Source organism: Oryctolagus cuniculus, chromosome 7 (assembly GCF_964237555.1).
Source record: "Oryctolagus cuniculus chromosome 7, mOryCun1.1, whole genome shotgun sequence".
In the NCBI taxonomy this organism is placed as follows: Eukaryota; Metazoa; Chordata; class Mammalia; order Lagomorpha; family Leporidae; genus Oryctolagus; species Oryctolagus cuniculus.
Window position 1 is genome coordinate 88,162,225 of NC_091438.1, and position 72,089 is coordinate 88,234,313.

The 72,089-nt window shown below is 37.0% G+C and overlaps 1 long non-coding RNA gene and 1 pseudogene across 1 annotated transcript in view; both read right to left on the reverse strand.

Annotated features, from left to right (window-relative positions):
• Positions 1–17,950: 17,950 nt before the first annotated feature.
• Positions 17,951–25,069, reverse strand: LOC103350267 (U3 small nucleolar RNA-associated protein 25 homolog pseudogene; annotated as a pseudogene).
• Positions 25,070–56,980: 31,911 nt separating this feature from the next.
• Positions 56,981–72,089, reverse strand: part of LOC127493429 (uncharacterized) — a 17,787-nt gene continuing 2,678 nt past the window's right edge. Inside the window, exon 2 of the long non-coding RNA XR_007923568.2 lies at positions 56,981–57,266. This is a non-coding gene — a long non-coding RNA (uncharacterized lncRNA). The remainder of the gene's footprint in view (positions 57,267–72,089) is intronic.

Genomic DNA, 72,089 nt, shown 5'->3' on the forward strand with positions numbered 1-72,089 from the left:
GACTCAGAGAATGGCAGATGTCCTAAACAGCACTCTGGCCTCAGAATCAGCCCTAAAGGCATTCCAATCTGGCTGAAAAGCCCATGAGAGTATTTCAGGCATGGAAAGCCAAGACACTCTGGCAAAAAAAAAAAAAAACAAAAAAAACAAAAAAACACCTAAATGAAAGATCTCTGTGAGTGAGATCCCAGTGGAAAGAACAGGTCTTCAAAGAAGGAGGTACCTTTCTCTGAAGGGAGGAGAGAACCTCCACTTTGACTATGACCTTGTCTAAACAAGATAAGAGTCGGAGAACTCAGAGGGCTTCCATAGCCTTGGAAACTCATGACTGGTGCATAGGGAGATTACTGATGCCATAAACAGGAGTGTCAATTTGTAAAGTCAACAACAGGAGTCACTGTGCACTTACTCCTCATGTAGGATCTCTGTCCTTAATGTGCTGTGCATTGAGACTTAATGCTATAACGAGTACTCAAACAGTATTTTTCACTTTGTGTTTCTATGGGGGGTGCAAACTGTTGAAATCTTTACTTAATGTATACTAAACTGATCTTCTGTAAAAAAAAAAAAAAAAAAAAAAAAAAAAAAAAAAGAAGAAGAAGAAGAAGAAATTATCAATTCCCAACTTGACTCTCACTGGGATTAAACATGACAATAGGTCTGATCTGATTTCATCATCATTTAAAAAATCATCTATTATTTTTCACTTTATGTTTCTGTGTGGTTAGAAATTATAGATAACTATGTAGCACAGAATGTAAACCTGTTTGCCATTCCCAGGTTTTCTAATGACCCTGGTTTTGAAAGTACACACTACAGGTGTCATCTTCAATAGCTCCTCCTTTAGTGATTTACTAAATGGACAATCCTCTAGGATCTCTGTGGGAAAATGGGCAATACAATGAATAAATTCATGCCCATCTTTCTTAGCATTTTGAACCTTTGTACACTCTTTTGCCAAGGCAGTTCCAACATCCTCATCCTTTTACTGGAGGATAACATTTCCCCCCAAGCTTCAATCAGCCATCTGCCAGCAAATTATGATAAGCTCCAGTTGCTTTTTCCAGTATATTAATACTGTCACCAAATTGTCCCCTGTATTTACAAACTCTCCCTTAAACAGCCTTTAATTGTGTGAGGTACCCAGCGTCCTTTCTCCCATGAATCTATGCCTCAAAACCCATTCCTGGGTTAGGTCAGTGCACAGTTGCAATAATTTTTTCTCCCAAAGAAAGTACAACAGTTTACTGAACTTTATACTAGCTGCTAGTCTAGAAATTACAAGGGGAGGTGAGGATAAATCTTGAACAGACCAATCACCATTTGTGAAACATCCGTCCCAGTAGAGGTCTCTGCAAGGTCTCTTTGTAAAGGTCTGTCATCCTCTATTAAAGGATGTGGTCCACTTCTGCAATCTTAGAAGCCTTGAGAAAATCAGGGATTCAGCATTCTCAAATCTATCCATACAGTTGCTCCATCTAAGGTAGCTTGGCCCCATTCCTTTTGTACATAGCCCTTTCCCAACACCCCTGCCCCCTATTATGTTGGCCATGGGAGAGATATCATTGGTAGGAATTATGCCTTCTCTGTAATATAGGTAGTCTTACAACATTGTCTTAAACATTCTTAAATTGCTGGATAAAATAAATACGTCCAGAAATAAAGTGCATAATTCTGTTACTTTAAATATCAGTAGTAGAACATAGAAATTATTCCATATTTTAGACAATTATTCTGTCTTAGACTATTAATTTTTTTAAAAAATAGAGTAAAATGCTCAAAGAGCAGAATTATTGCAAGAATTCACTTACTTAAAATGTATTTAGTAAATGCCTTTTTGAGGATTAGTATTTAGAAGCACACATGCACAATCAATACTATAATTTAGATGATCAATTAGTGCAAACATATTGTTATTACTGATTCAAGTATTTAATATTAAACTATTTTTAGGATGTTATTTCAGATTAGTAATCTATTTTCCTTTGGTTAGTACTTAACCAATTATAATTGCAAAAATAATAGTGCTTAAATGTATTTCTTGGGAGAAATTTGCTTGGAAATTTCACTAAGAATTGACCACATTGTAAAGAATCATATATCTGACAGCAATGCTGCTAGTGATACTTAAACAGAAATGAAATACTCAGGTTCATTCTGTCAATCACTTAATTAACTACTTATCAAGCATATACTGTGTTCCAGGTAAAGTTTCAGGCACTGAAAAGGCCTGGGCAAATTCAATAGAATATATTGCCATTCTGAAATTTATAACAACCTTCTTCCATAGCTGTAGCTTCATCATGGTTTTATACAAAGGTTCAAGTATCTGATTATGTCATTACATGGCTGAAATTGTTATGTCTGAGCATTTATTTAGAAAAGAATTAGAGATTACCTGTGTACTTAAAAATTATATGTATAGGTATTATATTTTAATTTAACTTCAAGATAGTACAGGGATTATTCTGCATTGTTTATGATAAAAGAAAATATTATGTCTCATGAAGCTGCCTCTGGCTTCATGAGTGTATACGCATTCTCAGCATTAGGAAAATAATAAGGTCCTTGGGCTGGCCTCCTGAAGACTAGATCAAGTGTCCTTGTATCTTCAAAAAGATGTAGTACCCACTACAAATAAATGTGCTTCCATTTTAAAGTCACTTCATCGTCAAAGAGAAATATGCAGTATAAAAATGTACAAAGCTTCTCAACTGCAAGGTATCTGTTTATTCTTCGCTATACTTCTGAAATTAGCTCTCCATACGTCTATGGGAATAGAGAAAGTATCCAGTGCTACATGCCTATTCTCGCACTTCACCTCCTTCAGTTACAAAGGAAGTTGGACAATTCCCAAACCCCTCTCCATGGCCCACTTCCCTTATATTACTTATAGAAGCTAAGATCTGCACATCCAGTTCCCAATTGGAGTCTCCATTTTCACATTCTATAGATATCCCAAAGGGAACTCTTCCAATTCCACTTCACAAATTCAATCTTCTATCCTCCCCCTCTCTATGTTAATGACATGAGGCCATCCACCCAGATGAACAGTAAGAGACTGAAGAATGACCCTGGATGTCTCCCAACTCACATACAATCCATTCGTTTTCTCATGTACTGCGAAATTCTCATTACTTTATTCCTATAGACAATGCTCTACTTTAGAATGGCATCATTTCTTACCAAAATGATTAGATAAGCTTCATAAATTGTTTCCTTGCTGCGATAGCATTTGTTGTTGTCTATTTCTAATCTATTTTCCCCTTTGTAGACTCCAGAGTAATCATTCTAAACAGAAAATCCGATTATGTTATATCCACATTACAATTTCTCAATGAAATCACACTTGCTCTGGGTTAAAACTCAGTCGCTGAGATAGGATCATGCTTGATACTCCAGTCTCTCTTTTCTCTAGTTCCAAGTCCCTGCTCATAAATTCACACTCATCAATCATGTTTCCTTTCAGGTTCACAACCACCATGGGATCTTCTCTGGTCATACACCCAGGTCTGGGATGCTTACCCCTGCCAAGTGCTACCAAAGTGTATTATCCTCCCATCATCACAATGCACAGCAAATAATACTTCCCCTCTCTAGCTTATTGTGTTATTGAATCCTAATCCCAACTATAGCTGTGAAAATAATAAGTGTTCAAATATGTTAGTCCAGCTTAATAAATAAGAGTTATTGGTAAATGGTGATACTATAATCTATATTCTATTACAATACTTTATATTTCTGAAATATATAAAGGTAATATTTTCTGGTTAAAAGATTTTACATCTTTGAGCAAGTTTAGATTTATAGAAAATTAAGAAGAAATTACTGAAAAATTGAGCAGAAGGTCCAAAGTTCTCATATACTGTCTCACCCTACTACTTCAATTACCTCTATTATTAACATCTTGCATTACTTTGGTACACTTGTTGCAACTAATGAACTCAAAATGTTGCACAGTTATTAGGAAAGCTTGTTGTTTATATTATGGTTCATCCAGTTTCATATTTTTTCTTTAACACTGGTACTTCTGATTAAATTAGAAATTTATATTTTTTAATGTCAAGTAAAATTTCTGAAGATCTGAGGTAATATGCACATACTCTGATGATATTTGGATATTTGTCTAATACACTTAATTCATTAAACAAGTATTTATTTACTAAGTACCACAAATACATGATGTGTAGCTCTACATTCTCGAGATTCACAGTTAAGAAAAAGTACCTACTCACACTGAGTCATCAAATATGGAAACAAAGATGAATGAGTGACCAAAGAATTAGGGAAGTGATAAAATAACAGCTTGTTTTAGGTTGTAACACTTGTAAAAGGAATTCTATAATCTCTAGGATAATCACTACAAATAGTTGTAGTGATCTATATTTTAGTTGTAGGTAGTTCATATTAAGTCTTTAACATAAGGGGGACAAGTTCTAATAATTTTAATTAAATCAAATTTAGTTGGAAACAAGTAAAATGGATAATTGTAGGACAGAAGACATAACTACAATTAAGTCAATTATGATTTGTAATGTAAATAGATTAAATTTTGGGCACCAGCTTTGTGGCAAAATAGATAAAGCTGCTACCTGCAATGCTGGCATCCCATATGGGCAACAGTTCATGTCTGAGCTGCTCCACTTTTGATCAGGCTCTCTGATAGTGACCTAGGAAAGCAGCAGAAGATGGTTCAAATGCTTGGGCCCTTGTTACCCACATGAGAGACCTGGAAGAAGCTCTTGGCTTGGCTTCTGTCTTCAGCTTGGTGCAACCCTGGCCATTGCAGCCATCTGGGGAGTTAACCAATATACAGAAGCTATCTCTCTGTCTCTCCCTCTTTCTGTGTAACTCTCACTTGCAAATAAATATCCTAAAAATAGACTAAATTCTACAAGTAAATGATTATGATTATCATGGTATGGTCAATATATCCATGCCCTGCACTTTAAATACACGAATATAGAATGGTTGAAAGTGAAATGATGAGAAAAATAGAGTCTAAAACAAAATTCAAGAGAAAGCTGATGTTGTCTGTTGCTACAAGGCAGAGTAGATTCCCAGAACAGGGCATGAGTAGAGATAAGAGGAACATTTTAAAGCATGAAAGCATCAATCCATTAGGAAGATATCCCAGTACCAAATCAGTATTCATCCACTATAATAGCTTCAGTATTACAGATCAAAAAAGAGAAAAGACAAAATCTGTAATCCTTTAACATATTAATCTTTAAAAGTGATAGAGAAAACAAACAAAAAAGAGAATATGTGAATAATTAAATTTTGAACATAAACTAATGAGTTAATATCCAAGAATAATAGAATATACTTTCTGTAGCACACATGTATGAAATCAAACCACAAGCTAATTTTTTGTAGAGTTTCAACAATAGCCAAAGAATGAAATTATGCATTTATGTTATGAGGAGGGTACTAAACCAGACATCAGTAAAGAAAAGAAAAATTTGAAAAATCACAACTGAATGATTTAAATAATATATCTCTTAACATCCCAAGTTTCAAATAACAAATCAAACACGTTAGAAAATATTTTGGAGTGAATAACAATGAAGATATAACATGGCCAAATGTTTGTGAAATGCACGAGTTGGCTTCCAGACAAACTTGAATTTATCCTTCCTTCAAAAACTAGGGCATGGAGAAGGACACGAAACAAACATTTTTCAGACATTGAACAACAGAGAAAATGTGAATATGATTCTATGAGATAAGGGTAGCAAACTGATCACTACAACTACAGGAGCAGTTTCTAATTGACAGCACCAGAGAAATCCTTGTAGATTTATGGTCTTGCAGAATTGAGGAGCCAGAGAATGGAGATGGGGAGGCCATGGCAGCAAGACTTTGTATAGAAGGACTTTCTTTCTTATTACATTTTAACTGTTTGTTATGGTCTATTTTAAAAGTACAGAAATGAAGATTAACTTTTAGAAAATCATTGATCTTATTTTAGGCAAATGAGGAAGTAAGAAGTAAGTTTATCTGTCACATTAAAACTGTAAATATTGATATACAAGCTGCTGATTCCAAATGTGCAAAACAGTATTTGGGATTGTTCTTATGCACAATTTTTCATTTGGTTATAACTGAGGAAAGACAAATAGGTATAATAGTGATTCTTCAAATATGTACATATTTTAAGTGAGCAGTTTGCTGAGTTGTTACAGTTCTATTTTTTCTATGTATTATTCCTTCTGGTTATTTTTACTAAAATATAAATTTACTGTTCATTAAATGTAAACATAAATAATTTGCATTTTAATGTCTTTCTTTTTAGATTTTATTTTTGTAGTAATTTGCCTTTTAATAAAAATATCATCTCTGAAGGACTGAGGGAAAAAATATACAAAGAACCAGATTCTTCACACAGATAGTTCGAAATTACTACCTTGGAGAGAGAATGTATTTTTCTTATTGAAACAGCTTTTATATTATTTTATCTTTTTTTAACTTTTATTTAATGAATATAAATTTCCAAAGTACAGCTTATGGATTACAATGGTTCCCCCCCATAACTTCCCTCCCACCCATAACCCTCCCCTTTCCCTCTCCCTCCCCCCTTCCATTCACATCAAGATTCATTTTCAATTCTTTTTATATACAGAAGATGAACTTAATATATATTAAGTAAAGATTTCAACAGTTTGCACCCACAGAGAAACACAAAGTATAAAATACTGTTTGAGTACTAATTATAGCATTAAATCACAATGTACAGCACATTAAGGACAGAGATCCTACATGAGGAGTAAGTGTACAGTGACTCCTGTTGTTGACTTAACAAATTGACACTCTTGTTTATGGCATCAGTAATCACCCTAGGCTCTTGTCATGAGTTGCCAAGGCTATGGAAGCCTTTTGAGTTCACCCACTCTGATCATATTTAGACAAGGTTGTAGTCAAAGTGGAAGTTCTTTCCTCCCTTCAGAGAAAGGTACCTCCTTTGAAGACCTGTTCTTTTCACTGGGATCTCACTTGCGGAAATCTTTCATTTAGGGTTTTTTTTTTTTTTTTTTTTTTTTTTTTTTTTTTTTTTCCCAGAGTGTTTTGGCTTTCCATGCCTGTAATACTCTCATGGGCTTTTCAGCCAGATCCGCATGCCTTAAGGGCTGATTCTGAGGCCAGAGTGCTGTTTAGGACATCTGCCATTCTATGGGTCTGCTGTGTATCTCACTTATTTCACTACTATGTATATACTGTGTTCAATCCATATTTCTGGTTAATTAGGTTAAAGAATTAAAAATGCTGATGATAGTATTACTATATTATTAAGTAAAAATTGTTTTGTAAAAAAATTTACCTAAAATTCTTTTTTGAGTAAAAACTCACTAGCTAAAGTGATGAAATAATTTAGTTACATTTGAATTATGGGCATAGCAACTATTTTGAAAACATGTTTTGCGGCATGAATTTCAAATTTTGTACTCAATATTCTCCTTCCTTTCTTAGTGGATATAAATGACAACAGCACAATGTGAAAAATAAACATCTGAACCTCTGAAAGAACACTGGTGGTGGTCCAATACCTGGCTCGTCCTAGGGTAGATTGATGCTGCACTTCACCTTGCCTTTCCCCTAGTTGACTTAGTTTAGCCAGTATTATATTTTTGTCCTAACTAGTCTGAGAGGCACCTTTGCCAATTACAGAGTCTGGAGAAATGCAATATATTTTTCCCCTTAGCTATTAAGGCACACAAGGCATATTTTGGCTTCTTCACATATTCATGTATTCAGATGAAGTCTTCAGTGCTTCTGTCTACACTGTATAATGTTGGCACATTAGGGTCAGAGGGCCCCAAGTGTCAAAGGAAATTTATGACACAGGTCTGGAGTTCATAATGAAATCAAATTGTGTAGTCCATCTCTATGTCCCCACAAATATTCACACACACACACACACACACACACACACTCTACAAATTACCCATATGCAATGCTTTCCAGTTTGAATCTAGCTTCTCTAAACAATCTTACAATGTTTTGTGTCTAAATTTTAAAGCGATATTCTTGGAATTCTTATTCCAATAAATATATGTATAAATGTTTATGGGTGAATGTTCATGTATATTCTGAAGAACTTCATGAGAATAAAGCTTATCTGTTTTTCAGATTAACTCTAGTGTACTTCGTTGTTTTCACCAATCATAATCAGACACTTTGGCTATCTGACTAAAATACACTTGTTTATTTTATATATGATATGAGTTTGTTGATTGCTGTTTACATATACATAATTTTTCATTCATTCTCTCAGCTCCTGACCATTGTGCTTGCACTCTATTGGAATAAGGCATGATATTCTCCAGGGGAGCTCATGGTATAATGTTATTAATCTGCTATTAGTATCAGTGGATTTTTCAACCATAGGAAAATACTGTGATTTTCTTAAAATTAGGTAATATAGTATAATGGTTTTAAAATCCAGCTCTGGAGCCAGTCTATTTAAAGTTGAATCTCCATTCTGCCACTTGCTTGTTGTGTGATGCTGGCTACAGATAACAATAGTAATAATAATTATTATTATCATACTGGAGTAGTTTTGAGTTTATATGAGACCATATTTAGACATTGCTGGAGACACAGTCAATATTCAAATGCTACTTAGAGCATCATCTGGACCATGTGCTATTCTGAGAATAGATTAAAATTGTTATTCTTTGAGCATATATTCTAGTTCAGGAGATGAACAATAAAAAATAAAATCCAAATAACATTAGTTTCAAAAAATACAAGTGGCTATGAAGAAAATACTGCAGGCCAACAACATAACCAGTGACAGGCCTGCTTACTATCGCACGTGGAATGGCAAGGAAGGCCAGTTTGGATGATGTGGAGCAGAAACATAAATGATGTGCTGGAGGCTAGTTAACTTCTGAGATTGTTCCAGAAAGAAGGATGGAAGTTGGCAGCTGTAAGGAGCAGAGTGAAGGCACATTTGGGAGGGAGTGTGAGGGGCAGAATGTAGTTTGGTGGGTGCTGGCAAAGGCTTTGGATTTCCTTCTTACTATTAGGAGAAGTTCCTGGAAGGTTTGAAACAAGGGAATGATACTGAAATTTTTCTCTGTGTGGGAAAATATGTCAAAGGAGAAAGAGCATAGGCTGAGAAGCCCACTTGCACGTAAGTCTTGGAAGGAGTGGATGTGACATGAACTCAGGAGCCAAGATGGGGAGAATTTTCACAGAGGAGAGATCCTCAAGTGAGAAGTTGAAAACTCTACTAGAATGAAAACAAGTGCTGATGTGTGGACTCTGGGAGTCATTATTATTTTAGAAGATCAAACATTATAATCTTGCATGGTTAAAAAGATTCTCCTGTATAAGTCTTACATCGTATGTGGGCAAAACTGACATTTTGAGATTTGATTATTATTTATAGCCCTTGTCTATACTCTCGAGGAAAAGTGGTTTTTCTACTTACTGCTTGTTGAATTCTTTATTTAATAGAATGTTAAGCTTATGATTATAAATAATGGAAAGTATGTCACTGTAAAAATTAAAAGAAAAATAAGAAAAGAAGGAGGGGGTGGGTTGGGAAGTGTCATTATGCTCTTAACACTGTGTATATGAATACATGAAATTTGTTCTCTTTATATATATAGGAAAAAAAGAAAATGAGGTTTGTTGGTGTTTTTAATGGTTGAGGGTAGTCATATAATTTTTTATAGCTTTCTATGTCTGGACAAGGCAAACTCACCATTTCTTGGAGACAACTGAACAGTTGTGAGATCTGTGAAGATGAATGCTCAGCTATAAGGCTGAAAACTGGAGAAATGTGTTTATCCACTTTGCAGAGAATAGCACAGCCCTAGGAATGGTCACCTTCCTTCTTTGCCTTGAGAATATTTATTTAAGTAAGTCATCTTTCCAAAAATGTTCCCTGGTTTTCAAAATAACCAGGGATGAAGTCTTTGTTATCAAGAAAGATTGTATCACAGAGAAACATTCATTTATAGGACTGCTTGCTGTACTTAGAGTAAAAATGTTTAATTTTTTTTATTTTTCTAGGACTTTGAAGTCTATTTTAAAATAAGGCACTTCTTCAGTGAAGGCAAAATTAGCAAAAAAGACATACATTTCACATTATTCTTCATCCAAATACATTTAACATCCTGTTTCCCCAGATATAAAATGTAGAAATATTTCCCCAGAGTGAGCAAAATATTAAATGTTTTGTAATTTATCACTGAGATCTTCTGATTATTTTCAGGGCTTGATTTGGCAAGGACTCTTTCTTAGTTCCTAAACATGTTACCTGTTCTCATTAAATAATTTATATTGTTATATTAAATTTTGCCAAATGAAAACTTTTTTCACTATATATATTATTTTTGTCTTTGAAATGATTCAGTGGTAAAACATCCTGAGACCTATTGCTGTGATGCACTTTTAAAGTAACTTTTCCAGGGGCTGGCTCTATGGTGCAGCAGGTAAAGCTGCTGTCTGCAGTACTGGCATCCCATATGGGCTCTGGTTCCAGTCCTGGCTGCCCCACTTCTGATCCAGTTCTCTGCTATGCCCGCGGAAAGCAGTAGAAGATAGCCCAGGTCCTTGTGCTCCTGCACTCACATGGGAGACTGGAAGAAGCTCCTGGCTCCTGGCTTCAGATTGGCACAGCTCTGGCCTTTGCAGCCAGCTAGGGAGTGAACCAGAGGATGGATGACTTCTTTCTCTGCTCTGCCTCTGCTTCTCGGAAACTCTTCCTTTCAAATAAATAAATAAATATTTTTAAAAAATAAATAAATTCTCCAACCACATTTATTCAAAAATTAGAAAAAATTTGATCTTTCATAAGCAATTTTCTTTGTTTATGAAAAACAGCTTTTAATATCACAATTTACAAAGTACAACCTTCATCTTGATTAGCACCTATGTTTATGTGTGTGTGTTTATATAGATCAATCTTTTTGATTTTATTTATTTTATTTTTTTTGTCAGGCAGAGTGGACAGTGAGAGAGAGAGAGAAAGGTCTTCCTTTGCCCTTGGTTCACCCTCCAATGGCCGCCGCGGCCGGCGCACAGACTTGATCCAAAGCCAGGAGCCAGGTGCTTCTCCTGGTCTCCCATGGGGTGCAGGGCCCAAGCACTTGGGCCATCCTCCACTGCACTCCCAGGGCCACAGCAGAGAGCTAGCCTGGAAGAGGGGCAACCAGGAAAGAATCCGGCGCCCCCACCGGGACTAGAACCCGGTGTGCCGGTGCCGCAAGGCAGAGGATTAGCCTAGTGAGCTGCGGAGCTGCCCCTATATAGATCAATCTTAATCAGAAAGTAAACCACTCACACATATCTTGAGGTCTGATTTCCATTATTAGGCCCAAATGGAATAATTTAGATATTGGCATATTAGTGTTTATAAATAATGCCACGTGATTCCTAAATGTTGTTTTTCAACTTGTTAAATCAATTAAAATTCCAGAATTTCAGTGGTTTATTTCTTCTCTTGACCTCTGTTTTTATGGTAGAGGCAAATTAACTGACAAAAAGGAGCTATAGAAATGCATTTAATGATAAAATATAATTTTTGAGTTATATCCAATGGGCACTGAGTTCAACCTGCAATTGCTTATACCTGAATTTCTTATAATAACAATTTATTATCTAAAGGATGACCACAAGGCATCATAACATTCTGAATCATCAGAAGAGGTTATACTCATATAACATACATTATTGTTGTGGTTATTAAATCAGGAAAAATTTATGACTATTTCAAAATATGTTCTCAACAATGACTTAAATGTACAGAGAATCTAGTTGTCTGCAATATTTATTTTATTAAAATGGCATAATAGCTAAGAATCCTAAGTAAGCTAGAACTTATTAAGCCCCCTTTCCAGGACATCTGAAAGGTTAAATTTACCATCAAAATGTAAACTCGTTCCCTACTTTTCATTTCTAAACCATGGTTAAAAATAAATTTCCCCAAGAATCACTACTGATTTGATAGTTTCCTATCCTTTCCTCAACCTTAAAGATTGACATCAGATTCTACATTTGTCTCTGAACAGTGAGCTGCAGCATGCTAAGTAAATCTGTGCCATCTACACCTGCCAAAATACTTTGACTTTTATTTTAAGTGCTTAAATGACTACAGGCACATTTGTTCATTGGGGCAGCACCATTGTTGTTCTACAATATTATTCAATCAATATGTATTAAAACTTTTCTACTTGTTTGACATTTTAGTAAACACTGGCAAAGCAAGCTTGACCAGAAACATGTGGTCTCTTGTCTTCATGGAGTTTACATTCCATGAGTCATGCATAAAAAATGATAAAAGTTTAACTCTAACAATGGCTACAAAGGAGAGATGCTCAGTAGCATAAAACCCTAATACAGGAAGACTTGCTGTAGCCAAGGATTCTGTAAGACTGCATAAAATGTAGTCTATGGAATGTGACTGCGAGAGGGTGAAAGTGAACTTGACTAAGAAGAGAGAAAAAAGCATTCTTGGTTAGAGATAGATAATTACATGTGGGAAATCCTCATGTCAGGAGGCACTATGAATGTTCTAAGTGGTGACCCCAAGAAGGGACTAAGAGGGACAAAGTATGAACTAGAGAGCTATCCAGTGTTCATATCATTTACATTTTTTTTTCTTTTTTAAAATTTATTTTACTTATCTGAAAGGCAGAGAGAGAGAGAGAGAGAGAGAGAGAGAGAGAAACACACAGAGAGAGCTTCCATCTGCTAGTTCACTTTCCAAATGGCTTCCATGGCCAGTGCCTGGCAAAGCTGAAGCCAGGAGCCAGGAGCTTCTTCCAGGTCTCCCACATGGAAGACTTGGGTCATCTTCTGATGGTTTTCCCAGGCCATTAGAAGGGAGCTGGATTGCCCATATGGGATGCTGGCACTGCAGCTGGGAGCTTTACCTGCTATACCACAGCAGAAGACCCTTCGTTTATACTATTTTATCTTGAGAGTCTTTACATCCATCACTTTAATATGAACAGAAAACTGTTAAAGGGTTTTAAGCAGCAGTGGGGATTACATGAGATCAACAGTTCAAAAATTTCTTCCTGGTATAGGAAGGGGAATGCTCAGTCATTCTCATGCCATTTGCTGCAGAGTCTTCCTGAATGTACACTTCTCTGGAGGCCTTTCAGTACTGAGAAGCACTGAGAAGTTTCAGTGACATCACTTGTTCACTTTCAGTTCTCAGAAAGACTCTGCCTGGGGCTGACTTACCAGTCAGAATTTCTGCAAAGCAAATGCGACTGTCTATGCCAGTTCTTGAGGAGTGACAGCACCAGAGAGCTGAGTCAAGGAGCCTGGCATACAGAGATCCACTCTACTGAAGGATATTATCAGTCACAGTAGCATAGAGATAAGCACCTCGCTGCCTGTAGTTCATGTCCCAGAAGCCTCGATGACAGTGAAGGCTTCACTTCCGTAATCTTCTCCATAGTCTAACTAGAGACATCATTATCAAAGCTCAGCCTGTTTCTGCCACAAGCTTTCTCCTGTGTAGCGCTCTACCATTTCTTATTTAAATGGCCATGACTTTTTATCTTTTCCACAAATGCCTTCTATTCTATCAGGGAACAGACACTCACAAAGGCACCCCTCAAGTGTAAAGCACATTTAGGTCTATAGAGTTCTGTGACTTTCATTTCCTAGCTGTACCTTGTATCATTCCTTTTACCATACACAGGGCAGTGATATATTTAACAATTTATTAGCTTTATGCTGATTTTATGCTACCTTGTTAGTTTTAACCCCAAGCTCTTAGACGGGAGGGAAAATGACAAGAGGGGAGGGCTTTCTGAGTGACAAAATTAAACATTAGAAAATAATTTCTAAGATGGTACACTATTTTGCCAGCATAAAAATCAAAAGAAATGTTTAATAAAATACATATTTGTGATGCTACAATTTCTTGAATGCCAGGTTCACACAAAGTGAGACACCAGAGAAGTTGGAGATTAGGGAGCCTTTTGAATGGTGACATTGAAAGCTATTTGATGAGCTAGAATTCATAAGGATGGCCCCTCTGTTCCTATCTCTAGAAAAATCAACTCATTTATACTCTCATAGTATACAGCCTCTACAGTAAATAGCGGCATAAATATGCCAACCACCAAAGGGCACATCTAGAGAAACAAAAAGTTCTTTGTAGCATGGATACAGTTTCTATAGCACACCTTCAGAAAGCTCATGGAGAAAAGGAATTAAAAGATAATATGACTGGGCAGTTGTTGTGGCTACCACCTGGGAGGCCTGCATCCTACATTAGTGCACTGGTTGGATATTTTGCTTCCAATCTAGTTTATTACTAATGTATAGGAAGATGAAGGCTCAAATACTTGAGACCCTGCAACCCAGATGGGAGACCCAGATTTTGTTCCTGGCTAATGGTTTCAGCCTGGCCCAGCCACAGCTGAGGTGGCTACTTAGGGAGTGAACCAAAAGATGGGAGATCTCTCTTTCTTTCTAGATCACTCCGCCTTTCAAACAAATAAATTGGAATAGAAGGGTAAAGGTAAGGGAAAGGGTAAGGAAAGGAAGAGGAGTGGAGTGGAGAGGAGGGGAGGGGAGGGGATAGGTAGGGAGGGAAGGAAGGGAGAAAGAAGGAAGGAAGGAAAAATGAATAAATAAAAAATAAATGGCCTGTAATCTTTTTTTTTTAATTTTTTATTTAGTAAATATAAATTTTCAAAGTACAGTTAATGGATTACAATGGCTCCCCCCCCATAATTTCCCTCCCACTCACATCCCTCTCATCTCCTGCTCCCTCTCCCATTCCATTCACATCAAGATTCATTTTCAATTATCTTTATACACAGAAGATCAATTCAGTATATATTAAGTAAACATTTCATCAGTTTGCACCCACACAGAAACACAAAGTGTAAAATACTGTTTCAGTACTAGTTTTAGCATTACTTCACATTGGACAACACATTAAGGACAGATCCCACATGAGGAGTAAGTACACAGTGACTCCTGTTGTTGACTTAACAATTTGACACTCTTGTTTATGGCGTCAGTAATCTCCCTAGGCTCTAGTCATGAGTTGCCAAGGCTATGGAAGCCTTTTGAGTTTGCCAACTTCGATCTTATTCCGAAAGGGTCATAGTCAAAGTGGAAGTTCTCTCCTCCCTTCAGAGAAAGGCACCTCCTTCTTTGATGGCCCCATTCTTTCCACTGGGATATCACTTGCAGAGCTCTTCCATTTAGGTCTTTTTTTTTTTTTTCCAGGGTGTCTTGGCTTTCCATGCCTAAAATGCTCTCATGGGCTCCTCAGCCATATTCAAATGCCTTAAGGGCTGATTCTGAGGCCAGAGTGCTGCTGAGGACATCTGCCATTCTAAGAGTTTACTGTGTATCCCGCTTCCCATGATGGATTGTTCTCTCCCTTTTTGATTCTATCAGCTAGTATTAGCAGACACTAGACTTGTTTGTGTGATCCCTTTGACTCTTAGACCTATCAGTGTGATCAATTGTGAACTGAAATTGATCACTTGGACTAGTGAGATGGCATTGGTACATGCCACCTTGATGGGATTGTACTGGGATCCACTGGCATGATTCTAACTCTACCATTTGGGGCAAGTCCGATTGAGCATGTCCCAAACTGTACATCTCCTCCCTCTCTTATTCCCACTCTTATATTTAACAGGGATCATTTTTCAGTTAAAATTTAAACACCTAAGAATAATTGTGTGTTAATCACAGAGTTCAACCAATAGTACTAGAACAAAACAAAGAGAAAATACTAAAAGGGATAAAGTATTACATTGTACATCAACAGTCAGGACAAGAGCTGATCAAGTCCCTGTTTCTCATAGAGTCTATTTCACTTCAACAGGTTTCCCCTTTGCTGCTCAGTTAGTTGTTGCCGATCAGGGAGAACATATGATATTTGTCCCTTTGGGACTGGCTTAATTCACTCAGCATGTTTTCCTGATTCCTCTATCTTGTTGCAAATGATATTTTCTTTTTTCTTTCTTTCTTTTTTTTTTTTTTTTTTTTTTTGACAGGCAGAGTGGATAGTGAGAGAGAGAGAGAGAGAGACAGAGAGAAAGGTCTTCCTTTGCCGTTGGTTCACCCTCCAATGGCTGCCACGGCCGGCGCGCTGCAGCCGGCACATCGCGCTGATCCGAAGCCAGGAGCCAGCTGCTACTCCTGGTTTCCCATAGGGTGCAGGACCCAAGGACTTGGGCCATCCTCCACTGCACTCCCGGGCCATAGCAGAGAGCTGGCCTGGAAGAGGGGCAACCGGGACAGAATCCTGCGCTCCAACTGGGACTAGAACACGGTGTGCTGGCACCACAAGGCAGAGGATTAGCCTATTGAGCCGTGGTGCCGGCCAAGATATTTTCTAATATATGCTTTGAACTTCCTGTGATCTTTTGCTGTGAGCTTTCCTTCCTTTACCTTCTTTCATGTCGATGACAGTGTTTCTGTGTGTAACACATTAAGCATCTTTTGCAGGGCTGGAGGAGTGGCGACAAATTCTTTCAATTTCTGCTTGCTATGAAAGGTCTGTATGTCACCTTTATTCACAAATGAGAGCTTTGCAGTATATGATATTCTGGGCTGGCAATTTTTCTCTCTTAGTACCTGGGCTATCTCTCGCCATTCCCTTCTAGCTTGTATGGTTTCTGATGAGAAGTCTGCTGTGAGTCTAATTGGAGATCCTCTGAGATTAATCTGATGTTTCTCGCACATTTTAAGCTCTTTTCTTTATGTTTCACTGTGATGAGTCTAATTACAACGTGTCATGGTGAGGATCTCTTTTGGTCGTGTTTATTAGGGGTTCTCTGAGCTTCCTGTACTAGGATTACTCTGTCCTCCAAACCTGGGAAATTTTCTGCTAATATCTCACTAAAAAGGCCTTCTAATCCTTTCTCCCTCTCCATGCCTTCAGGAACTCCTAGAACCCAAATGTTGGGTTTTTTAATCGTATCCTGAAGATTCCCGACAATATGTTTTAGATTTCTAATTTCTTCTTCTTTTCTTTGGTTTGACTGTATACTTTCCTGTGCTCTGTCTTCTAAGTCCGATATTCTCTCTTCTGCTTCAATGACTCTGTTTTAAGGCTCTCTAATGTGTTTGTCATTTGATCTATTGAGTTCTTCATTTCATTTTTATTTCTCTTCACTATCACACTTTCCTGTTCTACTAGTTTCTGTGTTTCATTTTGATTCCTCCTTAAGATTTCATTTTCTCGAAGGAGATTTTCTATCCTGTCTATTAAGGATTTCTGTAGTTCAAGAATTTGTTTCTGAAAACTTCTAAATGTTCTTATAAATTTTTTGAAATCCATATCTTGCATTTCTTCTATATCATCATCTTCAAAATCTTGGCTTGGGGTGTCTTGTTCATTTGGGGGCGTCATATTTTCTTCCTTGTTCTTGTTTCTTCAGTTTCTGCGTTTGTTGCCTGGCATTGCGGAGATATTCTTTGGATTCTTCTTCTTTCGCTGTGGTGTTTTTTCTTGTTATACTATGACTGTATTAAGTGGACTGTCTGCTTTTGATGGAGCCTTAGAGGCTTGAGATGGGTCTGGCTAGAGAGCTCTGTTTGGTTCCTCAGGGTTAAGGGTGTGACAAAGTATACACTGTCCTCTGCTCCAAGTATGATGTCCAGAGGTTGGCTGCCATTGTGGGTGTGGAGCAGGCAGCACAGATGCTACAGTCCAACAAGAATATCCACCTCTTTATCACTGAAGAAAAAGATTGGACATTCCAGGTTAGGTGTGGTAAATCTCTCTCTCTCTCTCTCTCTGATTCAGAAGGGAAATAATTCCACATAGCTGAGTGGAATTGAAGGTAGTCAGCTTCTGATCTCTGGCTCCTCGTGTTCCAGCGCTGGTGCTTAGATTCTGTGGCTGGTGTCCTGAGCCATGGGCTCCCGTGCCCTCCACGCAGGTCCACCATGAATCACTAGTTCCAGAAGAGTTTCCTCTGCTATTTCTTCCCCAACTCTTCCTGCAGAATCTCCACTTTTATTAAACTGTCTCTTCCTGGACTATCAGTGTGCTCCCTTCCTATTCCGCCATCTTGCCGGACCCCCAATTGCACTTTTCTAAGTTGAATTAAAGTAGAGCATTTAAAGTTTTTGTTAAAAAATTTATTTATTTGAAATGTAGCATTAGTAGAGTTACAGATACAGAGGGAGACAGAGAGAAAGGTCTTCCATCCACTGGGTCACTTCCCAAAAGATTTCAATGGCCAGAGCTGGGCCAATCCAAAACCAGAAGCTATGAGATTCCTCTGGGTCTCCCATGTGGGTGCAGGGGTCCAAGCACCTGAGCCATTCTCCATAAGCAGAGAGCTGAATTGGAAAAGGAGCAGCCAGGACACGAACTGACACCCATGTGGGAAGCTGGCATCCCAGGTAGAAGCTTAGCCCAGCATTTAATGTTTAAAACAAAGTTGGCTGGGGAAAAAGTTTTGCAAAATTTGTGCCACCCAAAATTAAGATGACATGCAGTGGAAGAACGATTCTAATTTCTTATAACCAGTTCACAGAGGCTATACAGGTTACTTTAAGAAAATGTCATAGGCTCTATCTGAAAGAATTTATCAAGTACAATAAACTCAAAGTAAAATCATCATAAAGGGATTTACAGCTTAGAACAAGGTTCAGAAGCAGAAGTTTCCTTCCACTTGACCCCTCAGAGTCCTTCTAGACTCCCGTGAACTCTGAGAGGTGTAAGTTGCCAAAATCTGGTTTACACTGATCTTCTCAGGACACATGACCTGAAAAAGAAGATCAAATGACATCGAGGTTGTCTAGTTCTTGCTCCTCGTGTCAGTCCCTCTCTTGTTTACCGAGAAACAAGACCAAGTGGCAAAGCATCAAGTGTTACCATCATGTCACATGCCCTGGAATGTCCAATCTTTTTCTTCAGTGATAAAGAGGTGGATATTCTTGTTGGACTGTAGCATCTGTGCTGCCTGCTCCACACCCACAATGGCAGCCAACCTCTGGACATCATACTTGGAGCAGAGGACAGTGTGCATCCATGTGGCTTCTCCTCTGTTGATGGCTCTCAACATATTACAGACCTTACTTTAGAAGTGCAGATGTGTTGGCAGTTCATAGAAAATCAGATTCCTGATGTCTTTTATTATAACCTTTTGTAGAAATGGAAGCGCTCTGTAAGGAGCAAGAAGTGCTTATCGCCTTGAAGGAAGAAGTGTCTGGCCATGGAGACACCAGATATCTGTGTGTACTCACCGATGTGGGTGAAGTTCAGTTCCTCTTTCTTGCAGTAATTTTGGAGACCGATAAAGTAAAAGTAGGAGGGGGCATAGATGAGAGTGTGGGACATGACTGCATCGTGATACTGAGGCAGAATCTTGTTCACGAACAAGCTAAACCTGGCATCAATTACCGAAGCTGGGCTCTCGGCTTCCATCTTCTGGAAGACGTGTGGGAACTATGCCAGGACATGACTGATGGAGCCCATCATTGGGACGTTCCTGTCTACCACCTGGCCTTGCAAATTGACACTGTGCTTGTTGAACACTGAGTTGATCTGGGCATCCTGGAGGGACCCAAACAGCAGCAATACTGGGACCAGTTATTGAGGCTCTGCATGCGCACTTGGAAAAAGTCCACCCCTTGGGAGTCCAAGGGCAACAGGTTCATGTGTTTCCTCAAATGCAGGACTTGCTCCCAATTCTGCATCAGGTAAAGATGCTTCGCTCAAGTGTTGCCACTCCAGTCTGAAAGTGGTCATCGACGTTGCCCATAAACACGGCTTGGTAGTTCTCAGGCCTCTCAGGATCGGGCTATATACTCCCTGTAATTTCTTTTTATTATTCACAGTTATCTTGTTCCGGCTGTCCCCCTCAAGGAGGCTGATGAAGACCTAGCTGCACGATCCTTAAAGCAGCTTCCAGGAAGGGCAGCACACTGTCAGTACCTTGGGCCTCGTTGGTCCTTGGCCCCTGAAATCATCGTCATCACCCACCCCCAAGTTTCTGGCTTTGGCGTCTGCTGTTGTTGCGAAGCACCTTAGCATTCGCTTTGAGGATGTGATTCAGCACGCGCAGGCAGTACATATGGCGGATCTCCTCCCTGTTCTTCAAGGCAGTCCTTTCTGAGTAGAATGGGTCCCAGTAAGAATTCATAATTAAAAAGAGCTCTTTCTGGAGGAGAGTGAAGAGACTACTTGGTTTTTGGTGGCCAGTTAGGAACTGGCTGTTGGTCTTGGTCCAAGTGGAGAGGCTTCTGGAGATGCAACGACTTTAAGTCAATATCTTTTGAGGCTTTAAATATTTCCAACTTCTGAAACTTGGATGAAATGACAGTCTGGCCCAGGATGAGCCATTTCAGCTCCTGGGTATTTTTGGGATTTGTGGCAATAGTGTGAATTTCCTTTTCTTTCAGTTCTTTATTCACATGCTGTAGAAATGGATCTTGTGATACTTTCAGAAAAGTTATCCCTGCTCTCGAGGTCTTCCAGGAAATTGGTTTTCAAGCTGAACAGTGACTCATGTTTTGCTTCTGTGAATTCCTCTGGTAATTCTTGGGATGTGCCATGTGCTCCTTCTCCACCTTTTTCTTTAGGGTCAGCAGAAAAGGCCACATCCTCCTGTATCCCCGAAGACTCTGAGACAAACTCTTCCTCCATACTGGCATCACTACCACCATCTTCATCACTCATTCCTGCGTCACCCACAGCATTGTCTTTATCCTCTTCTTCTTCCTCCTCCTCCTCACCTTCCTCAGAAACATTCTTTAGTGGAGCAAGCAGTTTGTGGTACCCAGAGATGTGCTCAGGCTCACTATTTGCTTCACTTTCAGAATCTCAAGTATCTGAACTCTCAGGCAGTTGACAAATCTGTGCTTTTTCTTCTTTTCTGGAAATTCTGTCATAGAATGGGTGCCCCTCGCAAAAATCCCTAAGGTTCTCCTGCTTTTTAGTCGAGGTATTGAGCAGCTGACTCTGGCTCATTTGGTAAACTATTTAGCATTGGTTAAGTCTGTAATTGTCAATACATGGATTAGAAGGATAGAATTATGTCACCACAATATCTTAACCTGACTATTTTTTCTTGATTTATCAATATATATCTGTATGTGCCTCTCCAGATTTAAATAAAGATTGAATTCTCTTTTCTTAATCTAGTCTTTTATTTGTGTTCTACAGTTTTATTGCCTTTATCAGTTTGCATGGTTTAAATAATGTGACAGTAACAAACAACCCCCGTCTTTGTTCTTGCCCTTGTTTGGTGCAGCTGTTAGGAGTCCTTGGCTCAGATAACCAGGTTACCACATGTTCCGTAGATTTTTCAGTGATTCAATCTCATGACCTGTTTTAGACATTTGCCATGGCAGGAGAAGTATATTAGAAAAGCATTTCATTAATCAGAATTCGTAGCTGGCCACATCAAACTTTAACTAGAATAATTATCTTTGTATTAAGAATTAGGAAAAAATTATTGGTCAACACAAATTTTGTCTATAATTTAATATAATCTTATAATATCACTAACTAATAGTGGGATACAAAAATTACCATTTAAAGTACCATTAAATTTCTTTCTACTTTATCCACAATTTTTTTCCAACAAAACATCCAATTTTTAAAGGTAGACTTTTTTCTCTATGTATTCCTTTTTATGATGAATATTGTTTTGTGTTTTTACTTCAATCAATTTCTGTGTGACAAAAGAGTATAAATTATTTACCTTCTATGAGATCATTAATATCCTTATATTACACCTGAGAAAATTTATATTTAGAAAGAGTAATTCATTTCAGCAAAGGTTTAGAGCAAGAAAGAGGCAAAGTCAGGATTTGAACCCAAGACTACTGAACATTCAATTAGTAGGTAGAATGGGTGCACTAGCTCAGATTTAGCATATTTTTACAATTCAGGTCAAGTTTCATATCTTCTGTAAATCTCCCAAACTTTTAAACCTCTGTGATCAATCTTTTCCCTCAGCTTTTTAAATGGTTGTCTATGTAAATATTTTAGTTTTATCTATGCCAGCATATTTATATTAAATTTTGTCAAATAGAGCCCAAATTACTAGAGATGAATATTATCATTAATTACAATCAAGTTTGTGGCTCTGGTTTGAACAGTACTATATTATAAGCTTCCATCACTGATTAAGATGACCATTCTCTCATGACTAACTACAACAAAATCACTTACCATCAACTCTGATATATGACATCCAGCATACGTGATCTCTGGTATATCACGTCCAGCATATGTGATATAAATATTAGCAAGCATTATTAACTAATTAAACATATTCCGTAATGTAACCCGAGCACATTTGGGTGCCAATGAAATCTCAGAATGAATCCTGGCAAGGTGAAGTCCTAACACTGAGATGAGCTGCTAGCACCTCTTTTACAAGGGCTCTCACCATAACTCCATTTCAATCACTCCCACAGCCACCTGTGTGCTTGTCATCAGCAGGATTTGTCTACTGAATTAATAAATTCAGATGGCCCACTTTCTGGTCACAACCTCCTATGAACCCAGACCTGTTGGCCCTTTCTCCACCATTCATGTAGGGAAAGATATGGAAATTCCAACATCTTGAAAGCTTTCCTTCAGCCCACCTGTCACCACTTTCCTCTTTTGAGTTTCTTTCCATGTGCTTATTTTCCATGGTTTGTGCTTTCAACTTGCATTTGTCTTGTAGGAAATATTAACTCAACATGTCCATAGTTAAAATCATCTTTAGAGCCAAAACCCATCCTCTCCCAATGTTCCAGCAAATGGTAGCATCATTCACTCTGTCGTCCTGATCAAGAACCTGAGTACTACCCCTGAATCTTCTCCCTTCTTCCTCTCACACACTGAATATTTACCTGTTGGTCCTACCTCATATATTTCTGTCAAATCCTTTCTGTCTGCCACTACCCAAGCTTCACCTCAATCAGAGCCTGTGTGCATTGCAGCAAGAACTTATTAAATGGTTTCCCAGTTTTCTATCTAGTCTCCCTCCAGGTCATTCTCCACACTACAACAAAATTGACCTTTCAAAAAATACAAATCTGTTCATGTGAAATTTCTGTGCAAAAACTATTACATGATTTCTAATTGCCCATTCAATAAATGTGAAATTTTTCAGTTTGAGAGCTGTTTCAAAATGTTGCACCTACTTAATTTCTTTAGTACTTTCAAGTCCTATTGAACATTCAAGTCTCTCTACATTACAGTGTTTGAAAAACAAAATCCTAGGGCACTGTACATTGTTTCCTAGGAGAATACTTTTTCCCCTCCACTCTGACTTTTCCACCTTCTGTCCCTAATTATTTCTCTTTCTTAGAACCCTAGCATTAGTTTGCTGCCTCTTCTTTAGACACTGAAGTCTGACTTAGGTATCCCTCTTGTGTTTAGTGTATAAGGAATCTCCCCAATGGTTTCACCTAGAGTTATATTGGCTGGTCTTCTAAATTATTCCCTACACAATTCACCCTGGAAGTATTCTCAGACGATTCTCCATGCATCTAGAATCCCAATACATTTTCCATTAATCTATCATCATCTATTTTTGCATCTCAAGATGAAATTTCTCATGATACCTCCAAACCAATTTTGTAAAATAATGTTTAAGGAGTGTTTTAAATATTTCATATCCCATAGGAAATGCATAAATATAGAGACTATATGTGAAGCATATCTTTGAAGTATACTTCCCTGAAAAAATATTTGAATGACAGAATCACAAAATAAGGTATAGCTCTGTCTTTCTTCAATTACAGGTAGTCAATTATGTTGTCAAGTGCAAGTGCGTTTTGGTAAGAAAGGGTTAACAAGATATTTTTATACTGAGTTATAAAGTCACCTAGAAATATGACAATTTTAAGTTTCTGTTTTACAATAGTGATATCCATTTCAATTTTGCTTAGCTTACAAATTGAAACAAAAAGAAAAGTTTTTTTCCTAATTGCTCACATTGCAAAGTTTGAAATATGAAAAATCAAGCTGTGTTCTCTCTGGTTCAATATCACCTCAAGTAATAAAGTTTCTGCAATTAGCACTTTGCTGACAGTTTGGTTGATGATGCATGAGGCAGAATGGAAGCCAGCTTACTCTTCCATGGCTGTAATATCACAGCATAGCTAAGGGAAGTGTAAATTTTGAAAGAAAAGGCAGTGGATATGTCCTGAAGATACCCAGGGAGCTAATATGCTGAATAAGAAGGTGACATTTTTTACGTAGTTAACTTTTCTGAGTACATTCAAATTATAGCTGCAACTCCTGGTTATCAGCATTTTATTCTCAAATGGAGCTTGAATCTTCTGAGCTCTTGTAACTGTGTAAATCTTTACAATATATATTTTATGATTTGTACTGTGTATATGCTTTATAATTGTTTGCAAATTAATTGGACCAACTTAACTAAAATTAAAATACTGGTCTATTGCAAAACAAAATTTTTTCTATTCCTTTCAGGGAGACAAAAGAAATTTCTGTGTCAACAAAACCAATGCAGCAAAACACATTCTTAAATGCAAGCTAGAACTCTCTGTGGGAAATATTTAAAAATTCACAATTTGTATTCATGATTTTCTGACTTAATTTTGATCTGCATACTTCATCATAAAGAACTTTGTGCAGAATCCACTCCACAACACGACACAGGCCCTTAACCTTCCTTCAACTTAGTCTTACTCTAGATTAATTACCCTTTGCCTATTTGTCCACAGCAATTTAATATAACATTTACCTCACTGATGTGTATGTGGTTTTAGAATTTCTTTTGACTTTAAAAGTGTTCTTTTTTTCTTCCTTATACGACATCTGCAAAATTGGCTTTCATACTCCAAATCGGAATTTTGTGCAAAGAGGAGTCAAAATGAGTTTGGAATATCACTTGGAAGCACTGCCTATTAGTTTACAAATCAATTGACACTGAGATTCGTTTTTGTTCATGTGCAAAGCTTCATAGTTGCATAATATTCCAAGGAGTACATATAACAGTACATTTCTTTCATTGTTGTTTTTTACCTCCACAAAATTAAAATAATACATTTGCTAGAAGAAAGAAATATTCCATGATTAGTTGATTCTTGTGAGAGAGTGTGGAATTATTGCCTCAGGAACTTAGTGTAGTAGGGAACATATTGACAATAACAAAAAAAGTCACTCTGAGGTGCTCCAGTAAGTTTTGGCACTTTGAAATAAATAAGACTTAGAAAGTGTTTGTGAGTTGATTATTTTTACTCATTTTTGTTAACCTATTTTAACTTATTGCATTATTATAAGAGCTGTGATTCATACTTCACTCCAAAATATTTACCACAAAGATTTTATTTCACTTCTCTGTTTTTGTCTAGCTGATTGCAATGTCTATTCAAGAGAGGCTGCTAAAAATCCCTTATCAATGCTATGTCCCACTATTCAGAACACACATAATAGTAAGAAAATACTTAGAATTGAAGCTCCAATTTCTGCGAAATAAATGTATGTACTGCTTTATCAATTTTTGAAAGTTCAAATTGCAAATAAATTCTTTTGACTTGGAAGAAGTTTGTCTTCTTTTCTGATCTCTAGTAAATATTTCATGTAGATATCCCAGAAAGAATTATAAATAGAGGTTTAATTTTCATAAAATTTTCTAAGGCCTAAGGTTGGAGATATGTTTTACATTATTTATTTATACAGGTACAGCATGCTTTAATATAAGCCTTTTTAAAAAAATTAATATAGGTGAAAGAAGGTTCTTAATTTCCATATCCAGCTTTCTAAATAACACTGAAGTAGGGTTCTGGATAAAGAAAAGCTTTCTATTATCTCTTATTTTATAAAGTATGTTCATCACACCTAATTTCTAAGTCAATTAAAATTGTTTTATAGTAATTTTGTATATATTCTGAGATACTCAATGTATAGGTATTTTTTCAGTACTGAATTATACTATGGAGACTCAGTTATGAACAGATCTTTTTAATGATTATATATAAAGCACTTGAAGCCTCTATTATTTTAGAATAGGCAATACCTAGATGAATAATGAATTGGACTCATCCTTCTTATGTGACTCTAAAGGTCAAACTATACCACCTGAATATTTTTATCCTCTATGAATATTTCCATTTAAGAGTTTATTTAAAAGAATTTTTAAATCTTCTCATTATGTCTTAACAGCATGATATCATACTCTACTTTTTGACTTCTCCATTTGATATGGAATAAAATTGCATCATATGGGCAAGGTACATCAAGTTAAAGTCTTCAATTTAGAAGCTTTCCAGAATCAAACTGAGTCAATCTATGCTTTAAAAGTCGTGCACAAAAAGAATCCCACATAAATTACTGCATGTTTAAAGGTTTCTGATTTTAATCTAATAACTGAAATATCAAAACTACATTTTAATTCAAGTATTTGGGCATCACTAACAGGTGTTCTCATCAGATTTAGGAACCCTGCAGCAAGATTTATCAGTGTCAAAATGCTAAAATCCTAAATTTAGTGCTGGAATCCCTTTCAAATGGTATTTATATTTTATATCTGAACCTACTTTGAATCCCCTGAGCATATTTTCTATTTTATTTGTATATTTTGCTGTTTTTTTAAATTCAAAGGCTTTTTAAATTATCCTAAAGTCATGTACTTACCATAAGAAAGTAGCTGTGTTTTTAGAATATAGATGCTTAATTTGCTCGTAAAAGTCATTTCCTCAGGTTGGAAGAAGTTTTTTAAACACTAATTTTAAAACTCTAATCTGGTATTCTGAAAACGCTATTTCAGTATTTATATGTAATAAAAATGGAAACGTAAAGAGCATAATAAATTTAGTTTAATCTAGCATGGCATCAGAGTATGATATTTTTGCATAATCAATTACATAGATCTTGGAGTAAACACAGATTAAAAGTGTCTTTGTTTGGGAGGACCTATTGTTCCAAGTAACAGGTATTACTTTGAGGTTGTCACCTTTACTCATCTCTGCTGTTAACATTTCCTGCTATCACCAACTCCATATAACATTGCCTTGCCCTGGTCATGCAGAGGTACTTGACATTCTATGGGTGAACTCAGCAAATGTGTGTAAATATACAGCTTACTAAAAAAATAAATTTAAAATATAGATTGTTCCATACCAATAATATTTGTGGTTTCTTTACTTTTATATAATTAAAGTAAAATCAAATGCATTGAATAATAAAACTTTACTGTATATAATTTAATATTTGGTGATTCAGAAAGCATTTTAAGCTATTATGGTTTCCTCAGAGTCAAGATTATTCTATAATGCTTTTATTGTACTGGTAAAACATGGAGATATTGATTACCAGAGATTTGCAGTAGTTGCAATGTTTTATAAACTGATTTTTCCATGTCTTCTCTTAATATCAAAAAGATCAAAATACAGATAGACTTCTATGCATGAACATATATCCTAGATATTCATCGATAAATTTCAAGCACTTCACTTTACTGTTTCTAAAAGTACGTATTGTGTTTTGTCCTTTAATAGCTTCTTCCTCCTTCCACTTTGACCAGATTATATTTCCAATTACCTATTCCCCAAACCTTAGAGTATCAGTGTCATCCTCATCTATGTTTTCTTCCTTCTTCCTCTGAATTGGAATGGTCATCAGAAGATGTGCCTGTACCACTTAATAGAACCATGCAGCTGTCTTCTGAATGGACAGCACACTGATTACTGAGAAATCCTTTTATGACGAGAAAAAAGAATGGACAACATTGTTTGTTTATACATGCCAGACTTTACTCTAAACCCTGGAAATACATTATAATATCTAAATCTATTTTTAATACTTTTTAAACTTTTATTTAATAAATATAAATTTCCAAAGTACAACTTTTGGATTATAGTGGAACCCCCCACCCCATAACCTCCCTCCCACCCACAACCATCCCATCTCCCACTCCCTTTCCTATCCCATTCACATCAAGATTCATTTTCAATTATCTTTATATACAGAAGATCAATTTAGTATATACTAAGTAAAAATTTCAACAGACTGCACCCACAAAGACACACAAAGTATAAAGTACTGTTTGAGTGCTAGTTATACCATTAATTCACATTGTACAACACATGAAGGACAGAGATCCTACATGGAGAGTAAGTGCACAGTGACTCCTGTTGTTGATTTAATAATTGACACTCTTATTTACGACATCAGTAATCACCCAAGGCTCTTTTTTTTTTTTAACTTTTATTTAATGAATATAAATTTCCAAAGTACAGCTTATGGATTACAATGGCTTCCCCCCCATAACGTCCCTCCCACCCGCAACCCTCCCCTTTCCCAATCCCTCTCCCCTTCCATTCACATCATGATTCATTTTCTATTCTCTTTATATACAAAAGATCAGTTTAGCATACATTAAGTAAAGATTTCAACAGTTTGCTCCCACACAGAAACATAAAGTGAAAAATATTGTTTGAGTACTAGTTATAGCATTAAATCTCAATGTACAGCACACTAAGGCCAGAGAGCCTACATGAGGAGTAAGTGCACAGTGACTCCTGTTGTTGATTTAATAATTGACACTCTTATTTATGACGTCAGTAATCACCCAAGGCTCTTGTCAAGAGTTGCCAAGGCTATGGAAGCCTCTTGAGTTTGCCAACTCCGATCTTATTTAGACAAGGTGATAGTTAAAGTAGAAATTCTCTCCTCCCTTCAGAGAAAGGTGCCTCCTTCTTTGATGGCCCGTTCTTTCTGCTGGGATCTCACTCGCAGAGATCTTTCACTTAGTTGTTTTTTTTTTTTTGTTTTGTTTTTTTTTTTTTTTTTTTTTTTTTTCCCCACAGTGTCTTGGCTTTCTATATCTGCAAAATGCTCGTGGGCTTTTCAGCTGGATCCAAATGCCTTAAGGGCTGATTCTGCGGCCAGAGTACTGTTTAGGATATCTTCCATTCTATGAATCTGCTGTGTACCCTGCTTCTCATGTTGGATCGTTCTCTCCTTTTAATTATATCAGTTAGTATTAGCAGACACTAATCTTGTTTATATGATCCCTTTGATACTTAATCCTATTATTATGGTCAATTATGAACTGAAACTGATCATTTTGATTAGTGAGATGGCATTGGTACATGCCACCTTGATGGGATTGAATTGGAATCCCCTGGCATATTTCTAGCTCTACCATTAGAGGTAAGTCTATTGAGCATGTGCCGAATTGTACATCTCTTCCCTCTCTTATTCCCGCTCTTATATTTAACAGAGATCACTTTTCAGTTAAATTTAAACACCTAAGAATAATTGTGTGTTACTTACAGAGTTCAACCAATGGCATTAAGTAGAACAAAGAAATACTAAAAGGAATAAAACAGTAGGTTGTTCCTCCACAGTCAGGACAAGGGCTGATCAAGACATTGTTTCTCAAAGGGTCCATTTCACTTCAACAGGTTTCCTTTTAGGTGCTCGGTTAGTTGTCACTGATCAGGGAGAACATATGATATTTGTCCCTTTGGGACTGGCATAATTCACTTAACATGATGTTTTCCAGATTCCTCCATTTTGTTGCAAATGACCAGAAATCTATTTTTAAAGACAGAGTTACAGAGAAGAGAGAGAGAGAGGTCTTCCATCTGTTGGTTCACTTCCCAAAAGTTCCCAATGGCTGGGACAGGAACAAGCTGAAGCCAGGAGCCAGGAATTTTATCCGGGTCTCTCAAGAGGGTGCAATGGCCCAACCAATTGGTCCATCTTCACACTACCAAGCAGCTGAAATGGAAGTGGAACAGCTGGGCTCAAACTTGAACCCACATGGGCTGCCGGCATTTTAGGAGGCAGCTTAACCCATTATGGCACAAGGCTGGCCCTTATATCTAATTATTTAGAGTAACCCTGATCCTGCCTGCTGCTCCAATCTCATGTAATTTCCAATTACATTTCCTCTTGCTCTTTTTTGTGCATCTACCCTGGTGGTCTCCTTGCCATTCAGGATCTTATATTTGCTCTTACTTTGCCTGAAAATGTCTTCTCACAATTATCTGGCATACTTCCTTCTTTATTTTATTTATTTATTTATTTTTTGACAGGCTGAGTGGACAGAGAGAGAGAGACAAAGAGGAAGGTCTTCCTTTTCCGTTGGTTCAGCCCCCAATGGCCGCTGCGGCTGGCACACCGCGCTGATCCGAAGCCAGGAGCCAGATGCTTCTCCTGGTCTCCCATGCAGGTGCAGGGCCCAAGGACTTGGGCCATCCTCCACTGCCTTCCCAGGCCACAGCAAAGAGCTGGACTGGAAGAGCAGCAACCGGGACAGAATCCAGCTCCCTGACTGGGACTAGCACCCGGGGTGCTGGCACCACAGGCTGAGGAATAGCCAATGGAGCTACGGCGCCAGCCTCTTTATTTAATTTAAGCACATTGTTCAGTTGTTACCTTCTCATTTAAGAGATGAGTTTACCAAAAGTTCAAAGTTCACTAACTTGTGCAGTTTTATAGAGCTAGATATTGATAAATTGCTCTTAAATCCTGTACTTTACTGCAACAACAGTCAAACTATTACCTTCTTTTCCAGCTTAAAATATCAACTTTTATCGTGGTAACCATAGCCCTTAATAAAACAAAACAAAACAAAACAAAACAAAACAAAACAAAAATTCCTTTGTCATCTTACTCTGACTCTCCACTTCAATGTGTCTGACACAGTTGTGACAATGTTCTTGTCTGCAAAACTATAAAAATGTCACCAACTTGCAATGCCATGTTATTGCATAGGCTCTTCTTCACATTTATATTTATTAAAATTCTTTTCATTTCTCAATACACAATTGAAACTCCAATTCTGTCAAAATAAATTCCAAGACTTTAGGGGATCTAGTTTAACTGCCTAATTGAGAATATCATAGAGCTACTGACTTTTGGAGACAAATCCGTGGATTCGGATCTGGCTATAATGTTAACCAGTCTTCCGGCTTCATGAAAACTTCTTCATCTCCACATATGTCAATTTTCCTCATCTCTAAGATGAAGCTGAATGCAGTAGCTACTTCAATTTATTTGTTTGAAAGGTAGAGTAACAGATAGGTGCGGGGCGGGGAGGGGGCTTCTATCGACTGGTTCACTCCCTAGATCGCCACAACGGTCAGAGCTGTGCTGATCTGAAGCCAGGAGCCAGGAGCTTCTTCCGGGTCTCCCACATGGGTGCAGGGGCCCAAAGACTTGAGCCATCTTCTATTGCTTTCTCAGAACATAGCAGAGAGGAATTGGAAGTGAAGCAGCCAGGACTCAAACCAGTGCCCATATGGTATGCCTGCACTGCCAGCAGCAGCTTTACCTGCTACATTACAGCTCTGACCATAATAAATTAAATCTTAAAAAAATTTAAATATGGTAAGACAAGGAAAAATATCTAATGGGTTAAGTAATCAAATAGAAATTATAAACATATTTGAATGAAATATAGAATGATGTTTGTATTTTTTAGGAGAAGATATTTTAAGAATACAGAAAATTAAGAAATTATGAGAGATGTAACTAACACAACTGAAACATATAAATTTTAATTGTCTATTTTGGAAAAGGCAACCCAAACAAAACTATGAAAGAAGTGACAGACCAATAGATTGTATTTCAAAATATGTGATAAGTTTTTAATATCCATTCCAAAGATCTCCTATAAATTCAGTATAATCTGAAGATTAACCCAATAAATTTGTAAGAAAAATTGTTGCATAACTAATATGCAAGTGTCAAATAAATATTTTAAATACGTACATTAAAACTTTCAATAATTTATTTGTTTAATTTTTTATTTACTTGAAAGAGTTACAGAGATATGGGGGTAGAGACAGACAGAGAACTTCCATCCAGTGGGTTATACCCCAGATGGCAGCAATGGCCAGAGCTCAGCCAGACCTGGCTAGGAGCCAGGAATTTTATCAGGGTCTCCCTCATATGAGACAGGGGCTCAAACACCTAAGCCATCTTTGTTATTTTTCTCAGACCATTAAGAGAGAGCAGGATCAGAAGTGGAGCAGCTGGGGTACGAACCAGAACCTATATGAGATGCCAGCGGCAGCTTAACCCACTTCACCACAATGCTGGTTCCTTCAGTAATGTTGAGTGTAAAGTAAAGATCAATATTAATTTGATTTTGCCAAATGTTTGAAGAAGTGGTCAGCCTTCTACATTGCTAAAGACTCTATATTTAAGAATGTTATTAAAGGGTCTATAAGTAGAGTCTATTAAACATTTTAGTAGTAAATATGTGTCTTAATTGACTATTGATGTGGTAATTCCTCTTTTATGTGTCTCATACACACACACATACACACACACATTTCAGATGGGATATTGGCTGCTGCTCCAATCTTAAGTAATTTCGTTTTACTCTTCATCTCTCCCCCTTTTTGTACAGCTGGCATACTGGCCTCCTTGCTGTCACTAAAATACACAAAATGCTTTCATCTCTCAATGTGTTTATATTTGCTCTTGCTTTGCCTGGAACTGTCCTCCTGTAGTTATTTTACAATATTACTTCTTCATTTAATTCTGGTGTTTTACTCAGATTATCTTCTCAAGATTTTCCTTAAATATCCCACATAAAATCACACTGATGTTGCTCTTTATGTCCTGCCTCTATTTTTTATAGCCCTTCTTTGTACCCAGTATTTTATTGAATTGTTTATTCTCTGCATTTTTCATTTGAAAGTATGTTTTATAATGCAAGAACTATACTTTGGTTGGAACATTATTGAAGGATACATATAGACTCTATTAAAGCATTTTAGAAATGAAGATATCTCCTGATTGATTTGATTCATGAAGTAATTCCTCTCTTACGTGTCTCACACACACACACACACACACACACACACACATACACACTCATGTGTGTGCTTTATAAGGTAAGAACTGTGCTGTGGTTAGAGCTGAATCGTGAGCTCACATGATAATGCACAATATGTAGTCGGTGCTCAATGAGTATTTTGTTTACTTGAATGAGTTTTCTTGCTTCCCCTGTACATTAAGAGGGAGCACCAGATATCCATGCTCACTACTGAGCCATACCTATATGCCTGAAAAAACCAAGCTTTTAATTCAATAGAAGTCTTCTTTTCCCATTTATCCTGAATGAACTCCAAACTTCCCACATTTCCTAAACCCTAACTGCCATGACACTATTCAAGCCCATACCCATTTTTACATTTCTCTATCTTCTGCTTGTGTGTCCATTTTGCTCTCTGGAATTCACAGCTGAGCTTTAGCAAAATTCCCTGCATCTACAACCCCTTTTCTGTCGTTTTCTTGGCTTTCTTTAATTAATGAAAACATGGCTCCATGAAAGCAAAAAGTTTCCTTGCAAGTATGTTAGATGACGGCTATTTTTATTCCCATGGCCTTTCTTTCTTTTGGATCTGAAGTTCAGTAAACACTTTAACTCCTCGCTCTTACTTTCAAATGAGTCCCTCTTTCTTCCTCTTCAAAATTCCCTCTACTTGAATCTCATGTCCTCTATACCATCCAATACCTTTAATTGTTACTTTTATTCTTACATTCCCAGGCTCAACCATTGATTTCTTGACTCTTTTGGCTTCTGGCTTGCTTCTCATGGACAACAGCCCTTTTTCAAACATGGTTATTTTACTTAATAGTTTATGTAGATGTTTCTTCCAACATGGTAAATTCTCTAATCATCTAATTCCATATTCCAATGATTTCATTTTTCCACCTACCTTATGTATCTTGTTATATGTCATCTTCAAAAACAAAACATTCCATATTTTCATTTGCACTTGCCCTTCTTTATGATTGACACTATCTATCATTCCACTTTTCTTTCTCTAGTTGGAAAATGGAACTCATTAATATCACTCAGATATTAGTCAATTGATTCACTGTCCCTCAACTTCTTGATATTCTCATTCCCTTCTTTACCTACTTATTTCTGGGGACTAATTCTTACAATCACTTCCTAATGTACACACTCATATTTTCCTGATTTATATCAAATTTACTTGTTTGACAAGGACACAATTTGGTTAAATCCAGATCAGCATTCTCTACGCTTGAAATTCTAGAGCTAAAAATAGAGATTAAAATATATGACACCCATACTTGTCTCAATTTAAATTCATAATAACAAACTTCATGAGAGGTTTATTAGCCAAGTAATCACACTATTTCTTATTCCATTAATTTTTTGACAGGCAGAGTTAGACAGTGAGAGAGAGAGAGACAGAGAGAAAGGTCTTCCTTTTCCGTTGGTTCACCCCCCAAATGGCCGCTACAGCTGGCACGCTGCGCCAATCCGAAGCCAGGAGCCAGGGGCTTCCTCCTGGTCTCCCATGCAGGTGCAGGGCCCAAGTACTTGGGCCATCCTCCACTGCCTTCCTGGGCCACAGCAGAGAGCTGGACTGGAAGAGGAGCAGCTGGGACAGAACTGGCACCCCGACTGGGACTAGAACAGAACCTCCTTCCTGTCTTTACTCTCAGCTGAATGCAATACATCTGATTTAAAGAAGAATATTGAAATGACTAAAAGAGCGCATCACATATCCCCACCACATCTATCTATGTTTCTCATAGAAACCCACTCTCTCTGCTGTCCACCACATTGCCTGTGGTGAACTGCATGCATTACTATTGAAAGCCATTTCTTCACATGTGCACCAGATTCTAGCAGATATTTAGCAAAGAACATTTTCCAGCAGTTCTCCTCCTACATCCTCTATTCTCTTCCTACATCCTCTGTTCACCTCCTACATTTGATCCTCTCATCAACACACAAACAATTTATCAAATATTCTTACCACTGTCTTATCTTCCAGTTCCACTACTCTGGTCTGTGCTTGACCATCTCTCCTGCATTATTATTCTGGCTTTCTTTTATTTTTTTAAGGATTTGTTTATTTATTTTAAATACACAATTACAGAGAGGCAGAGAGAGAGAGAGAGAGAGAGGAGAGAGAGAGAGAAAAGCCTTTCATCTGGTTGTTCACTCCCCAATGGCCACAAAGGCTAGAACTGCACTCCAAAGCTGGGAGCCAGGAACTTCTTCCAGGTCTCCCATGTGTGTGCAGGGTGTGCAGGGGCCCAAGGACTTGGGCTGTCTTCTGCTGCTTTCGCAGGCCATAGCAGAGAGCAGGGTGGAAAGTGGAGTACCTGGGACTCGAGCAAGCATCCATATTGGATGCCAGCACTTCAGGTGGCATCTTTACCCATTATGTCAGAGTGCCAGCCTATATTGGCTTTCTTTTAAACCAAAGTTTAAAAGATCTTTACTTACTTAAAATGGAGGGGTTAAGGAGGGGAGAGAGAGAGAGAGAGAGAGAGAGAGAGAGAGAGAGAGAGATTTCCATCTACTGGTTCACTCTGGAAATCTAAATTCCACAATAGTCAACACTAGTCCATTATGAAATCAATGTCCAGAAGTCAACCTCAGTCTCCCGTATAGGTGGCAGAGACCCAAATAGTTGAGCCATCACCAGCTGCCTCTCGGGGTGCATATTAGCAGGAAGCAGAGCCAGGACTTGAACCCAGGAACTTAGATGCAGGATGGGGACATTCCAAGTACCATGCTAACTGCTGCACCAAATTCTCACCCTTGAGTAGTTCTGAATGTGCTCATCACCAGCATACAGAATTTATTTCTAACATATCTCATCATTGCAGCCATTTGAAGAGTGAACCAACCAATGGAAGATGTCTCCGTCCCTCCTTTTCTCTCTCCATAACTCTTAAATTTAAAAAATAAAACATAGAATATTAACACATTTTTAAAATGCTACATGTAACAGATGTCAAATGAGTATATGAATAGGCACTCCTCAACAGACAGCATATATCATCAGGAAAGTGCAAATTAAAACAATAATGAGATACCACTACACAACATTTAGAATGGCCAGAATTTGAAACATGACAATATCAAATGCTGGTGAAGATGTGGAGGAAAAGGAATTTTGTTCACTGCTGGTAAGAACGCAAACACATACAAAGCTGAACAGACTCTTACCAACCCATGAATCACACTTTTTGATATTTATTTGAAGGGAGTTGAAGGCTATGTTCATGCAAAAACTGGCACACAGACATTTATAGCACTTTTATTCATAATTGATAAAACTTGGAAATAATTAAATATCTTTCAATGGATGAGTGAATAAACTAATATCCAGACAATGGAATATTACTTGGTGATCAGAGCAAATGGGTCATCAGTGCATGAAAAGATATGGAAGAACCTAAATGCATATGACTAAATGAAAGAAGCCAGTCTCAAAGACTCTGCATTAGGAAGGTAATTTTATACATTCTAGAAAAAGCAAAACTATGTAAACACTAAAAAGATTAGTAGTTTCCAAGGACTAGAGGGAAGGGAGGGAAGAATAGGCAGAACACTGGGGATTTGTGGAAAGAGAAATCATTTGGCATAATACTACAGTAGTAGATAAATGTCTGCATACTTTCATCCAAAACTGTAGGATGTACAGTATAAGAGTAAACCTTATTGTACAGTATGGGCTTTGGGTAATAGCGATGTTCAAAGTAGTCCATCAGCTGTGGGATGTTGATGATGGAAGAGACTGTGATGTGGGGAGAGGAGTATATGGTAAATCTCTATGCCTTCTTCTAAACTTCGCAATGAAACTAAAGCTTCTGTAAAAAAAAAAGTCTATTAAAAATGGACATATAGACCAGTGGAACAGAATAAAAGCTCCAGAAATTAGTCCATGCATCTACAACCAGCTTAACTTTGACAAAGAAGCTAAAATCAATCCCTGGAACAAGGACAGTCTCTTCAGCAAATGATGCTGCGAAAAGTGGATCTCTGCATGCAAAAGTATGAAATAAGATCTCTACCTTACACCTTATGCAAAAATCCATTCAAAATTTATCAAAGTCCTGAATCTACTACCCAATAGCATAAAATTACCAGAGAACATTGGGGAAAGTTGGCAAGACATTGACATAGGCAAAAACTTCTTGGAAAGATCTCAGGCAATCAAAGCCAAAATTGACACATGGGATCACATCAAGCTGAGAAGCTTCTGCACTGCAAAACAAAGATGCAACTAAAAGGATGGGAGAAAATATTTACAAACTACAAAAGTGATAAAGGATTAATATCTAGAATCTATAAAAAGCTCAGAAAACTCAACAACAAAACAAATAATAAAGTTAAGAAAGTAATTTAACAGGAATTTTTCAGAAAAGGAAATTCAAATGGCCAACAGACACATGAAGGAAATACTGTTTTCTGCCAACAAAGACCAATTATTATGGCATAAACATGATTAATAACACACAAATTGTTCATGAAATACAAGCCATTATCTTGGTCAGGAACTCAAGAAAAAAATCTATTCTTAGAATACTAAGTGATGTGTGAGAAGTATTAATTTTTTTAGATTTGTTATTTATTTTACTTGAAAGAGTTATACAGAGAGAGAAGGAGAGGCAAAGAGTGAGAGAGAGAGAAAGACCTTCCATCCGCTGGCTCACTCCCCAGTTGGCCGCAAGGGCTGGAGCTGTGCTGATCCAAAGCCAGGAGCCAGGAGGTTCTTCCGGGTCTCTCACATGGGTGCAGGGGCCAAAGGACTTGGGCTGTCTTCTACTGCTTTCCCAGGCCACAGCAGAGAGCTGGATCAGAATGGAGCGCTGGATCTCTAACCAGCGCCCATATGAGATGCTGGCACTGCAGGTAGCAGCTTTACCCACTACACCAGAGCACCGGCCCAGAGATTTATTAATTTTAACACTATCTTTACTATCTTTGTAGCAACTTCAATGAATTTCATTAAGCTTTTCTTTTTTAAGCATGTGTTGTAGACTGCCAAAGTGAAGGCTAGTAATGTCAAATCTATAGGTGCTGGGATACAAAACCATGTGATCATGAAACAAGGACTACTATAATATAATTTAATTTAAAATCCATATTTAGCAAATCCTAGACTGAGATATGATTTTGTTTTCTGCAAAAGTATGTTCCCTGATAAAGTAGTTGAGAAAATTTGTGACTTCTTAGAGCCTTTTATATATAATAGATATTCTATATAGAATATGTTTTGTGTGTTAAGCAAAATTAAGCCTGAACCCTAGTTTTCAATGTGTATCTCTCAGAAACCTTGTTCTGACCAGCAACTCAGAAAAGATGGCCCTCTATTGAGGTGAATATTGACAAATAGGCTTTGGTCTTAATGTTCTTTGTTTCCTTCAATGATGAAGTTGATATAATTTCTCTTGATTTGAGTTACAGATATATTATTATATTTTCTATTTCTGCTTAATTTGGCTATGCTTTGCCAGTTTCTCCATCAATTTGGAATGGTATTACAAGCAAGTTTTATTCCCTTAACATCTAATATTGTAGTACCTAATACAGTGTTTATTGAATATTTGTTGAAAAAATTTAAAAAGTCTGCAAATCTATGTGACATTATTGATGATCATAAGATATTTTCATTATTTTAAATTTCAGAGAAAAAACAAGTGAAATTATTGTTGTAGGATTGATATTAAAGCAACTTTTCAGTGATAATGCTGATCCCAAATTTTGACTGGTAGATTCAGAGGTCTTTAGCAATAGTTAGAAAACAAAATAATGAACACAATTTGCTTAATAGAAAACAAATTTTAAAATGTAAGGTCTGGAGGACAGTGCTGTGGTGTAGTAGGTTAAGCCTCTGCCTGTGGCACCAGAATCCCACATGGGTGCTGATTGGTGTCCTGGCTTTTCCTCTCCCAATCCAGCTCTTTGTTAATGGCCTGGAAAAGCAGTAGATGATGGCCCAAGTGCTTGAGTCAGCGCTCTCACATGGGAGACCCAGAAGAAGCTCCTGGCCCCTGGATCCTGGCTTCCAATTGCCTCAGCTCTGCCATTCAGTACATTTGGGGAGTAAAGCAGCAGGTGAAAGACCTCTCTCTCTCAGTCTCTCCCTCTGTCTGTAAGTCTGCCTCTGATATAAATAAGATAAATCTTTTTTTTTTTAAAGTAAGGTTTGACAAAGAAAATTAAAATATTCCTTGGTGAGAAAAAAGTAGAAAAATCTAATTCAACTCTTACTTTACAGGGGAGGAAATAAAGCCTAATGAGGTGAAATAGATTTACCCAATATCACATGCATCCTTTAGAAAAGACCAAGTATTAAAACTAAAGCTGAAGCTCAATTCACAATAGTTAACATATGGAATCAACCTAAATACTCATCAACAGAAGACTGGATAAAGAAAACATGGGATATTTACTCTATAGAATACTATACAGCAGTAAAAAAAAACTAAAAGGAAATCTGGTCATTTACATAAAATGGAGGAATCTGGAAAACATCGCACTGAGCGAAATAAGCCAGCCCCAAAGGGACAAATTTCATATGTTCTCCCTGATTGGTGACAGCTAACTGAGCACCTAAAAGGAAACCTGTTGAAGTGAAATGGACCCTATGAAAAACAATGTCTTTTTTTTTAATTTTTTTTTTTTATTTAACAGGCAGAATCAGATAGAGAGCGAGAGCGAACGAGAGAGGGTGCGAACAAGCGAGTGAGCAAGAGAGAAAGAAAGGTCTTCCTTCCCTTGGTTCAACCCCAAATGGCCACCACGGCCAGCATGCTGCACAGATCCAAAGACAGGAGAAGGGGCTTCCTCCTGGTTTTCAACGCGGGTGCAGGGCCCAAGGACTTGGGCCATCCTCTACTGCCCTCCTGGGCCACAGCAGAGAGCTGGACTGCAAGAAGAGCAACCGGGACCAGAACCTGGCACCCATATGGGATGCCAGCGCTGCAGGCGGAGGATTAACCAAGTGAGCCACGATGCAGGCCCTGAGAAACAATGTCTTGGTCAGCCCTTGTCCTGACTGTGGAGGAACAACTTACTGCTTTATTCTTTTTAGTATTTCTTTGTTCTACTTAATACCATTGGTTGAACTCTTTAATTAACACACAATTATTCTGAGGTGTTTAAATTTAACTGAAAAATGATCTCTCTTAAATATAAGAGTGGGAATAAGAGAGGGAGGAGATGTACAGTTTGGCACATGCTCACTCGGACTTACCCCTAATGGTAGAGCTAGGAACATGCCAGGGGATTCCAATTCAATCCCATCAAGGTGGCGTGTACCAATGCCATCTTACTTGTTAAAGTGATCAGTTTAAGTTCATAAATGATCATAATGATAGGATTAGTTATCAAGGGGATTACATAAATAAGATCACTGTCTGCAAATAATAATTGATAGAATTAAAAAGGAGAGAATGATCCTACATGGAAAGCAGGATACACAGCAGACTCACAGAATGGCAAAAGCCCTAAACAGCACTCTGGCCTCAGAATTAAAAATTAAGGCATTTGTTTCAGGCTTAAAAGCCCATGAGAGTTTCGCAGGCATGGAAAGCCAAGACACTCTGGGGAAAAAAAAAAAAAAAAAAAAAAAGCCTAAATGAAAGATCTCTGTGAGTGAGATCCCAACGGAAAGAATGGGCCATCAAAGAAGGAGGTACTTTTCTCTGAAGGGATGAGAGAACTTCCACTTGGACTATGGCCTTGTCTAAATAAGATCGGAATTGGTGAACTCAAGATGCTTCCATAGCCTTGGCAGCTCATGACAAGAGCCTCTGGTGATTACTGATGTCATAAATAAGAGTGTCAATTGTTAAAGCAACAACGGGAGTCACTGTGCACTTACTCCCCATGCAGGACCTCTGTCCTTAATGTGTTGTATTATGAGAATTAATGGTATAACTAGTACTCAAACAGTACTCTATACTTTGTGTGTCTTTGTGGGTGCAGTCCGTTGAAATCTTAACTTAGTATATACTAAGTTGATCTTCTGTATAAAAAGATAATTGAAAATGAATCGTGATTTAGAATGGGATGGTAAAGGGAGTGGAGATGGGGTGGTTGCGCATGGAAGGGAGGTTATAGGGGAAAAGCCACTATAATTCAAAAGTTGTACTTTGGAAATTTATATTTATTAAATAAAAGTTGAAAAAAAACTAAAGCTGAAAGACTTCCATGCAACAGGGATTTCTCCTTACCCCATTTGCAAGCTTCATTGGATTGTTTCTCTTTCTTCTAGTTTTCTCTTTTATTTACATAACATTGGAAATACTCCTGCATGTATCAAGGACTTTTGCCATTTCATGGCTGGGAGGCCTTGGTGAGCTGACAACTGGGGGAAGCTGCATTTCCTCTCATTTATTGATGGGAAGCATTGCCTCTGACAGAGCTGATTCACAGTCTCAGGCAGCCTAGCTGAAAACCGGTAGAACATTGCAACAGCTCTGGGGCCAAACCAAGTCCACAGGCCATATGTCTGGCTCCTCTGTCATAAACAGACGACCAAGCATGCACACTCCCAGGTGTAATGTCACTGGGACCTTATTTGCAAACATATAAACGAATGACATTCAATTATGTTCAGAGGCAATGTTGTCAAAACCACCAAGGAAACAATTTACTGCTCTTGCACAGTATGTGATTGAGAGAGTGCATTAGCAAGTTTTCATTGCTTAGTTGTTCAATATGCTTTTGAACAGTTTCTTTTGCAGTCTGTTGTATAAGTGTGATACATTCACATTTATATAGCACACATAGATGTGACAAAACTGAGGGTTATCACAACTAGCACAGCTAAAAAACGTATACATAATAAAAAGGGTTTACTTATTTGTAGACAGTGGAGTAAAATTATCAGTTAACAGCAATCGACAATTGAAAAATGATAAAATATTAAACATTTTGTCTCCATGAGAATACACTCTTGCTAGTATTTCTATGAGAGAAAACAAACAAAATATTTCTCTGGTTTATATAAAATGTGAGTATAGAACAAACAAAAGTATTTTAACTTCACAACAGTTTTAATAAAGTCCTTTTAGTCTTCTTGGAATAAATGCTGTTGAAGCTAAAAGGGCTCATTTTTAAGTTTCATTTTTTCATTATTAGTGCTAAAAGGAAGGACCCAGAAAATCACGATTCTGAACTTCAGAATAAGAAGTGTTCACAGGATATAACAACAATTACAATAATAGTTCTTTGAACTAGCATTTTGTTTTATAGTGTACATAAATGTAAATTATGATTTTAGTTTTAGAACATTGAATATAATAGAGATAGGGTGGACAGACTCAAAGAAAGTATTATCATGCTTTTATCACTTTCATTTCAAAGATTATAAAACAGAACCAAAGAAGCTAAATGACTTACCCAAGATCATACAGCAATAACATTAGACTCAATAGTAGGTGTGAATGAGTGCTTTGAATTCTAGGAAAGAGTATTTTCTTACTTATGATACCGTCATGCCATCCAAGGTCAAAAGGCCTGCTTCATAGCTGCAACTATTATAGGTGTCATAAAAGGGAATAATAGATCAAGACAGCAAGTGGAGCAACACAATTGTAGAAATTCTGAAACCTGAAATATGGGTAGTGGTTAGCCGATAGAAGAAAAATGAGAGGAATTCTGAAAAAGCAATAGCTAAGATAATGGTTAGAAAATTAACACTGATTGTTTCATATAATAAATATTAATCACTAATAGGCACCAACTAGTGTTACAGTTACTATTATTCAAATTTGAGCAAAAGAGAAAAAAATTTCCAACCTCATGCAACCTATGTTATACATGGGGTAAGACAAATTATAAATGATGTAAATTTTTTTAAAAATTCCTTGATGAACTTCTTTAAAGAAAAATAAAAGAGAGAGAGCGTAGTAGTTCCTGCTCTGTTTTGCCTTCCACAATTTCTATTATCGGTGGTCAACTGCATTCTGAAATTGAAAATTCCAAAGTAAACAATTCATAATTGGAAATCACTGATCAAGTTTCATGAAATCTTGTGCTATCCTTTCAGAGCATGAGTCATCAGTTCGTCCAACATATCTGCACTCTATAGACTACCTGTTCATTAGTCTTCTAGTAGTCATCTTGTTCATCAGATCAACTATTGTGGTTATCTCAGTGCTCATATTCAAACAACACTAATTTTACTTAATAATGGCCCCAAGCCCAAGAGAAATGATGCTGGCAATTCAGATGCATCAAAGAGAAGTCATGAAGTGCTTCCTTGAAGTGAAAAAGCTAAAGAACAATAAAAATGTTTTGAGAGCAACAAAGAGAGAATACATTCACATAACTTTTTAAAACTATATTATTACAATTGTAATTGTTCTATTTCACTATCAGTAATTATTGTTAGTCTGTTACTGTGCCTAATTTGTAAATTTTATCGTAGATCCGCATAGGAAAAAATATAGTCTATGTAGTGTTTGACACTATCCATGTTTTCAAGTCTTAACAGGGATTCTCAGAATTTATCCCCCTCCATTCACAGGGGACTTATGGTACGCAGATTGGTGGTGGTAGAGGGAAGGAAAACTTCAGAATAAGTGATTAGGGAAGGCTTCTCTTAGAGATAATTTTTGACCAGGCACCTCAGTGATAAGAATATTCAGTCATGCACATGTCCATGGGAAGCATTATTGAATAGATGAGACCAGAAATGCAACCTAGGGAGAGCCTTGTAAGCTACAGTTAAAGATAAATTTCTTTCTAAATGTTTTCCCTCAGAAATCATTGAGAGGTTATGATTTACTTTTTTAAAAGATCACTCTTCCTGCATTTTCATAATAAATCCAGAGGTCGCTCATATATGGCAGAAGGGAGAGCAGTGAGGTAACTTGTAACATCACCCAAAAAATGCCTGGATTTTAATAGGGGTAATGAATGTCAACAGATGAGGGATGTGTGTATTTTGAAGACAGGACCAACAGGATCTCATAGTGGTTTGGATGAAGTAAGTGATTGAGAGTACTTCTTAAATCTGCCTTGAACCTTTGAATAAGGAGTTAAGAAGGCATGAACTTATTACATGTTGCTAAGTTGTGAGGCTGACTACAGCTGCTAACAGTGCTTGCATGTTTAGGAAGTAGGAAACAAGAGCTTGTTCCATTCAGGGCCGTGGGTTGGTTGCAGCTGGACTCTGTTAGGCTGGGTGGGAACAAAGCTGAGTGCAGAGCAGAGAGGAAGAAGACCCATAACATAGCTATACCTCTGGAGCAGCACTCTGATTTCCTTGGCACCCAGTCTCATTGTCAGTGAAATGAGAGGTTAGGCCAATGCATAATGTTAACCTTATTTTAGGTTTGGGATTTCTTTCAGGAATCTAATGATTACTAATCATTCTCTTAAAAGTCACACATAGATTTCAAATTTCCATATAATAGAATTAACAATCCTCTTGATAATAAATATTAAGAAAGGTTCCTCTAATTTCAAGAGTATGATTCCATACAATCTCAACATAACCCCCAAATTATAATAATCAAACAAAAGAATATGCACCCATTATAATGTAACAGAGTTTTGCTGCAAAATTTGCCTTGGTTTGTGGACTGATGAAGCCTCTCATCTTGGAGCTACCATATCAGGAACTTCTAGCTTCCTGTTCACTCTCCAGTGAGAAGAGGTAGAACCAAGAGTTTTCACTGCCTGTAAATGGAAGTGACATGCATCATTCATTTACCTTTTATTACTGGCCAGATCTAACCACCTAGAAATTCACACTTAGTGGAAGAAAGGATAGAAAATAGAGAAGAGCAAATTTAATAAGCATTATATTCTCTTTCAAACATGCTTTCTTCTGTCACAACTTTCCTTAGCTTAAGTAGAAACTTTTGATTAAATATGCATAGACTCAACTAATAGAATATTACAAAGTCATCAAAAATTTGTAAAGATTTGTAAGACAATAATTATGCAAAAATGCAAAGTGCAAATCAGTGTGGATAATATTCTTCCACTCATGTAAGAAAGCAGGAGAATGAGAATTTATATTTGCATTTGATTAGAAAATCTCTGAAGAAGATTAAAATGCTAGAAGTAATGGTGACAAGGCTCATGGATGGGAAATGCAAGACTTTTACTGTATATCTTATATCACTTTGATTTTTAACAACTCAAAATATTTTTAAAAATTATAAAAGAGAGCAGAATAGAAAAAAACATGCCCTTGGCTGTGCCTTATACTTTTTTCCAGTGATGGAGGGCATCAGGACATCAGAGGCTCATTCCAGAGCTCCTAATGTTCAAGAATGACAGCATCCGATGGAGTAGGATGTTCATGTATCACCAAGCAGTTCAAGCGTGGCTTCATTACAGTGTAACATGTATCATGTCATGTGTTATTGCTTACTTAATAAACCCCACTCCATCATACAGATTAACCAAGATAAAGTAGCTAAATATTGCCTTAAGATATTTTCTCTCTGAAGATAAGATTTCCGTTTGTCAGGGGGAAATGCAAAACTAACTAACAACTTTGTAGATTTTCTGTTCACCCAACCTATGCTAATATAGGAATTCGTAGAGGACTTTTGTCCATAGTTTGTTATGACTTTAATGTTACATTGCTGACCTACATGAACAAGAATTTTTTAAGTTAATGTAATTTCTCTTAGTTACTAAAATTTTATTTAATTACAATTTAACATAAAGAAAATTTATTAAACATTTTATTATTAATGGCTTATAATTTTCAAAACTGAGAAATATATATCCCTAGAAACTCCAAAACTAGACATATGTGGATTCAAATTCTATCTTGATTAGTTTTTAATATCACTTTAATTTTTCTTTTCTGCATTTATAAAGTGAAAATAAAATTAAATACTTTATATAACTGAAAATTTGGGGATTAGGTATTTAAAATACTTAGTACAACACCTGACATCTTAAAGAGTGTTCTACAAGTGGTTTCAATTATTAATATAACACATTAATCAATCAAAATAATATGGTAAAGTTTTTGGATAGGGCCACAGCGCAGTTTAGGAATGCATTATATATTATTTATCTTTTCCAAAGATCTGATGAAATTTTCAGGGCACGTAACAGGTTTCTTTCACTCATAACCATAACTTATGGGGTTAGAAGTAGTTTTAAGATGTGCAGAGATGTGCTGAGGCAGCATGAGGTACAAGAAACAGCATGAAGTTGAGGATCAAGAAAAACCTGAACATCTGGAACTGCCACTCTGGAAATGTGGGTGGTTGTTCAAACTAGTTGAGATAGTATTTGGACACACACCTATAATTTTATAAACACTAGCTAAATAAAATATCTCATTAGCTTTTCATGGTTAAACAAAGAGATATTACTGAGACCACTAAATCAAATCTTAATTTAAAAAAGTCTGTCATCTAGGAATTGGTTCACATTTGGAAAATTTAGTACAAAGTTATTTTTAGGCTCAGTGTATATCATTAATTTTTATGTTTCTGATTCTTTTATACTTAACTCATCAAAAAATATTTTGTAAGAATTATTTGATGTCCAAGAAGTTTAATAATTTTTCTTATAATATATTCAAGGTTTTTCTTTTGGAAAATGGAAACCATGCTTTGTTTAAACTAAATAAACTCGAACATGCACTTTTTGAGGAGTATACCGGCTTGTTTTTGTTCTTCCACTTTCTCTGTCTCCCTTCTCTCCTTTAAGCTCTCTGTTAGTGTCTTGGCTTTACATAATGACCATGCTTATACAGGAAGGAACTGAACAATTTAACCTTCTTCAAGTCAGTGCAGTTCAATAAACACTTTCTTAGAGTGCATATTTGTAAAGAGTTTACATTCTAGAAGTAGAGGTAGATATGTATTTAAAACTTGCATGACATTTGACTGTATAAAATACTCTGAAAGATGTAAAAGCAGTGTTTTGTGTGAATAGTATAAACAGATATGAATTGAATATGAGAAACTAAAGGAGGATTTTCACAAAATAATTAAAATTCACATCAATCACATTAGAATGTCAATGCTTATTACAATTTCAATTAGTGAAGAGTTGGGGAAAGTTGTCATTTCAGCAAAACCACTTGGGTTAAATGTTGTCACTTTGTAATTTGCAAAGCCATAGGTTACAGGACTTTGAATACCAACTCAAAAGTTTGGATTTTATTCTCAATGCAATAGGAAAGCCATTTGAATGTCCTTGAGGAGAATAAGTAATACGAGTGGAACTTGGGATTAGATGGATCATGCTGGTGGAAAACAGAAGGTTTCCAGAATAAAAAAGAAGGAGACAGAAGGTGCTTAGAGCAAATTTGTGATTACCCAGTTCAGGTAAAGGATATTTAAAACACAAATTGTTGTAGAAGGAAAGAAAAGCTCAGGAAAACAAAAGGAGAAGTTGAGTTTGATTCCTTTATTTTTAAGATAAATCTATACTACTGGGACTACACATTGAGCAAGCTATAACAAGGTTACCTAAATCTAGAGCATTGTATATAAGGGAGAATATATTTGCTTTCTAGGGAAAAGTCCAAAGGAAATGACATGGTCCAGGGTAGAGAAACAACTGTACTCCATGAGGTCATAAACAGCATTTTTGGAATAGCGAAAGCCGGCTCTCAATCACCTATCATCCCAGTCTCTGAAAAGAACAGTGAGGAAGTGGAAAGCAGGAAGTATCTTTTTTGAGAAGTGGACTCTTGGAGCTGTGTGCACGGCACCACTTTACATTCTGTAAATCACACACTCTTAAGAGAGTCCTCAGCTAAGGTCTGAAATTTGGGAGCTTAAAGCCCAGAGGCTGTTTCCTGACATTTTTTACTTATGTTACCAGTAGTGTCTGAAATTCTTTTTGGTGATGTAATGAAGTGAGTTATAGAGTTCATGAATGGGAAAAGGCAAAAGGGGTGGGTTGGAAAGAGATAGAAAGGCCCAGGTGATGCAGTTTCTCTTTCTTGGCTTGAAGCCAACAAATATGCCCTGGCATGGAGGCTCTCAAGCTGAATAATCACCTGCTACAAGGTTTACAGTGCTGGACTGGGCCAGCTGAGGCAAGGATCCACATAGACTGCATGCAACAGAATCATTTATCACACTATATTATACTTTCAATGCCAATCTTAAAAAATGGGTAAGTATTGGCGTAATGCCTGTCACCTATATAATATCATAATCTCCATAGACTTTTTCTGTTTGGTAAACTGAAAGTACCAGACGTAGAGCAAAATATGTCATATATTTTAGGATCTAAGTATACATTCATAGTCTTAATTTATGTTTTAGAAATTTTCAAAACTACAGAAAACCTGAAAGAGTAGTATAATAAAGATGTATGTTCACTAATTGCTAAGCTTTCTTGTATTTTTCTATTTCTTTCTTCATTTGGAGTTTACTGAAGTTAAGTTACACATTTAGTTTCACAACTACTAAATAATTTAGAAGAGGAAAAGAAAAAAGTAAGAAAGAAACAAAGGCATACCTGAATGCTACTCTTTTAATTCATTTACTTTTAAATTTATCACGTCTTTGTATGTAGTTATCACTCCCAGAATAACTCAGTGAAAATCATGCATGGAAATTTTTTTCATAGATACTTTTAACAAGCTAAACTGAAGTCATTTACATGAATGTTATTTTTGAATATTCTACAAAAATAGATTCAGAATCATTATCATTTAAGGAGCTATTCTAAAGCAAATGAATCTTAAAATTAAATTTTACAAGAGTTTAAATTGCTGAATTTTTCCAAAAAAGCAGTTATTTGCTAAACAAAAAGAGAAAAACGAAAAGAACCAAAACATGGATGGAGTAAAAATGTGATACAGTAGCTTTGGCAACACTCTGAGCTTTTGTACTTGTTTTACTTTGACACTAGAGATTTTAAAATTAATATAAATAAAAATAAGAAAAGTCATCTTCAAAGATTTGGCATATTCTAAAGGATTTCTGAAGGAATAATTATTGGCATTTTGATGACATTCATAAGTGGTCCAAGAAGAAGTGATAAAACATCAGTCAGCTCAATACAATGCCATAGTTACTGGATTTCAATCTGATACTCTAATTTAGACTTAAAGAAGTTGGAAGTAAGATAAAGAGATTAAATAAGGGACACAAAAAGAGCAAAACTATTGGTAGGAAAATGCATCTATAGCTGACATATTAAAAAATACAAAAAACACTGTTGTATTCACAAAAGACCTACTTAAATTGAGCAAATGGCTGACCAGAGATAAAAACTTGTGTTTTTCTGACTTCAAAACAATAAAAATACCTTTTTCTCTATCTTACTATACAGCTTGTTTTATACCATGTAGAATATTTAAGGAAAAGTAGAGAAAACCTTATGTTGGGAAATCTCATATGCATATATTCTTCCTTTACATTAAAAGGAGACTTGATAGTGTGAATGCATTTTCAACATCAACATGTTATACAACAGGTTTGCTCAGAGAGTTCTACAGTGTGTATTTGCCTAATTAACTTATAGACTTAAGAGAACCAAACATATCTATAGATACATTGATTGCATTATATATGGCTTAGATTTGCAATTATTCTGTTGTAGCTTCATAACGATCTTGCTAAGAAACAAGTGAAACTTCTTGTTTTAAGGCCAAAGTAACTAAGGAAAAACAAACAAACAAAAATTTATAGAATGGCTGGGTCCTGATTCTTGTCTCTGATGCAAGAAATGAATCTATGGAGATTCTAAATGGTGGAGTAGGGAAAAGACACACTGATTTTGGTGACAGGAAAGTACCAGAAGAATGGGGGAGACTGTATTCCCAAGGACGGGTTGGAGGAGAGTTTTCAGTGGAAAGCATACAGAACAGAAGAGAGACTCCATGCAGAGTACAAACATGTAGCAACTGTTAGGAGACTACTCTTGTGGCTGGTGGCCACAGGAGAGACCAGAGCTGGGTGGAAAAAAGGCTATATCATACTGAATACCACTGGTGATCTTGTCTGAGGAGAACCCCACGGTCTCCACTGACTGAGTCCAGCTCAGAGAATTGGCAGGAGGCATGATGCCTAGTTAGCTCCAGGAAAGGAGGCCATGTGGTTTCCTCTCTCCTCAGACCAAAGTGGCTAGTGGGTGGCAGGGGAAAAGCCATCTCCCCAGAGAAATGTGACCGGAAGCTGCAGGCAACAGTGCACCATTGGTAGATTACATCTGAGGGAGAACTCCATAATCCCCACTGACTTTTTTTTCTGGCTTGGAGAATTGGTGGGGGGCATAGTGCCCACGTAACTCTGTGAAGGAAGAAAAAATTGCTTCCCATCTCTCCTCCCCACCTATGCACCACACTCTGCTTGTTGAGATGGAGATACTGACCTCTGTCAGTCAAGCAACTGGCTCCAACAATAGACAGTGAGACTCACAAGGCAGAAATTGAATCTCCTGGACTCTGTGACAGTGGGAATCTTAGGACAGTGTCATTTCTACCTAGGTTGTGACACTGATAAGTTTATGAGTATGGCTGGGTTTGGGTTCCAGAATCTCAGAACTTCTTTAGTGCTGATAAGGAAACTTTTAGAGGACTCAGGGCTCACACTGCAGAGCACATAGATCTTCTGTGGGGTTCATGTACCTGAGTGGCCGTGGTGCCTAAGCACCATGAGCTCACACTAGGCAGTTAGTTTGCCCAGGCTCACAGAAGGGCCAAGGCTGTGAAAACACCAGCCAGCATGACCATCTCCTCCTACTACTGGTGATAGAGGAGATCTACCACTTCCAACTTGGGTATCACTCTGGGCTCTTGCCCTACTCATAAACACTGGACAGGGCTCCCTGACCTACCCAGCACACTTCTGACTATGCACTGAAAATGCAAGCATTTCACAAGATATAGAAGCATAGTCCCAAAAACAAAGCCTTCAGAGTAAATACCAACAAATGTTTTCCTAGATACACAAAAATAAATGCAGAAATACAAAAAAAAAACATGAAAAAGGAAGACAATATGACACCTCAAAAAGAATGCAATGAGGCTTCAATAAGAAATGTACAATTTGGGACATGCTCAATCAGACTTGCCCCAAATGGTAAAGTTCGAAACATACCAGGGGATTCCAATTCAATCCCATCAAGGTGTCATGTACCAATGCCATCTCACTAGTCCAAGTGATCAATTTCTATTCACAATTGATCATAATGATAGGACTAAGAGTCAACGGGATCTCATAAACAAGACTAGTGTCAAAAAGTACTAACCAACAGAATAAAAGAAAAAGGGGAGAGAACAATCCAACATGGGAAGCGGGATACACAGCAGACTCATAGAATGGCAGATATCCTAAACAGCACTCTGGCCTCAGAATCAGCCCTTAAGGCATGCGGATCTGGCTGAAAAGCCCATGAGAGTATTTCAGGCATGGAAAGCCAAGACACTCTGGGAAAAAAAAAAAAAAACAAACAAAAAAAAAAAAAAAAAACAAAAAAACAAACAAACAAACAAACAAAAAACAAAACCTAAATGAAAGATCTCTGGGAGTGAGATCCCAGTGGAATGAACAAGTCATCAAAGAAGGAGGTACCTTTCTCTGAAGAAAGGAGAGAACTTCAACTTGGACTATAACCTTGTCTACAGATGATCAGAGTCAGCGAACTCAAAAGGCTTCCATAGCCTTGGCAACTCATGACAAGAGCCTAGGGTGATTACTGATGCCATAAACAAGAGTGTCAAGTGTTAAGTCAACAACAGGAGTCACTGTTCACTTACTCCCCACGTAGGATATCTGTCCTTAATGTGTTTACATTGTGATTTAATGCTATAGCTAGTACTCAAAAAATATTTTTCACTTTGTGTTTCTAAGTGGGTGCAAATTGTTGAAATCTTTACTTAATATATTCTAAGTTGATCTTCTTTATATAAAGATAATTGAAAATGAATCTTGATGTGAAAGGAAGGGGAGAGGAAGTGGGAGAGGGGAGGGTTGCGGGTGGGATGGAAATTTTTTGGGGGGAACTATTGTAATCCATAGCTATACTTTGGAAATTTATATTCATTAAATAAAAGTTAAAAAAATGATGAGAATGAGGAAATGTCTGAAAAGGAATTCAAGAGAATTATTGAAAAATTACTCAAAAACAGAGAGAAACAATTACAAGAATCAATGAAAGCTATACAGTATATGGGTAAAAAAATCAGCAGTGAAATGGAGATATAAGAAAATTCAAATCAGTATTAGAAATGAAAAACTAGATATATCAAATAAAAATAGAAAAAAGCATTAACAACAGACTTGATGTGGCAAAAGAAAGAATATCTGAGCTAGAAAACAAATCTTTTGAAATGTTTCAGTCTGACAGAACAAAGAAGGAAAAATTAGAAAAACTGAGAGCAGTGTTCAGGATATATGGGACATCATAAAACAACCAAAAATATATTTCTTAGGAGTTTGTGAGGGATAGGAAAACAGGATGGCTTATAAACTTATTCAGTGAAATAATAGCAGAAAATTTCCCTAATATGGAGAGAGATATGGAAATATAAGTACAGGAAAGATATAGAACCCCAAAAAGAAATCTCTGGAGAAGATCTTCACCACAACACATTATATCCAAACATTCAAAAGAAAAACACAAAGAAATGATCCCAAAATTTGCAAGGGAGAAAATCTAATTACCTTTAAAAGACTTCCAATTAGATTGACAGAATATTTCTCATCAGAAACCCTATAGGCTAAGAGAGAATGGAGAGAAATAACCCTTGCCCCTAAAGAAAAAAAAAAAAAAAACTCAACCAAGAATACTGTACCAAGAAAGGTTCTCATTTATAAATAAACGTGAAATAAACATCGACTCAGAAAAAAAAAAAAAATTGAAAGAATGTGTCACCACCTGCCCAGTCTTGCAAATGATTCTTAAGGATGTGATACACACAGAAAGAGAGAAAGATAATCAGCATCATGAAAGGATGTGAAGGCAGAAAAATCGAGTGATAGTACAAGGAGGAATCAAAAAAAAGGAATATTTATGGAAAATTGGCAGGATAACTAATTACTTATGAATAATAGCCTTGAATGTAAATGGACTGAATTCCCTAATTAAATACAGGCTACCTGAATGGGTTTTAAAAATGAGATCAATATACGCTGTTTGCAAAAAACACACCTCATAAACCAAGATATACACAGATGGAAACTGAAATGGTGGAAGGAGGGAGGAGAAAGAAAAGAGGGAGGTTGAGGAGGAAGGAAAGAAAGAGGGAGGGACAGCCGGCACAATGGCTCACTTGGCTAATCCTCCATGTGTGGGACCACCACCCCTGGTTCTAGTTCCGGTTGGGGCGCTGGGTACTAGTCCCAGTTGGTCCTCTTCCAGTCCAGCTCTCTGCTGTGGCCTGGGGGTGCAGTGGAGGATGGCCCAAGTGCTTGGGTCCCTGCACCTGCGTGGGAGACCAGGAGGAAGCATCTGGCTCCTGGCTTCGGATCAGCGCAGCACGCCGGCCATAACGGCCATTAGGGGAGTGAACCAACGGAAGGAAGACCTTTCTCTCTGTCTCTCTCACTGTCTATAACTCTCTCTCTGTCTCTCTCTCTCACTGTCTAACTCTGCCTGACAAAAGAAAGAAAGAAAGAAAGAAAGAAAGAAAGAAAGAAAGAAAGAAAGAAAGAGAGAGAGAAAGAAAGAGAGAGAAAGAGAGAGAGAAAGAGAGAGAGAAAGAAATAAAGAAAGAGAGAGAGAAAGAAAGAGAGAAAAGAGAGAGAGAGAAAGAAAGAAAGAAAGAGCAAGCAAGCGGGAAGAAGGAAGAGAGGGAGGAAAGGAAGAAAGAAGGAGGGAAAATAGATAGGATCAACATGGACATTTCATGCATTCAATGAGGGATTCAAATATAATACTGCAAATCAAAATCAGCTAATTCTTTTCATAAACAAACAAATACACCATTTTGTGTAATGGTCACAAATGAAATACAATGCAATGACATTGGGCTGACAAACCACTTTTCATTGATATGTGTGACAAGAAAGAATATATGTGGTTACCATTTCTTGACCCAAGATTCAAGGGTAACATTGAAACTCTTTGTCTACTTCATGAAACCATAAATCACATTTATGTTCTCATAAATAAAATGTAGCAAATTCAGTTATTCTCCCCATTCCTGACTTCCTTTTTAAGTAAGTCTATGCTCAGAAAACACAACAGGCACAGTTTCAGAAGACATCCTAATATGTACGTCCCTGCCAAGGATAGGGGAAGACAGTATTGTTATTTCAAGAAACAGTCATCTATACCAGGAATTTTAAAGGCTTTCTTTGAGATAGAGAACACAAGTTTTGCTATGGAATTCAGGTTAAATTCCCAGAGTTAATAACACATTAATGAAGATGTTGGAGGCAAAAGTGACAGGTTTAAATGAATAGAATCTCAAGCAAAGCAGAGGAGATTTTGAGTTTCAAATACAGTGAACAAGTGGTAAAAATGAGATGTTTAAGAACTTAAATTACCTATCTTTATGCAATTATTTTTATAACTTTTAACTCCATCTCCAATTGGGTTTAATAAACATTATGCAAACCCTCAATATAAATGCATTTCAGTAATAAAATTGGTCTTTATAAACATATTGAATGCTAGAAACACATTATTCTGTCTGGAATTTATTCCGAGTCTTAGGTTCATTTAAACTTTCTTCAGTAACCCAACATGAAACATACTTTTGTGCTGTTTAGTACTTTCCTGAAGCGTAGATGAAAAACATTGCATTGCTTCAAATTACCTGAGAAATTGCCATAATTTGCCACTTCACAATCCAAGTTTGAACTCCTCAAGTTAGACTCTGATCTCAATGATGAGTTAAACACCAGGATATTTTAACTCTGCTGATTCATAGACATTCACAAAACCCCATTTGTTTAGATTCTAATGAAGAGTTATTCTGACACACTATTCTATGTATTTCAGCATCTTACCATCTTAAGAATATATTTTACAAATAAAAGAGCAAAACAGTCCAACTTTGTGAGATGGGGAGGCCTTTTTCATTTTCTTATTTTATAGTGTAGTTCTTCCTGTCTCTTGAAAGTAAATAATGCATGAGAAAACTTGCAGAACCTTGACTAGCATTTTTCTTTAAATATTAAATATTATTTTTGAAAATGCTTGAATTATGAATAGTTGTGCACAATAATTTTCCTGATGGAAATAAAGCCTGATAGTTATCCATTTTCCCTTTGATGTTTTCCCATACTAATGCTATACAGAATAGTTGACTATTATTTTCCTCCCAGAAGTTACGTATTTTATAATTTCATAAAAAAGTAGGCACACATATACTCTTTGAAATGGCTGATTTGCATGTGTAGCAAAAGCTAGTTTTTTTTTTTTTCCTTTTGGCATAGGCTTGGGTGCCTTTTGATGTAGGTTGCACAACTAGATTTTTTAATATAAATTCTATCTTAATCCTAAATTAAGTCCACTAATTATAAATAAAATTATTTTGCAGATAGTATTGCCCTTGTACCTGAGAGCACTTTCTTTCGATTATTGCAAACCTTCCAAAAGACAGGTTAAATTGCTCCCACATAAGGGAGATGTCTTATTTGAGGAGTCTTGTATCCACTACTTTATGCATCCTGGTTTCCTAGAAAAAATTGAGGGAAATAACTCTCCATTTATATAGTTGAAGATTTTTATAATAAAAAGTTACCTTAGTGACAAGTAAGCTAAAACAAATGCAATGGCAGATGTTGCTGAAGTAAGACATGAGTTGTATTCTAAAACTGCACTACATCATCAAGAATGTCCATGACAAACTTTGCTCCATTCCCCCTTGAGGTAAAGACCTTCTGTTATGGGCACTATGGTAGGGGCATCTTTACAATATTTCCTAGAAAGCCTGTACAGGGCACATAAAGTGACAGGATAGCAGTGAAATGCACACATGCTGGAGCTAAACTACACAATTCACCAGCTGCCTAATCCAAAGAAAATCATTCGATCTTTCTGTACCATAGTATCTTCATCTTTAAATACAGATAAAAATATTAAACACCACAAGAAATTCTGCTAGTATGAGTACACATAGTGATACAACAATATATATGCAAAATATTATCTGGATTATGACATGATATTATGGTAATCGTGTTGGCAAAATACTTTATCACTATTATAATTTATTGCTTTGAAATAAAGGAAATAGACTTTTTAATTGATTAAAGAGGCGCATTTGAGGGTTTTAAAATTTATGTATTGATTTGAGTGGCAGAATATTAGATAGAGCAAGGGAGAGGAAGAGAGAGAAAGATCTTCTATCCGTTGGTTTATACCCCAAATTGCCACAATTGGGCTGATCTAAAGGCAGGAGCCAGGGATTTCCTCTGGGTCTCCCATGTGGGTACATGAGCCCAAGCACTTGGGCCATTCTGGAGTGCCTTACCAGGCAGCCAGCAGGGAGCTGGATCAAAAGTGAAACAGCTGGGACTCAAGCCGCCACCCATATGGGATGCCAGTGCCACAGGCATACCACACCACAGTGCCATCCTCCACATTTGAGTTCTAAGGTAGTTAGGATCCTCCCTGAATTTACTGGTGTTATTTAGGAATCAGGGGACACAGATAAAGGAACCTGTCACTATTGTTGATGTGCCAGAACAATCTTTTAGCATATGTGCATGTCTATTGGGCAGACGTAAATGCCTTTTGTGGGGAAATGGACACAAAGTCACATCATTAAAGTCACATATTAAAGGTTCCACTTAAATAATTTGACCAATTAGAATATTAATAAGTAAACCAATTTTAGTAGCTATAAAATGTAATGTAAAATAATAGTTTATCTCTCTGGTAAGTAAAGCATATATTAAGGAAATTTACTGAATATCCCAAGGTATGTTCTTTCTTATATATAGCTTCATTTATAGTCCCAGCAAGAGTCTACTCTGTGTTGAACACTGTACAAATATTCACCCAGAGATGAACAAGACCAACATCTATTCTCAGGACACTCATATCCCATGGGGGATACAGGTAAAATGTAAAATAAGAATTAATATAAGATTCACTGTTACACTGTTAAAGGATAGTGTTTTGGATTATACAAATAGGGATAAAATTCCAGTTGGTTTAAATAAGGGTTTAGGTCATATAAACTAGAAAGGTTTTCTGTGTGCTCTGGGCAGAAAAGCATCCTAGAAGAATATTCTGGAACTTTTTCCCGGAATCTTTAGGGTCCTGTAAAATATGGTCAGTCACATTTGTTGATTTGCTAAAGCACAATGATCCTGCTAGCAGAGATGGGAGTCTATTCATTTGGGTGTCACCAAAACATCAGCTGAAAGCAGGAATGGCTCAGTAGGAAGCTTTACTTATTTGTGGCAAGTGAAGGAGACATGGGAACACAGAGTTCTCTAAAGAAACAACCTCCTGAGAAGAAGTTTGCCAGGGCATTCATAGCAAGTGTTTGGGGAGTGATCAGGATGTAGAAAATGGGTAGCTGCAGGGCCCTTTTTGCTCCAGGTACGTGGAAGGTATAAAACTCTGACTCTGGTTTCTGGCAACTTTATCTGGTTTCCTGGTGGTATGGTCCACTCCAAATATAGCATGACAATGTCAGCTTTCCTGTGCCATCATCTGAAAAAGAAACCAAGATGAGAAAACAGTTTCAGATTTCTCTGTCCCTGTTGCCAAGTTCCCTTTTTAATTAAATTCTACTTGGTTGAAAAACTCTTGGTTGCAATATCCAACAGGCAGAAAAGGAATTTGGCTAATTAAATTCTCAACATGTACACATTTAACTACATTTTGGGGTGCCACATGGGAGCCAGATGGGATGGGGGCTCTGAATGAAATCCCCACAAGTAAAGAACATGCCCAACCCAACAGCTCGGACTTGGCAACTGGATTTCCAGGAGTACCTTGCCTTTGCTCTTGCACCACTTTCTCCTTTGCCCTCTGCTTTGCCTGCCAAGCACAAGGATGAGCAAAATAGAAGGAATCAAGTTACCAATACCTTAACAATGTTGCTGCTAAAACATGCCGGAAAAGAGCTGGCTTTGAGATGTGGGTGTTGTCCTGCTTCTATGACAGGACAGGAACTTGAATAAATAAAAATGACCAAAGGACAAGAGCCATATGGGCAACATAGAGGAACACCTTAGGGTAGGAGCAGCAGAGTCCAAATGTGAAAATCACAGCTCCAGCTTCCTAACCAATGTTACTTTTTTGCCAACTCTCCCTGAAAGATTAGTGGAGGGATTAACTGGAATATGTTAAATTCCACCATTCAGAAACCCTCAGGTGTGTACCTATACACAGGAAGATATAGATATATGTATTATAGCTATAATATAATATATACATGCCTATATATGCCATTAGCTTGCTTACCAAGGGGGATTCAATGGTAGGGAACTATAGGGCATCACAGAAGAAATGGCAAGAATTTCTAATAGGGTTCAGGATTGTGCTGAATTATTTAAGAAGGGATTAGAGATGTGGAAGCTTCTCTGGCCATACTGTGACGAGGAGGAGGCCTTCAGTAATTGGGCTTCTTGGTAATCTCTGACCAGAAGGTGAGATGAACTATGTGGGTTGCAGGAGTTAGTGAGAAAACAGCAGTCACTGAGTAGCAACTTCAATGTGATCTCGGACAGGACCTATTAGAAACATGATTTGTTTTCTCTTGGTCTTGTCAGTGTCCTGTTGGAAACACTGCAGAAGTTTCAGCATCAACATCAGAGTTCTATGATAACTGTTGGATAAAAGTGTTGCTTTTCATTTTCTCAAATGTGAGATCCTTAGAAATGACAGAATTCCATGATGTTAAAGTGAGAAATGGGGTTGGGGGAAAGAAGAGGTCTGGATTTTGGTATTTGTTTCTTTTTGTAAAGGTATAACACTATTTTTGTTGGCAAGGCCAAAGGACATGCAGATTTTAAGACATCAGTGTGAATAAAAGGTTATAGTGGACAGAGAATTTGGTGTATGGGGGTGGTGCTGAAGCGGTTGTGCATCTTGTAAAATGTTTCATAAAACAAATATTTGAAGAATTAGTAGAAATTTGATTGACCCCATAAAAATAAATTGATTATTGATCAAGCGTGGGGACAGAATAGAAAAAGTAGAGATAGTAGAGAGAGAAAAATATGTTCCAGGAGAAATGAAGGATTATAATATTTCAAAGTTCTGAAAACCGAGCTGATGGGGTTCAGGATACAGTGAGCTACATGGAGGAGCAACATGTGTGAACAGAGTGGAAACTGTTTGGGATATGGCTGGAGACAGAATCTTAGACAAAATTAAGAAATTATTCTACAGGGCCGGTCCCATAGCTCACTTGGTTAATGGGTTAATGCAGCGCTGGCATCACTTATGGGTGCTGGTTCTAGTTCCAGTTGCTTCTCTTCCACTCCAGCTCTCTGCTATGGCCTGGGATAGCAGTGGAGGATGGTCCAAGTCCTTGAGCCCCTGCACCCGCATGGGAGATCAGGAAAAAGCACCTGGCTCCTGTCTTCAGATCAGCACAGCTCTGGCTATTGCAGCCATTTGGGGAATGAACCAACAGACAGAAGACATTTCTCTCTGTCTCTCTCTCTCACTGTCTATAACTCTACCTCTCAAATAAATAAAAAATCTTAAAAAAAAATAAAATAAAATAAAATTTTTGCAAAACTCGTGAACTTTTAACCTGTGATTGCATAAGAAAAACAATGAAAAGGAGACATTTTTCTTTATCTATATGGTCCAGAGAAAGCGAAAGGTTAATTATGCTTTATGCCTATAAGGGCTTACTGGTTGTCTTGATTACATGTTTAGGATTTTTTAACATTCCAAATACATTGAAAGGTAGATATTGCTATTGTCCTCATCTATAGAGGAAAAAATTTATGGTCATAAGCAGTTTGCACAGCTTCACAATGATAAAATGGTGAGATCAGTAAAAATTGGGACTCACAAAATAAAGCCCCTGCCAGATGGACTATGCATTCATCTCTTGTTCCATATCACTTAAGAACAAGGAACATCCAGGCCCCTGGCTATAATACACCCCTTACTGCTTGAGCGCATGCTGAGAGGAGTCCAATGCAAATCATATGTGACCTTCCTGGGCCGGTGGTTATGAGCAACACTGCCATTTTGAGCAGGTCTTGTGCAAGAAAAACAACAGTGCCTGCACAGAATCCCAGGCTGAGTGAAATCAAAGTGTCATATGCAGAGAGGGATGAGCTAGAACACAAGACTGGGTAGAGTCCAAAAAACCTTGTGCCAAGGGGGTGCCCCCATTCTCTTTACCATATTAAAAAAAAAAAAAAAAAAAAAAAAAAACAAAACCTGCCCAGCTTCCCTCATTGAGCCAGTTAGTGGAACTATATAGAATGTCTTCTTATCATACTGTCTCCCTTGTGTTTGAGCATAAGTTCCCAATAAACCTTGTCTAAGTTACACATTGGCCTCTCATCAGCTTCCATTTCAGAGGAGTCAAAGAACCTAGGGTCAGTATCAATGCTAAAACAGTGAATTAAACTTAGGAAGGTCTGTTATTATAGCCAGCAACTTCTTATCTGAGGTGCCATCTTAGGCCTCAGGAGCCATCTTAGGCCTCAGGTGCCATCTTAGGCTCTGGCCCAGTTGCCATCTTGTACGATAAGTTTCAGTTTCTCTGAGATAAGCTTCAGTTTCCTAAGTCCAGCATGGTTTACCAGAAATCAGGTGACCAAACAACCCAGCCACAGGTGTTGCCTTCACCCCACCCAATGGTATTTATTTCTCTTACTTCCTTATCTCTGCTAAGCTATACAAGACTTCTTCTCTTAGTGCATACTGCTGTTTCTCTTGTGTAGGGAGAGGCAGCCTTGTTGGCCTACAATAAACTTTTCCCTACTCTAGTGTTTGGTGCTTTGTGGTGATCTTTCAATGTCTATTTCCAATCTGATACTTTAATGTCTCCTATGCTATCTAATTCTCCATCTTTTGTGTTTACTCAATTACTAATTCCTACAAATTGTAAATTTTCAATACTGTCATTTCTGCAACACAGTAAAAATACATGAACATTTGTTTATTCTGTATCTTCCACCTATTGCCTCATTCTATCATCTTCTATGAAAAAAAAAACTACTTGAAAGAGTTGTAGTTTCTACTTCTTTGCCTCTATTTTTATAGAAGATATTTTTAATAATAGATTTATTACTTAATAATGAGTACACTGTGTCATAAATTACACATGACTAGTGTATACATTCTGGTAAATTTTGACCTACAAATGCATCTAACAAGCCATCACTTCCACTATGATCATAAACATATCTGTCACCTAGAGAAGTTTTGCATGCCTTGTTATCCTCATTTCCACCCTTATTATAGATTTTTCTGCTTCTCTGCGTTTCTGATAATTTTTGGAGAATGCCAGATTATTCTTGGGCTTCCCTCTGGGATACAATTAAGCTAAAGGGCTTACTGCTAAGCTTTGTCATATGAGAATGGAGCAGAGTTTAGTTTAAGGCTAATTTTATCCATCTATGTAGACAAACACCTTCTGGGCAATCTATTAGATGCTCTTTGAGTCATGAAGTTTTCCATTCTACTTGGTAAGAGTAGCACCATGACTCTCCTGCAGTGAGCATCATGGCCTCTCAGGTGGTCCTGTCCCCAGACTCAATAATTTCCTCACATGTGCTGAGCAGTACTCAACCGGATGCACATGGGGGACTCTGACAGTCTCTGGGGTCTCTGGGGTCTCTGGGCTGCTCTCTCTACTTCAGCTCTGTGCTGCAGGCATGTAACTGCATTCACATTCCTGGAATTGTAAATCCTTCTGAACTCAGGGAGAGTCCTATGCTCTGTCTGAATTCCCCTCTGGGGTTTAACAAGGAACGCATAAGGGGACTTCAAAAAATTTGTGGAAAAATGGAAGGAAAACATAATACTTATTTTCCATGAACTTTTTGATGGTCCCCTGTATTTGGAGTTTTTTTTTTTTTTCCCCCAGCTCCTAAAATCTTGAAATTCCTTGTGTGATGGGGTAATAGAATTTTTTCTGTTATTGATGACAAGTCCTTTTCAACCATATCTGGGTTTATGCTAATGAGGTAGTTCTTAAAATATCTCTATAAGTTATCTGAATGGGAGCTTATTATCAGAAAACATGACTCCATGACTCCAGCATTGGAACATTATGTCCTTCACCCTCCATGAAAAGGAAAGAGGCTGAAGAGTGATATCACCAGTAGCCAATGCCTCAATCAACAAAGACTATAAAAGGGGACCTTCAACCTCCCCCCAGACACAAACAGAAACAGTGGAGATCAGGAGCTTCTAGGTTGGTGAACATACAGAGGGCAGGGAAGTTCTGCATTCTTTCATCCGTACTCTGACCCATGCATTTATTTGACTTGGCTGTACCTGAGTTTTATGAACAACCAAAAATAGCTTAAAACATCCAATTAGGAGATCAGTAGGCTGAGATGACTCCAGCACTTTGAGTTCCTATGTAAACAAACTGAAACCCAATTCACTTTAAACAGTCACATAGGACTAATGCTTAACCAGTCAGAAACCACCAGCTAACCTCTAACATTCTACTTTAACCAGTTAAATATTTTTGTTATCTTAGCCAGATCCGAATGCCTTAAGGGCTGATTCTGAGGCCATAGTGCTGTTTAGGACATCTGCCATTCTATGGGTCTGATATGTATCCCGCTTCCCATGTTGGATCGTTCTCTCCTTTTAATTATATCAGTTAGTATTAGCAGACACTAGTCTTGTTTATGTGATCCCTTTGACTCTTAATCCCATCATTATGATCAATTGTGAACTGAAACTGATCACTTTGACTGATGAGATGGCATTGGTACATTGGTACATATTCAGTTGGAATCCCCTGGCACATTTCTAACTCCACATTTGGCGCAAGTCAGCTTGAGCATGTCCCAAACTGTACATATCCTCCCTCTCTTATTCCCACTCTTATATTTAACAGGGATCACTTTTCAGTTAAATTTAAACACCTAAGAGTAATTGTGTGTTAATTAAAGAGTTCAACCAATAGTATTAAGTAGAACAAAAAAAGTACTAAAAGGGACAAAGTATTACATTGTACATCAACAGTCAGGAAAAGGGCTGATCAAGTCACTGTTTCTCATAGTGTCCATTTCAATACAACAGGTTTCCTTTTTGGTGCTTGGTTAGTTGTCACCGATCAGGGAGAACATGTGATATTTGTTCCTTTAGAACTGGCTTAATTCACTCAGCATGATGTTTTCCAGATTCTTCCATTTTGTTGCAAATGACCGGATTTCATTGTTTTTGACTGCTGTATAGTGTATTATAGAGTACATGTCTCATAATTTCTTTATCCAGTCTACTGTTGATGGGCATTTGGGTTGATTCCAAGTCTTATCTATTGTGAATTGAGCTGCAAGAAACATTAATGTGCAGACAGCTTTTTTGTTTGCCAATTTAATTTCCTTTGGGTACATTCCAAGGAGTGGGATGGCTGGGTTGTATGGTAGGGTTCTATTCAGGTTTCTGAGGAATCTCCAGACTGACTTCCACAGTGGCTTGACCAGTTTGCATTCCCACCAACAGTGTATTAGTGTCCCTTTTCTGCCTACATCCTCGCCAGCATCTGTTGTTGGTAGATTTCTGTATGTGAGCCATTCTAACCGGGGTGAGTGAAACCTCATTGTGGCTTTCATTTGCATTTCCCTGATTGCTAGTGATCTTGAACATTTTTTCATGTGCCTGTTGGCCATTTGGATTTCCTCTTTTGAAAAATGTTTATTGAGGTCCTTGGCCCATCTCTTAAGTGGTTGCTTGTTTTGTTGTTGTGGAGTTTCTTGATTTCTTTGTAGATTCTGGTTATCAGCCCTTTATCTGTTGCATAGTTTGCAAATATTTTTTCCTATTCTGTTGGTTGCCTCTTCACTTTCCTGATAGGCATGGAAGCCAGGACACTCTGGTAAAAGAAAAGAAAGGAAAGGAAAGGAAAGGAAAGGAAAGGAAAGGAAAGGAAAGGAAAGGAAAGGAAAGGAAAGGAAAGGAAAGGAAAGGAAAGGAAAGGAAAGGAAAGGAAAGGAAAGGAAAGGAAAGGAAAGGAAAGGAAAGGAAAGGAAAGGAAAGGAAAGGAAAGGAAAAGAAAAGAAAAGAAAAGAAAAGAAAAGAAAAGAAAAGAAAAGAAAAACCTAAATGAAAGACATCTGCAAGTGAGATCCCAATGGAAAGAACGGGTCATCAAAGAAGGAGGTACCTTTCTCTGAAGGGAGGAGAGAACTTCCACTTTGACCATGGCCTTGTCTAAATATGATCAGAGTGGTGAACTCAGGGGGCTTCCATAGCCTTGGCAACTCATGACAAGAGCCTAGGGTGATTACTGACGCCGTAAACAAGTGTGTCAGTTTGTTAAATCAACAACAGGAGTCACTGTTCACTTACTCCCCATGTAGGATATCTGTTCTTAATGTGTTGTACAATGTGAATTAATGCTATAACCAGTACTCAAACAGTACTTTTCACTTTATGTTTTTGTGTGAGTGCAAACTGTTGAAATTTTTACTTAGTATATACTAAATTGATCTTCTGTATATAAGGATAATTGAAAATGAATCTTGATGTGAATGGGATGGGAGAGGGAGCGAGAGATGGGAGGGTTACGGGTGGGAGGGGAGTTATGGGAGGGAAAAATCCACTGTAATCCAAAAGCTGTGCTTTGGAAATTTATATTCATTAAATAAAAATTAAAAAATATTTTCTTTATCTTTTTTTCTTAGAATGATTTACAAATGTCTATCCTCAAATCCCTTCAGTGGTATCACACTTTGTCATCACTCAATACACTAAGAGCTGAATGCTCAAATGTTAAAAATTTAATGTGCTTATTTATTTTTTTAGCAGGTTGTTACATGATTTTCTGACTTTGTGAATTGTTCTAGTGAATTCTCAAACCTCACATGGGGATGGATAAGAGAACTCCCTAATTAGAAGTAACCAGTCATGAATGTAGGTAGTCTGGGTACCCCATTTTCAGCTGTATCCTAAAAAAGGAGCAGTCTTATAAACTTGAGAACTTCCACCTGTGGAGCCAACTTCTGGTAGTTAGTGCGAAAGTTGAATTGAGTTGAAAGATATTTAGTTGGCATACGAATTAAAAAAAAAACTGGAAAAATTGATTACTGATATTGGAAACCTCCAAACACTCCTTGTGAAATAATTTCAAATCTTTCTCTTGGCAGTAAAGTGGTGTCATCTTAAGACTTAGCTCTTTTTTCAAGGGGTTATTGTCCTTCATTGTTTAATAACCAATGTGCTCAGAAATTTTATTTAAATATTTTATCTTCTAATTTAGTGGCTTCATGTGGGAAAGTAGATATAGTCCTAGTTGATTCATGCTGTCAGGAGCTATAAATCCCTTATTTCCTGAACTTGTGCCCAACAGGTTTTTATCCACAGTCCTCACAGATATTCTTCATGTCTAGCTTGCCTGTGATTTCCAAAGGTCAGTTCTCAACCCTCATCCTGCCTGGCATCTCACTATCATTTTCCATATTCTTCCTTCCTTCTTACCTTGCTCATTGACTATATTAGTTTTCTATAGTCACCCTTAAAATGTATCATAAAGTGAAAGTCGACAATAACAGATTTTTTGTCTAACAACTCTGAAAGCAAGAAGTTCAAAATCAAGGGGGTTCAGGGCATGCTCACGCTGAAACTCATGAGGAGTATCCTTACTTCCTCCCAGCAGCTGGTGTCCTGTGGGCAATCCTAGTCATTCTTTGGCTTGCAGCAGCAGCACTTTAATCTCTATACCACTGTCACATGTCATTTTCACCTCATGTGTCTGGTCTTCATGTGCCATTCCCCCCTGTATGTTTCTTTCCACTTCATACAAGGACATCGGTCACATTTGGACGCCTATCCTATTGACGAAATTTGAACTTCAATATATCTATGCATTCTCCATTCCCAATTAAGATGGCATTCATGAGTACTGGCATTTAGGACATCAATACATATTGGGAGATGGGGGGCATCATTCAACCCATAACATTGATTATTCTGTTATATATTTCCTCAACTTATAAAAGTTGAAGTGCTCCGGCCTGGTGTTATTCTTTTAATTTTTTTTTTGTTGTTGTTGATGTGGGCAAGTTACTTATCTTATTTTTTTCAACTTTTATTTAATGAATATAAATTTCCAAAGTACAACTTATGGATTACAATGGCTTCCCCCCATACCATCCCTCCCACCCACAACCCTCCCCTTTCCCACTCACTCTCCCCTTCCATTCACATCAAGATTCATTTTCGATTATCTTAATATACAGAAGATCAGCTTAGTATACATTAAGTAAGGATTTCAACAGTTTGCTCCCACACAGAAACATAAAGTGAAAAATAATAGATGATTTTTTTAAATGATGATGAAATCAGATCAGACCTATTGTCATGTTTAATCCCAGTGAGAGTCAAGTTGGGAATTGATAATTTCTTTCTTTTTTTTTTTTTACAGAGGATCAGTTTAGTATGCATTAAGTAAAGATTTCAACAGTTTGCACCCCCATAGAAACACAAAGTGAAATATACTGTTTGAGTACTCGTTATAGCATTAAGTCTCAATGTACAGCACATTAAGGACAGAGATCCTACATGAGGAGTAAGTGCACAGTGACTCCTGTTGTTGACTTTACAAATTGACACTCCTGTTTAGGGCATCAGTAATCTCCCTATGCTCCAGTCATGAGTTTCCAAGGCTATGGAAGCCCTCTGAGTTCTCCGACTCTTATCTTGTTTAGAGAAGGTCATAGTTAAAGTGGAGGTTCTCTCCTCCCTTCAGAGAAAGGTACCTCCTTCTTTGAAGACCTGTTATTTCCACTGGGATCTCACTCGCAGAGATCTTTTGCCAGAGTGTCTTGGCTTTCCATGCCTGAAATACTCTCATGGGCTTTTCAGCCAGCTCCGAATGCCTTTAGGGCTGATTCTGAGGCCAGAGTGCTATTTAGGACATCTGCCATTCTATGAGTCTGCTGAGTGTCTCACTTCCCATGTTGGATCACTCTCCCCTTTATTTATTCTATCGGTTAGTGTTAACAGGTACTAGACTTGTTTATGTGCTCCCTTTGACTCTTAGTCCTTTCATTATGATCAATTGTGAACAGAAATTGATCACTTGGAATAGTGAGATGGCATTGGTACATGCCACCTTGATGGGATTGTATTGGAATCCCCTGCTATGTTTCTAACTCTACCATTTGGGGCAAGTCAGCTTGAGCATGTCCCAAATTATACATCTCTTCCCTCTCTTATTCCCACTCTTATGTTTAACAGGGATCACATTTCAGTTAATTTTCAACACTTAAGAATAACTGTGTGTTTTTTTTTAAAGGTAGATATTGTTTTATTGTTTTCTGTGATTTGTTCAGTGTCAGTAACACTTGGCAGTACAAGTGCTAACAGCAGAAATATATATATATATATTTATATATGTTATATAGAGATAGCTTTCATTTATATAAAGAGAACAAATTTCATGTACTTCATAGATACAATTCTATGATTATAACAGTACTTCATTCCTTCCCTCTCTACCTTCTCCTCCCTTTTATTTCTTTTTTAAAATTTTTGCAATAATATATTCTAAACTTACTTTATAATTGCAGGCTTAATATTCTATTTAAAACAGAAAACTTTTAGGTTCTTCCCATCATACAGGTATAGAAACTTCAAAAGATTTGTGTAAAACCCAGTCTTTCACAAAAGCAAAGGCTTGATAAAAGGAGGGTCACACGTGATTAGGGGAATTATAGAAGTAGAAAAAATCCAGTGATCACTTTTCCTATATAAAAAGAGACTACTATCCATTGGTTAAGTTCTAGAGACAGGTAAATAGGTAAACAAGAAAGCATACTGAAATATCTATATATTTGCATTTACAAAAATAATCTTTTTCAATAAATTATTGAGTAAGTGATAATAGATATCAAAAATGCTGAGAAATTTATCAGTTAAAATCCATTTAACAGTTTATACATTCCTTTGAATTATATCTATAAAATTTTAAACATGCAAATCATATATCCCAACCCAAAAGAATGCTTCTAAACAAATAGACTACAGATATAGACAAATTCATGAAACACATAATTTTTATATAGCAGGACTAAGTCATTACTTATCAATAACAACCTTGAATGTAAATGGACTAAATTATCTAATTAAAAGACTAGCTAAATGGATTGAAAAACAAGACCCAGCTATATACTGCTTACAATAAACACAACTCACCACCACCAACATACTAATACAGATAATGAAAGGATAGAAAAAGGTATTCTACACAAATGGAAACAAAAAATGAACAGGAGTAGCCATCCTAATAACAAACAAAATAGATTTTAAGACAAAAGCTGTTAGACAAAGAAGGATATTATGTAATGATTAAGGGATCCATTCAAGATGAAGGTATGATGATAGTAAATGTATATGACCTGATGCTAGGGCACCCTGCTAGTTAAAACAAATGTAAATGGTTCTACAAGCAGACACTGCCTCCAATACAATAATCAAATGGGGCTTCAACACCATACTTTCATCAATAGACAGAACAATTAGATAAAAATGGCAACAAACAACAGAGCTAATGTACATTATTAACCAAATGGATTTAATTGATATGTATGGAACATTTCATCTCAGAACCACCAAATACACATTTTTTCATCAGTACATGGAACTTTCTTTAGGATAGACTATATGCTAGATCACAAAACAAGTTTCAACAAATTAAAAAAATTGAAATTGTACCATGTATCTTGTTTGAACACAAAGGAATTAAGCTGGAAATTAACAACATAAGAAATTCTAGAAAATACACAAACACATAGAGACCGAACAACGTGCTCCTGAATGAGCAGTGGATTATAGAAGAAATCAAAAGAGAAATAAAGAATTTGGAAAAACCATCAAATAAATATTCTAACAATGCATCTCAAAGACCTTGAAAAATCAGAACAAACCAAACCAAAATTATTACCAGGAAATAATAAAGATTAGAGAAGCAAAAAACAAAATTGGAAGTAAAATAAGTAAATAAATAAATATAATTAGTGAAAGAGCTGTTTTTTGAAAAAATAAACAAAATTGATAAACCAGTAGCCCAACTAACAAAAAAAGAGAGAAGATGAAAGTTAATAAGAGGAAAAAAGAAATGTAAAAATTACTACCATAGGAATAAAAAGAATTTTCGGAAATTGCTACAAACCAGTAAATCCAAAAGAAATTAACAGTTTTCTGATACAATTTACCCAAATTGAGGCAAGAAGATACAGAAAACTTTAATAAACCAATAACCAAGATGGAGATTGAATCAGCAATAAAGACCCTCCCAACAAAAATAGCCCAGGACCTAATGGCTGGTGAATTTCACCAAACATTTAAAGAATTAATCCAAAGTATTCTGAAACTCTTCAAAACAATTGAATAGGAGGGACTCTTCCCCAAAATTGTTCTATGAGACCATTATCACCTTAGTGCCCAAAACAGAAAAAGATACAACCGTGAACCTAAACTACAGACAAATACTCCTGGTAAGTATAGAAGCAAAAATTCTCTGCAAAATACTAGTTACTAAAAGCCAGCAATACATCAAAAATATCATTCACCTTGATCAAGTAGGATTTTTCCCTATAATGCAGGAATGGTTCCACATATGCTATCAGAAAACATGATACAACACATCAAGAAAATGAAGAATAATAACCATATGATTATCTCAATAGATGCAGAGAAAGCATTTGATAAAGTACTATAATATCTTTTCATGATAAAAAATTTAAAACTTAAGCAAATTGGTATTAGAAGAGATATACCTGAATACAACCAGGACAATATATGAGAAACCCACAGATAATACCAGACAGGGATGACTACTCTCACAATTACTATTCAATATAGTTCTGGAGGTTTAAGCTAGAGCCATTAGGCAAGAAAATGAAATCAAATGGATACAAATGGGAAAGGAACAAGTCAAATTATTCCTGTTTGCAGATGACATGATCCTATACATAGAAAAATGTAGACTGCAACTAAGAGGCTATCTGAACTCTTAAAAGAGTTCGGTAAAGATGTAGGATATAAAACCAACACACAAAATTCAATGCATTTGTATACACAAACAATGCCACAATTGAGAAAGAACTTGTAAGGTAAATCCCATTCACAAAGCTACAAAAATATACATATCTTGAGATAATTTTAACCAAAATTGGAAAAGATTTTATAATAAAAATTACAAAGCATCAAGGAAATAAATTGAAGACACCAAAATAATTGAAAATTTTTCCATGTTCAAGGATTGCAAGAATTAATGTCAAAAAGTTATTATCAAGGAATACAGATTCAGTGCTCGCTTCGGCAGCACATATACCAAAGAATACAGATTCAGTGTGATCCCAAGGACCTTCTCAAATCTAAAAATCAACCCTAAAATTCACATGGAAACAAAAAAGACCCCAAATAGCTAAAGCAATCTTAAATAATGACAATGAGACTATTACAGGGAAAGTTATAATACTATAGGCACAAAAATAGACCTGTGAACCAATGGAATAAATTAGAAACCCCAGAAACTAATCCTTGCATCAACAACCAACTGATGTTTGACAAAAGAACTAAAATCACTCTCCAGAGAAAGTGCAATCTCTTAAACAAATGGTGTTGGGTAAATTGGATCTCTATATGCAGAAATATGAAAGAAGACCCTTCCCTTACACCCTATACAAAAATCAACTCATAAGGGATAACACTAAGAACTGAAACCATCAAATTACTAAAGGGAAACAAAGGGAAATGCTGTAGGACATTGACATAGGTAAGGATTTACTGAATAAGACCCCAGAAGCACAAGCAAAAATAGACAAATGGGATTACATCAAGCAAAGATGATAAGAAGTTTCTGCACATCAAAGGAAATCATCAACGAAGTGAAGCAGCAACTGATAGAATGGGAGCAAATATTTGTAAACAAAACATCTGATACAGGATTAATATCAGAATATATAAGGAGTTGAAAAAACTCAACCACAACAAAATAAACAATTCAGTTAAGAAATGGCCCAAGGGGATCAGCACTGTGGCACAGCAGCTAAAACTGCTGCTTGCAGTGCCAGCATCCCATATGGGTGCCAGCTCAGGTCTCAACTGCTCCACTTCCATTCCAGCTCTGTGCTATAGCCTGAGAAAGCAATAGAAAATAGCCTATGTTCTTGGTCCCCTGCATCCACATGGGAGACCTAGCAGAAGTTCCTGGGTCCCAGCTTCAGATTGGCCCTGCTCTGGCCATTACGGCCATCTGGGGAGTGAAGCCACAGTTTGAAGACTTTCTGTCTCTCTCTCTCTCATTCTCGTTCTCTCTCTCCTTCTCTCTCCCTCTCTCTCCTTCTGCCTCTCCGTAACTCTTCCTTTCAAATAATAAGCAAATAAATGTTTTAAAAAATGAAATGGGCTAGGGATATGAACAAAGGTATTTTTAGAAGGGTGAAATACAAATGACCAATAGACATATGAAAATATGCTCAGGATCACAACCATCAGTGAAATACAAATTACAACAGTAGGATCTTGGTCCTTAATGTGTTGTACTATGCAAATTAACAGTAAAACTAGCACTCAAACAGTACTTTATACTTTGTGTTTCTGTGTGGGTGCAAACTGTTGAAATCTTTACTTAGTTTATACTAAGTTGATCTTCTGCATATGAAGATAATTAAAAATGAATCTTGATGTGAATGGGATGGGAGAGGGAGTGGGAGATGGGATGGTTGCGGGTGGGAGGGAGCTTTTGGGGGGAAAAGCCACTATAATCCAAAAGTTGTACTTTCGAAATTTATATTTATTAAATAAAAGTTTAAAAAAACCAGCAATGTAGTTTCATCTCTCTCAGAATGACTATCATTGAAAAATCCAAAAATGACAATGCTAGTGATGATGTGGGAAAAAGAGGTACCCTAATACACTCTTGGTGTGAATGTAAACTAATAAAACCTGGAGATTCCTCAGAAATCTGAAAACTGATCTACCATATGGTCCAGCTATCCCATTCCTGGGAAATTATCATCCCCTTTCTAAAAATTTACCCAAAGGGTATGAACTCAGAAACATGTAAAAGAATTACCTGTTCTCCCATATTTATAGCTCAATTCATAATATTTATAGTTCAATTCACAATAGCTAGTATATGGAATCAACATACATATCCTTCAATTAATGACTGAATAAATAAAATTACACACACACACACACACACACACATAAAATGAAATAATACTCAGCCATAAAAAAGAATGAAATCTTTTCTTTTGCAACAAAATGGACGCAATTCAAGACCATTATGCTCAGTGAAATAAGCCAATGCCCCAAAAGACAAAAATCGTGTTTTTCCTACATTGATGAAGAAAATATATG